This window comes from Podarcis liolepis, assembly GCF_965112155.1.
Source record: "Podarcis liolepis genome assembly, chromosome: 7".
Classification (NCBI taxonomy): domain Eukaryota; kingdom Metazoa; phylum Chordata; class Lepidosauria; order Squamata; family Lacertidae; genus Podarcis; species Podarcis liolepis.
The window spans coordinates 61,114,555-61,175,502 of record NC_139561.1 but is presented as its reverse complement, the minus strand read 5'-3'; the positions used below and the strand labels follow the sequence as shown (position 1 = coordinate 61,175,502).

The 60,948-nt window shown below is 45.7% G+C and overlaps 1 long non-coding RNA gene across 1 annotated transcript; it reads left to right on the top strand.

The window, feature by feature from the left end:
- Positions 1-18,328: 18,328 nt before the first annotated feature.
- LOC310710709 lies at positions 18,329-25,850 on the top strand. The gene is made up of 3 exons (XR_014528204.1): positions 18,329-18,599; positions 20,034-20,073; positions 25,256-25,850. It is a non-coding gene; the product is annotated as an uncharacterized lncRNA (long non-coding RNA).
- The last annotated feature ends 35,098 nt before the right edge of the window (positions 25,851-60,948 follow it).

Sequence of the window (60,948 nt, the reverse complement as noted above, 5' to 3'; positions counted from 1 at the left end):
TAATCCGGAATGCCACGTCACACTTGCTTAGTGTCAATAAAGACCTCTTTAGCAGGGATAGTATAGATCGGCAGTGGGGATTTTGCTTGTTGCAGCAGAAAATGCCAGACAGATGTGTACATTTCACACATTAATGCATCAGACAAAATCAACCATTTAATCTTTCCCCCTATCAACTCCCCCACCTCCATCCAAACCAACATCACATCGACCTGGAATGCATGTAAGAACATATGAAGAGCCAGCTAAATGGCATATACAGTACGTCAAGTCCAAAGTTCAGCAGTCAGGAAACACGGTCTGGGGTCAATCCCATATAAGCAAAGTCCAAAGCCCAGTGGTCAGGAAACCTCTTGGCAAACTGGGAATATCCCCTCACTCCCGCAGTTTAGGACACTCCATACCTTTCCTCTGCAGAGTTTCCTTTTCTTTGAGAAAAATAAGTGGCTCACGTAAGTGTAAGCAAAGCTTCAATGATAAAGAAATCTAACAAAATAACATGATGAGAGAAACTAGATACTGTATTGGCCTGAATATAAGCCTCACTTTCCCCCAATTTCCGACCATGAGAAGTTAAAGTGCAGGCTCTAGCAAAAATGTTTAAAGAATTAGGTAAGAATATTATGGTTGTGAGAAGTCGGTAAAAATAAGATTTAAGTTTTAAGGTTTTCAGGTTTTCTATAAGATAAGATGAAAATAGATTAAGGTAATGTAATGACAGAATACTATAAAATATGGAAAGGATTTGCTGCATAATTATTAACCAGGATACAAAAAAGGGAGGAGGAGGAGGTCAAAGAAAGAAGGTAATGAGAGTTGAGGATTTGAGAATGATGGATTTATTTTTGTCTGTTTGCGGTGTATTTTTGTTTTTTGAATTTGTATTGTTTGATGTGGTTTGTTTTTTCTTTGTTTTTTTCTTTTTCCTTTTTCTGCTTTGTTTTTTCTTTGTAATTTCAAAAATTTTCAATAAATATCATTTTAAAAAAAGAGAGAAGTTAAAGTGCAGCTTATATCCGCGACCTTACACTATGCAGCCAGGAGCGTGGAGCAAACAGTGCCAGGAGCACGGCGAAGCGGTGCCCGACCCACACATAGTCCCCCATCCTCTCCCCCAAGGGGCTCCCCCCCCCATATGCAGCCAGGAGCAGCAAGGAATGGAGCGGCTTATATCCGGGTATTTTTTCTTTCCCCCCCCCTCCAATTTTAAAAGTGCGGCTTATATTCAGGTGCAGCTTATATTTGGGCCAATACGGTACAACAACACGAGGCAAATCTGAGGCAAAAAACAAGATGAGACAGTTGGTCCCTCTTAACTGAAACTTAACGGAACACCCTGAGGGGAGGGGCTGATTCCATAGCAGAACACACAAGCCCCGCCCACCAGATACCAGACATTCTACTGATCAAACGAGGCCCCAATGTTTTTCTTACACTGTACCCCCAGCCTACCTGACAGCAAGTCCCGCTGGCAAAAACAGTATGTCAAGTCCAAAGTTCAATGGTCAGGAAACATGGTCCGGGTGTCAATCCATATAAGCAAAATCCAAAGCCCAATGGTCAGGAAACACAGCCCAGGGACAATCCAAGTAAGCAAAGTCTGAAGTACAGCAGTCAGGAAGCACAAACCCATAGTGGACCTGGGGCAAGCCAGTGTGGTGTAGTGGTTAAGAGCGGTAGTCTCGTAATCTGGGGAACTGGGTTCACGTCCCCACTCTTCCACATGCAGCTGCTGGCTGACCTTGGGCTAGTCACACTTCTCTGAAGTCTCTCAGCCCCACTCACCTCACAGAGTGTTTGTTGTGGGGGAGGAAGGGAAAGGAGAATGTTAGCCGCTTTGAGACTCCTTAGGGTAGTGATAAAGCGGGATATCAAATCCAAACTCTTCTCTTCTTCCAAGCTGAGGGCCAGCAACATGGGCAGTTGAGCAGACACAGCACCTTTACTCAGCTTCTTTTTTTATACCAGTAATAATAATAATAATAACAACAATAAACCTCAGCCATTCTGGGTGACTTCCAACAAATTAAAACACAATATGGCATCAAACATTAAAAACTTCCCTGAACAGGGTTGCCTTCAGATGAATGTTGATTGCAGCATCCAGGTTTGATGAGTCATGTGACCCTCACCTGTTCTGAGCCTACTCCAGCTGAAAAATCTCACACCTCCTCCCCAAGCTAACAAGCCTCACCTGGGCTGTGGGCCCTTCCTGCCTCAGCCTACCAGAGTGCACCTCCCCCTGCTCCCTATGCCTTGTTTGTGGAGACAGGGGCTCTCTGGCTCTGAGGAGGGGTCCTGCTCTTCTGGCCCCCATCCCCTCACCATTCTCTATCATCCCATGTGTACTTTTCACAACCCCAACCTCTCCTTTCCCATCCCCGTCTTCCCCTGGTGGGTCCCAGTTGTGACTGCACCATTCGCTAGGATCCTCTTCCTCCTTTCCGTTGTCCTTCCAGTTCATGATAGTAGATCAGGCCAATGGCCCCTCTAGTCCAGCTTCCTGTTCTCACAGTGGCCAATCAGATGCCCCAATGGGAAGCCTGTAAGCAGGACCTGAGCACAACAGCCACTGTTCCCTCTTGTGATTATCAGCAGCTGGTATTCAGAAGCATTACTGCCTCCAACTGTGGAAGCCAGTGTTTCCCAGACTTGGGTCTCCAGCTGTTTTGGGACTACAATTCCCATCATCCCTGACCACTGGTCCTGTTAGCTAGGGATCATGGGAGTTGTAGTCCAAAAAAGGCTGGAGACCCAAGTTTGGCCAACACTGGTGGAAGCAGAGCAGAGCCATCATGGTTAGTAGCCGCTGATACTGTAGATTTCTCCTCTATGAACTTGTCCAATCTTCTTTCAAAGCCATGCAAGTTGGTGGCCATCACTCTCTCCTGTGGGAGTGAGTTCCATAGTTTAACTATGTGCTGCATGAAGAAGTCCTTTCTTCTACCTAACCTGAATCTTCCAACATTCAGCTTCATTGGAGTTCTAGTGTTATGAGAGAGGGAGAAGAACTTTTCTCTATTCACTTTCTCCAGTTACTTGTACGCTCCCCCACCCATATTCCCACCAAACTTCAACATTTAATCAGTTAATCATTAAGATAATTTCATTAAAACACTTTTAACCAACTAACCCACACCCTCAATTAATCAGGCAGCAGATTCTTTTTAAAATGGTTTTAAGTAAGACTGCAGGTGACACGCCTTGTCATAAAAGACTGTCCTTTTCTCTCTTATGAAAAGTTGTGGCACAGACATGCATCATCTGAAAGCACAAAAGGGGACGCCTCTTGCTTCAGTACTACTGTTTTGCCCATATGCAAATTTATGCAAATTTAAATGGTTGATTAATTGGCAAGTCAGATCTCTTTTAATTAGGTGGCAGAACTACAAAAAAGAGGATTACTGGGTGGGGTGGGGTGGGGTGGGGTGGTGAGTAACAAGCAGTGGGAAATTCACAAGGTAAGCCTTTTATAGATTGTGGAAGAAGTACAGGAGAGGGGGAGCATGAGAAGTGAGCCAAGTCCTGCTCCATGTCAAAATGGAACCAGACACTTTGAGTAGGAGGGCATTGCATTATGATTTCTCCCCATTGCCCAATTAAAGTCCCTAAACGGCAAATGGAGAGAGGCCTTTACGGAGCCAGGTCCTTCTGAGATGAGTCCACACCTTCCAACACTTCAGAGACAGAATCAAATAGGAGTGATTTTGTGTGTGTGCACTTTGAAGATCACAGGAAGCACCACTGTCCACCTGAGCACAAGGACACACCACACTCCATTATTGTGCTTCGTCAGATATGGAAGGGGGAGAATTTTGATTCATTTTGCAACTCCATGTGAGCCTCCCTACTCTGTACTCCCCAAAATAAACAGAAAATGGCATGCAGGTAATCACTGAAAATATTTGCACATCTCCCAGTTTTGAGATGCAGGTGTCCAACTCAAAAAATGTGCCTATCCCTAGGAACAGCTCAAGCTGCAATTCTGACCATGCCTACTCAGAAATAAGTCCCACTGAATTCAGGAAAGTGGGATTAGTATTGCAGCCCTTCCTGAAGAAATACTTGCATTTTCTCCTCTTCCTCATTACCTCCTAATGCTACACTTCACCTTCAAAGCAGAAGTCCAGAGGAAATGAAATCAATAAAAAGGATTTAGCCAGAGCGCAGAGAACATTTCTGAAAAATAGTCAAGAGGACGCAGTACTGGCAGGAAAACAGGAATGAGATTGCAATGAAGGGAGGGGGGGGTTCTTTTTTCACACTCAAACGTTACTGCTTGGGACACAGAATCCATAAATTCAGCCAATCTAAACAGGCACATGGGACGCGGGTGGCGCTGTGGGTAAAACCGCAGTGCCTAGGACTTGCCGATCATATGGTCGGCGGTTCGAATCCCCGTGGCGGGGTGAGCTCCCGTCGTTCGGTCCCAGCTCCTGCCCACCTAGCAGTTCGAAAGCACCCTTAAGTGCAAGTAGATAAATAGGTACCGCTTTATAGCGGGAAGGTAAACGGCGTTTCCGTGTGCTGCGCTGGTGCAGGCTCGCCAGATCAACGTCGTCACACTTGCCACGTGACCCGGAAGTGTCCTCGGACGGCGCTGGCTCCTGGCCTCTAGAGTGAGATGAGCGCACAACCCTAGAGTCGGACACGACTGGCCTTCGGGCAGGGGTACCTTTACCTTTACTAAACAGGCACATCACTGTGCACCTAAGATCATGGGAAGAGCTCATCAGAATCAGGCCCAAAGCTTGCTCACTCAAGCATCCAGATTTCAAGTGCAACCAGCCAGAGGCTTCAAGGAAACCCAAAAAGAAGGTTACTGAGACAACCCACTCCCTTGTTGTGTGACCTTCAGCATATATCCTTCCTTTTAGGAGACAAATCCTCCTTCTGACCCGTTTTAAGTCATCCTCCCCCAATCAATATGGTGGAATAGTACAATTGGGAGGATGAAGAATAGCATAATAATTACATAAGAAAAATAGTATAATAAGTGCATCAAATTGCATAAATAGTTTACAAGTTACTTTGAGAATAAATCCAGAGAGGGAGGGAGTGGTTTGACTTTAACTTGAACAAATCCTTGGAAGGCAGCTTACAAGTCACGTAGAGACACACAAATATAAGAGACATAAGTAAAATCACAATAATGATATTCAGCTTCAACAAATCACAGGGCAGTTAATGTTGTGTGTCTGGAGCCAGCTCTGAACACAAGCTTTGCAACTGGAGGTCATCCTACACACAGTTCATGCTCTGGGCTCTTTGGGCTACAAATGCAAATATTCGATTTCCACTAGCATGATGTTTTAACCAAAGAAGCCTAAAAGCCATCCTTGCCCCCCTCTCCTTCCCCCATATACTAAGCAAACTTTTTCACTTAGTAAATGCTTCTGTTTTTCTGGGGGAAGTTTAGAGTGTAAGACAGGAGTCTGTTGCTAAGGATTCTGGGTCCAGAACATCTACACGGCTCTATTAATGTTGTCTAACCAAGTACGTTACACCTGAGTAGCCCTGTCATTTTCCAATAATACAGACAGAGACAAGCCAATAAATCATCCAGATCCTCCAATCAGGAGCCGCCCCGTTCCAACAAAAGATAAGGACTAAACAACAGCTGACATTTTAAAAGGTTGATATATTAATGCGGAATTGCAAGAGCTCATCTTTCAGAAGAGGACACTGAGGTTCTGCTGGTGGCTGGGGCACCAACTCCCCGCGTGACCTTCCTTAGTCTTTTTTCATTCCACCAAAGCTTGCCTGGGCTCCCATCTGCATTACACATTTAAAGCAGTAACTTAGAATCACAGAGTTGGAAGGGACGCTGAAGAATATGCAGCTGTCCCATATGCAGAGTGAACCTGCAACGCTGGTGTTTTCAACACCATGGTCTAACCAACTGAGCTATCCAGGCTGCCTGTCACTTCCAACCAGCCTGGTTCCACCCCACCACCACCCAAATTCTAAGAACTGTAGCATGTTAAGGGTTCTAACAGCTGTTAGCCTACTCTCCTTCCAGACCTAAAATGATCATTAAACCACTCTGAGAACTCTGGGAAGAGGATAGAGGTGTCCTAACAATACAGGGTGCCACTGAAATTTGAGAGCCCAACATCTGCCACTGTTCCTGGGATTCTTCAGGGGCAGCCATGCCTGCTTAAAGTGGCATGATGCTGCTTTAAATGTGTAGTGCAGATGAGGCCTTAGTTGCTGACTGGTTTACCAACTGGAATTGTGCTGAATGGTCTCCAGTTTGACTTCAGGCTGAAACTAATGATATTGAATGGGATGGAAGTTTCTACTCTCCAAAAATGCCAAGATTCCCCCCGATTCTCTTTTCTACCACCTGGTTAACCCAATGTGCTTATCCTTGCCCCTTTTGTGGCTTGTTCACATGAGAGATTTCTCCATGGTATGGAATTTACTACCACTTCATGCACTTGGGAAGGGCTCTTACATTTTTAAACACTGCCTGCCCTCCCCCTGCCCCTGATAAAACTCTATGTCTTAGAAAACTGGCGCCCCAGACTTCTCACCTTCTCTCTGACATACTAGTTTTCTGTGTGCAGGAGTGCTGTTTGTCCATAGAAAGGGGGCAAATGTACAGAACACCAACTGCTAGTTGAGTTTAAGGTGGGGGGAAGCTTCACTGTTTGATTCTGTTGGTTGCATAAAGTGGATGGATGGATAGATCCTTGGGAACTGAGGCAGAATGCTACCCATCCGTATGTGCTGTATACCAAAATATGAGTACCAGTTGGCCTTCTGAATTTGGACCAATGACCTTCTGGATACAGACACAACATAGCTTTGCAATGAAAGCCACACTTCCTTGTTGTAGATTTATCCCGGGGAGAGTCCAGATGGGTGGCCAATATGAGATGGGTCTCAGGAGTTGGTTTTTTCATGTCCAGTCTCCTGGAAACCCAGGATCCCATACAGAGGACTTTTTTATTTTTTATTTAAAAGGCCTTGCAGTTTTAAAATCAAGATTTCAAATAAGGAGCAAAGCAAACCCACTGAGCCAGGGCAGAGAAGCTCTCACTGTAGCTGCATTGGGATGGAGGAGGCTTGTGTCTCCTTATCAATCAAGCAGGAGAGTCAAAAGACATGTTTGCACATCACCAGCAGAGTCATTATCATTGTTAGAGGTCATAGGAAGGGGAGGTGCAGCGGTGAGTGGCTGAGAGCTTAATAAACTTGGGGAACAAGGAGAGAAGAAGCCCTTGTTTATCAGGATGCAAGAGGGAAGGATGTTTCTGGAGAGGAAGGGAGGGCAGCCGTCAATTGTCTTGAGCAGAACATCTCTCTCTTTCTCTCTCTCTCTCTCTCTCTCTCTCTCTCTCTCTGTCTCTGTGTGTGTGTGTGTGTGTGTGTGGATTCTGCACGTCTGGTTTCTGTTGATTAATCTGACTGGCTCTTTGCTCAGGGAGCCTCAGCCCTACATAAGATTCCCTTCAATTTTGAGAAAGTGGAAAATTTCCACTTAGCTCTAATGAAGAAGGGGCTGAGTACTGCTTTAGAGGGAACTTAAACTTTTATTTATTTATTTTTAAAACTCTTTGCTGATGTGCCATTTCATATGTGCTGCTCATGTGTAGGTGTGCGGTGGACAGAATTCAGCCATATCTGTCAAGTATTTAATCTGACCCCAAGTGGGAGCAGGTTCACATGGTGAAGTAAACTGCCATGGCATTCACACATGTGTGTGTCTACTCTGAGGAGGGCTAGCATTGGATTCAACCCATTGTCTGTAGTTTGGGGGTCCTCCTGGATCCACCCAGCTGCATCTTTACCTGCCCCATCCCTAAAATCATGTATTATAATAGGTGTAGGTAGGGATGGGGGATTTGGTTCAGTTCTCATTTATTGGCAAACTTATCTAAGTCACACTTCCTGAAACAACATGTGACCCAAAATGCAGCCATCCTTTGAAATTCACACTTATAAGAATTTTGCTAGGGAGTTCCCCAACTAACTAATGCGTATGAAAACACACATATATGGGGAAAGTGTGCATAAAAATGCATATTTTAGTGAAAATAAGATACAGAATCGTATTATAATAGGGGGAATTGATTTGTCTAAATGTGTAAGCAAAACTCAATACAAAAATAAGTGCTGGGGAGAAATTCACACTATAATACTGATGAATTTTCATGAGGACTTTAACAAATTATATTGCAGACTGATGTGGAAATGTAGAGATTGGGAAAAGGAGAAAGAGAGAGAGAGCATTTGAGCCCTTCTCTTCAGTCAAAAAGGCTTCTAGAGCAGTTTGCATATAATCAAAAACAAGACATTTCCTATTCACATGCTTACAATCTAAAAAACGCAACACACAAGGTTAAAGGGACCAGGAGGGAAGAGGAAAACCAAAACCAAACCTCAGGCACCAATTTCTACACTGTTGTTCTAATTACCATCTGGCACAGTTCAGGGGCATGAGGTGCCTTTCCCCCATTGCTGGAATGACTGTTCCAGATGACAGTGGAGGAATCTGGCCTGCTGGATTCTTCAGTCCTTGGTTATCGGGTGGGTTGGCACAGTGGAGGTGGCTTGGCCAAAACATGTGAGGAGGCCTGCCTGATCCCTCCCCCCACCCCCACTTACCCCATTCTAAGGTCTACTGCAACCAGTGCCAGATTTACGTCCCAAAAAAATTTAAAGGGGGGGGGACTGGATGTACATTTCCAAAATATAAGAGAAAAGACAAATAAAACCTACATACAGCAACAGTGTTTTGAGTTGTGTAGGTCCACAAATTACCATATAGCATATATTAAACAAAAAAAGACAGCGACAATTTGTTGTTGACAAAGGACAGCTGGACATATAAAGGGCCCCATTACCTTCAGTAGCTTAGGGCCTCATCAAACCTAAATCCGGGCCTGACTGCAATGCAGGCACATGCAGCAAAGGACATGTACTTCTTAGGTCATAACACTTTTTCTTTTACTCCTCTGCAAATTTATGCAAATTTAATCACTTATGTAAGGACTCAAACTCTTCTGATTAATCAGGTAAAGTTCCTTTGACTGAGTGATCTCTCTAGTTGAGAAGCATCTGACAAATGACAAAGGGAGCAGGTGGGTGGGAAGAGACTTGATGCAACCAGGACTTGATGCTCCCCAGGACCCTCCAGGCATTCCTAGTCCTAGACCTTTCTCCTCCTAGAAATCCAGCTCTTGGCATGAGCTCCTGGTCTCTCTCCCCTCCCTTCTCCCCCCCCCCTTTCTTGGAGCTCTTTGATCTGCTTTTAGTTGCTGCCGATTCTGCTGCCACATTTGCTTTAGCCTTCAGAATAAATGTCCAATTTGGGGCTTCCGCAGGGCTCATAAATCTCTGAGCTCTCGTTAATTTCAGCCGACGTCTCAGCCATCCGGGTAGTTTGGCGACAGGCCTGCCAGAGCTCTCCACTCCCACAGTGACTTCCTCCCCAATTCCCAGCTCATTTTAAGGCCATTTTTAAAAGCTGTACTTTCCTCTCTCTATAGCCATGACAGATGTGGGCATGTCTCTTTTGACAACCCTGAAAAGCCCCAACTCATAATTTCTCACTCTCTCAATCGGTTTGAGATCATTTGTCAGATCTGGGCTGAAAGCAAAAAATAACAAGAAAAAAGAGTTGAGATGTTGAGAAACTGGAAACTGGAAATCTTTGGGAGCCATTGTCAGCCAATTAGGCAAGGGATCCCGGCCCTCAGGTGTGGCAAAGCAGGGGTTGGGAGCCCAGGAATTGTTGGACTCCAACTCCCATCAGCCTCAACCTGCTTGGCCAGTGCTCAGGGATGATGGGAGCTGAAGCCATTACCTTGCTAAAGCCAAGCAGGACTCAATCTAATGAGTTCCTGGATGGGTGTCAGCCTGGGTACCACACTTAAGTCACCTTAAGTTCCATGATGGAAGAGAGGCAGAATATATGTTGTTGTTGTTTAGTCGTTTAGTCATGTCCGACTCTTCGTGACCCCATAGACCAGAGCACGCCAGGCACTTCTGTCTTCCACTGCCTCCCGCAGTTTGGTCAAACTCATGCTGGTAGCTTCGAGAACACTATCCAACCATTTCGTCCTCTGTCGTCCCCTTCTCCTTGTGCCCTCCATCTTTCCCAACATCAGGGTCTTTTCCAGGGAGTCTTCTCTTCTCATGAGGTGGCCAAAATACTGGAGCCTCAGCTTCAGGATCTGTCCTTCCAGTGAGCACTCAGGGCTGATTTCCTTCAGAATGGATAGGTTTGATCTTCTTGCAGTCCATGGGACTCTCAAGAGTCTCCTCCAGCACCATAATTCAAAAGCATCAATTCTTCGGCGATCAGCCTTCTTTATGGTCCAGCTTTTACTTCCATACATCATTACTGGGAAAACCATATGTTTGAGGAAATAAACATGGGCATGCACCCCTTCTTTGTTGGCTTTTATTGAGCACTCTTGCTGATACATTTGCACAAAATTTGCACAGAGCTTCTCTGGCATCAGCTGTTTATTGAGCAGTCATCCTGAAATGTTTGCACAGAGATTATAGGACATTGCCAGGTAGTGGTCATTTATCCCCTTCTTTCAGCGCAATTTTCCATCACTTTTTCTTATCAGACTTTCTGCAGCCAGAAAAGGGACAGAATAATTGCACTAGAAAGGGCAACCAAATTTTGTGCAAACAAACAGGCCACCAAGAAGCTTCCTTGGCAGATCCCTGAAAGCCCTTTTTTGTTGTTGTTGCTCCAGTATGTTTTGGGGTGATCTTATGGTGGGGTATTTTAATCATCGTTTTATTTCTTTCTATTGTTTTAGCTTTACTAAACGTTTGCTGTTTTATTGTTTTTGTTAGCTCATAAGTTTATTCTTTTATTTTGTTTTTCCTGACTGCTTTGTAAGCCACCTTAGGAGGGTTAGACAACTTTGTGGAGGAGAGGTCTATCAATGGCTACTAGCCAAAGTGGCTGTGCTCTGTTCTCCCTACTTTCTCTTATCTAGCAACAACTGCCCCATCAGACTTTAATAGAGGAAGAGACAGGACTACAGCATTCTAGGGTTGCCACATGTCCTCTTTTTCCATCCTCTTTTTCATGGGTATGTAAAATGAGAGTTGTCATAGCGATCCATAGTTAAAAGTAGAAGTTGGCAATTGTGTCCTCTTTTCTTTTGTTCTTCAAAATATGGCAACCCTAGCATTGGCTAAGCTGTGAGAGACCAGCCACTTTGGTCTCCCCCCTGCCCAAAACTATTTCCATCCAAGTGGCTTATTCCAATAACTCTGCAACTATGATCTGGTGCCTGAGTTTGCCTTTTCCCTCCTCCCTCCTGATCCCTTTTCCTTTAGTGTTCTATCATTTAGCCTGCAGACAGGCAGTCTTCTGCAGTGGAAAAGCAGAGTAAAAAGAAAGGAACAAGCAAAACAGTACCAAGAGGTGCTTCACAGCAGTGGATGCCCTTTTGTTGTAAGAAATAATTTTTGGTGGCAGTGGGGAAGGTGATGCCAGCCCCGAGGAACAGCACCATGGTTTTCAGGAAGGTCTCCTTTCTTCTCCTCCTACTCCCTCTCTGCAAAATGACTGAAATCTCTCCCCCCCCCCCCCCCCCGCTGTCAGCTTTACTACCTGTAAAGAAGGCAGTGAAAGGTGGGCATTTTGGCACAACCTTACAAAAAAAACACACACACAATAATAATGTATTTTCAAAGGAGACTCTGCCTTCCCAGAGAAATTGAAAAGAAATGTCTATATTTCACTTGAGCTGAAGCACCCTTCTTTCTTGCAACTTGAAAGGAATGTGCTCTACTCAGTGGCGTAGCGTGGGTTGTCAGCACCCGGGGCAAGGCAAGTAATTTGCACCCCCTAACCCGTGGAATTGCGCCCCCTAACCTGTGGATTTGCGCCCCCTAACCCTAACCCCCAGATGTTGCGGCCGGCCCCCCCTGCACCCCCCACGCTACGCCACTGGCTCTACTTCCTCATCAGGCAGGAACTGGTGTCTGAAAAAGGAGGGGAACATCTTTTCCTTTGGGGTGACTATTGGGGGAAAGGTTACAGAACAGGAAGGAAAGCCAAGCGGGGGGAGTTCAGGATCTTTCCTGCTTTTCAGCATCTGTCTGGAAATAATAATCATATATAATTCTTGCTGTTAAAAATGAGAGGTGCAGCCAGTCTAGAGCAGGGATGGGAGAGCCATTTGATGCAGTTCCCATTTAAAAACAAATCTATCGAATACACATTTTCCAAAGTAATATGTGAACCAAAATATATCCATCCATTGAAATTTACATGTCCCTGAAGTTTGCAAGGTAGCTCTCAAGTAATGTGCACAAAAATGCATATACAAAGGTAAATTGCGCAAAAAGCCTATGCTAGCAAAAAAATAAAGGGACACAGGTGGTCTAAACCACTGAGCCTAGGACTTGCCGATCAGAAGGTCAGCAATTCGAATCCCCATGACAGGGTGAGCTCCCATTGCTCGGTCCCAGCTCCTGCCAACCTAGCAGTTTGAACACACGAAGTGCAAATAGATAAATAGGTACCGCTCCAGTGGGAAGGTAAACAGCATTTCTGTGCACTGCTCTGGTTTCGCCAGAAGCGGCTTAGTCATGCTGGCCACATGACCTGGAAAAACTGTCTGCGGACAAACGTCAGCTCCTTTGGCCAGTAATGCGAGATGAGTGCCACAGCCCCAGAGTCGTTCGTGACTGGACTTAACGGTCAGGGGGTCCTTTACCTTTAGCGAAAATAACATACAAAAATGCATTACAGTGGTATCTCGGGTTACATACACTTCAGGTTACATACGCTTCAGGTTACAGACTCCGCTAACCCATAAAAGTACCTTGGGTTAAGAACTTTGCTTCAGGATGAGAACAGAAATCGTGCTCCGGCGGCACGGCGGCAGCAGGAGGCATCGTTAGCTAAAGTGGTGCTTCAGGTTAAGAACAGTTTCAGGTTAAGAACGGACCTCCAGAACGAATTAAGTACGTGACCACTGTATATAGAGGGAAGCTTATTTGCACAAATGTGTATATTAGGGGAAACTGTGTGCAACAATGGGAACATTAGGATAAATTTGCAATAAAATATTGATGAATTTTCATCAGGACATGGAAAAACAAATTGATGTGGAAATATGGAGAACCAAACTTAAGACCGGAAAAATGAGAAACAGAGAGAAACCATAGCTTAGTTGATAAAGCCTGAGACTCTTAATGTCAGGGTTGTGGGTTCAAGCCCCACACTGGGCAAAAGAGATTCCTGCATTGTAGGGGGTTGGACTAGATGACCCTTGTGGTTGCTTCCAACTCTACAATTCTATGGTTCTATGAACCAAAACTGACATATTCACCCATCTGTAGTCCAGAGAGGGTATCCTGAGGCAGCAGCACAGAGAGAAGCAGCAGCATGTGGCATAGCCTGGCCCACAGACTCCAGCTCCCTAAGGGCAGCACCCTCAGGCAGCCTTGTGCAGCCAGTGGGGGAGAGAAAAGAAAAGAAGATACATTGGAAGTGGGAAAGTCAAAAGGTTCAGCTGTGGCAGAGCATTGCATCCTGTTCCTATTATTTGCAGTCTTTCACTGAGGTAGGGGGAAACATTTTTGTCCAATCCTATGGTAGATGAGGCCAGAGGCAAAAGTAGGTGGAGAGTTTGTGTGACTCTTACCTGTGTACACAAACCTACATTCCAGCTGCACAAAATGAGAAGTTTCTACACTTTTATGCAAACAAATATATACTGCAAGAAGCAGAGTCTAGACAGCAGTGGCCCCAGAGTCATGGAACTGCCTCCTTTTGGAACTAAGCAATTGTTCTCCTTTGTTTTTCATGTTGTTTTGTTTTGTTTTGTTTTGTTTTGTTTTGTTTTGTTTTGTTTTGTTTTGTTTTGTTTTGTTTTGTTTTGTTTTGTTGGAAGGGTTGCAAAACTTCCTGTTCCTACCTGCACAATGCCCATAATACACTGTAAAAAAGCATGAAAGGCCCAGTTTAAGATTCTGTTCAGATGGCATATATGATTCATAGAATTATAGAGTTGGAAGGGATCCCAAGAGTCCTCTAATCCAACCCTCTGCCATGCATGAATCTCAGTTAAAGCATCCATGACATTCAAAGGAACACAGAAACCTGCCTTATACCAAGACAGACCACTGGTCTATGTAGCTCAGCTTTGTCAATGCTAACTGGCAGTCGGTCTCCATGGTTCCAGCCAGGGGTTTCTCCCAGTTCTATCAGGAGATGCTGGGGACTCAACCTGAGACCTTCTGCATGCAACACATGTGCCACATTGAGCCACACAGCCCTTCCCCAAGGAAGGGGAGGAAAGAATGAATAGGATTGCTAAGATAATGAACAAAGAATGAAAAGGATTTATTAAATGAATTGTGTTGGGATGCTGGCAATCTGGTATTTTGGATGAAGGCTTATTTCAGGTGTTGTGGAGTTGCCCCAACATCCAAAGCTATTCGACACACTAGATTTCTCATATAATTAACCAGATAACAAGGATTAGACTAGGCTTTCAGTGCTTTGGCTTTACTCTCAAAGTACATACAGAATGTATCAAACAATGGAAGTGAAAATGTGATTGTCAATCTTTTAATTGGGGCAAGGATTGTCCATGCAAGACACTGGGAAAATCCAACTATTGCATCTTTAAAGAATGGCTACTGAAAGCATTAGGAACTGCATGCATGGTTAACCTAGAAGAAGAAATGGACAAATTATATAAACCAAATCCCCCGGCTGCCCTGCCACATGGCACTCTTTTGTCTTACATTGGAACATTCATTTGAGTCTAGGGAGATTAAATATGTCTGTATGTAGGGATTCTTGAACTGGGTGTGTAAATTATTATTATTATTATTATTATTATTATTATTATTATTATTATTATTATTATTTGACTCTGGTGCAGTGGTAGAGCAACTGCATTGCATGCAGAAGGCATCTCCAGGTATTATTATTGCTGTTATCATTATTATTACTGATTTATTAATTGCCTTCGAAACAGGGCCAGCCGATCCATGAGGCAAGGTGAGGCAACTGCCTCAGGCATCAGGATTCACCAGGCCAGCAGATCCCAATGTCGATCTTTCTTCCCCCCTTGTTCCTGATGTAAAACTTTCCTCACCCCTTCTTCCGTGGCAGAGAAAGGGTCCATTTTGGGATCCACCTAAGGGGCCAAAATGTCTTGGGTGGCTCTGCTTGTAAACAACCATCTTAATCCCCACTCAGCCATGAAGCCCCCTGGGTAACCTTGGGTTGGTCACCACCTTTCAGCCTAACCTAACTCACAGGGTTATTGTGGGGAATAAATGAGGAGTGGGGGAGAATCATGTACACCCCCTGGAGCTCCTTGGAGGGAAAAAGGGGGATAAAAATGCAATAAATAGATAAAACAAGTGGTACCTCGGGTTAAGAACTTAATTTGTTCTGGAGGTCCGTTCTTAACCTGAAAATGTTCTTAACTTGAGGTACCACATTAGCTAATGGGGCCTTCCGCTGCCACCGCACTGCCGGAGCACGATTTCTGTTCTCATCCTGAAGCAAAGTTCTTAACCCGAGGTAATATTTCTGGATTAGCAGAGTCTGCAGCCCGAAGTGTTTGTAACCCGAGGTACCACTGTAAACAACAGTAGGAAGATGAGAAACTGAGAGAAGCTGAAACGGATAGTTTTGTCTATTACTAATCATAACTGCTCTCCCCATTGATTCCAGGCACCTACCTTCCCACTCCCTGCCCCTCCCCATTTCATTTCAAGAAGTACTCCCCCCCCCCCTCACTCAATTGCCGCTCCCATTTGGTAGATATAAACATACCAACAACAGCCATCCGCTTGTGAGCCAAGGAAAGCTGCTGTGTCGGAAACCCTTCAATTTTCTCTCTCCCCTCTTATCTCTCTCTGGGCAGAAGAGAGGCATCCGACAATGGAAGAGAGCACTTCTACTCTTCAACAAAACATTTGAGAAAGGGATTGAGGATGGCGTGGCGAGGGGGGGTGGCGAGGATGCGAGGAAAGAGAGAAGCTTTCCTTCACAAAAATAAATGTATTGACCTGGAGATAGACAAGCGAAGCTCGGCTCCTTCCACGCTACTGTCTCCGTTTCCCGGACTTGGCAGAGGATGTCTGATGAATCAGACATTCAAGCATCAAATAAATAGAATTTGCCTCTTTGGGTGATTATGACAACTCTGCAAAGCGATAACACTTTGTCAAAGCACACACACACACACACACACACCGATTCAGAATCACAGAGCACCGGCCCTCGGTTTTCTCGCCCCAGCAGTCTGAGACGGAATCAAGGGATTTAAAACAAAATATGGAATAAATGACCTTTCCTCACCCATCCCCCGCCACCTCACCAGTTTAGCTTTTGCCTTTTTAAATTCCCTGGGCCATATCCTCAGCTGGCGTCACCCAGCATTGATCTGCTGACTACGGAAGAGTGGCATGGAGTAAAGCTTTGGCCAACAGAATCAATATGCAGTAAGGGGGCTTATCTCCTTCCCACATCCCTATCTCTCATTTTCAGCAGGTGCAGAGGGCATTCACGCATTGCAGTCCCAGGGAACACTCTGCGCTGCTCCCTCAAAGCCCTTTTCTGCCTGCTGCTCAAATCTCTGTGGACTATTGTTCCTACCCGCCCCTTCGCTTTTAATTGACTTTGTATTGGCTTTACCATAAAAATAATATAACCTTATTACTGAGTGAGACAGGCCATAGAAAGCATTCTCGGGAACATCCTTTGCTTCTTTTTTACTGCCAAGTGTCACCTCAGAGAGGAGTGGCCTAATGGGAAAGCTGCACAGCCAGAGCCAGCCCTACGGTTAGACAAAGGGAGGCAGTGGCCTCAGGCAGCAGATCCTGGGGAACAGATGGGGAGACACTGGAGGACACAATTGTATGTGCCACATATGGGTTGCCCTGTGTCCCCTAAGGTAGACTGCTGTCCTTGGGTGTGATGGATGGTTCTGCTCAGATTCAACTGCCACTCTGGCTGGCATTTGTATGTGGCACCCTTTACCTCAGGCAAACTGACCCTGTACACAGCCATGACCCAGCAGTCCGGAAATCTTGGTAATGTGAGGGTTGGGTGGGCATGAGAGGCTGTGTGTGTGGTCCACCTGACAGAGTGATGCTGTTGGGTTTGGAACCAGGAGATGGCTCACCTCTTAGTTCATCCTTGGAATCACATTGTTTCAATACCCCAATTATAAACAGGGAATAGTTTGGGTTACAGAAACCCAACCTCTACAGAATGTTGCTAGTCTTGTTTGTGAAAGCTCTTTCAGGTGCCTTCAGATAGTTTGCTTGGCCAGGAACTCCCAAACTTAGATAAAATACAGTGGCTAGATAGGCATTCTGTTGTGCTGTAATTCTTTTAGTTCCTCCCAAAATTCATAGCCCAGGCAGGAATTGGCTATGTTGAAATTATCTGAGCATGCTGATGGGAGTTGTAGTCCAAAACCCATGGATGACACTCTACAAAGTTTTTGCATCTGACTTCCCTGCTGGTCTCAGCAATGAGGCGGCCACTTCTGCTCTTGCTGTTTCTTGGACTCCCTTGGCTGCACCCGATTCAATCTGGGTCCCATTCCCAGCAAATTTGGGAAGAGGGAGGGCAGGCAATTAGTAAACGAATCATTGAGCTTTAGCAGCTCAGAGCTGTCACATGGAGATGGTGATAGGCAGCATTATCATTGCTCTGTGGGGCACCTGGGACCAAGAAGGCTTGCGGTGAGACAGAGGAAGAAAGAGAGGGGATAAATATATAAAAGTGAGGGAGATAGCAGTGAACAAGATAAGTGTTTTTGTTTCTCAATGGGAGGCTGGCACAGAGACAGAATCTAAACCATAAAGACAACAATGAAGTGTACTGTAGAGCAGCTTGGAATGCTCTCTTTTAATTAGCTGCCAGTACAAAGAAAACCACTTTCCTCCTCGAAAGGAATACTGCTTCTGGTTGTATGGATATCATACAGCTGCTCCATCAGTAATAGCTAGCCGCAAGTGTTTATGAATCTACTCTGTGGCCAGGAAACTTCGGGTTTCCCCAGCACGGACTAGAATGCTGTGCCACCAATGTCACAATTGTCCCCAGAGTAAAGGACCCATTAAATTTGCAGACTGCAATCAGCCAGGTCCACATTGCAGAGCCCAAGCGTTGCATCCCAGCAAGTCCTGCAGCACTGCAAAGGATCCTGGGTAGCCTCTCCCTGAATTAGGCTCTGCAGCCAATTCAGCTTGAGAGCTGCATTCCATTCAGGGCTAAAAAAAATTGGATAGATGTAGCTAAGTGGTAAGTAATCCTCTCTCATCTTATCTCCCCAATATGGCCAAATTCTCTTAGGGCTAGAGGTGACTCGCAAGACAGCGCTCATCTCTCCTGGCAAATCAACTGCCGCTCCTGCTCTCAGAAACCTAGGGGCATTGTCAATATTCTCTATCCAGGAAGGGCCCGTCGTCTTGACAGGGCTGCTGGTAACAAATAAAGGCAAACAAGAGCCCATTGTGAAGAGAGGAAGATCAAGAATGTGCGACCCAAATTTATTCTTACTTTCCTCTTCCCAGGAAGCCTCTCCAGCAAGGTCAGGACTGAGGTTAGTGGTGGGATCCTCTAGGCCAGTGTTTCCCAACCTTTTTTGGGCAAAGGCACACTTGTTTCATGAAAAAACTCTCGAGGCACACCACCATTACAGCCCCGTGACGTCAGCGCGCAGCGTCACGCCGGGAGGGACATGAATTGCTAGCAAATTACATAATCACCTCCTTGAGGGCTGGCTCATCTTCTCCGAAGGCAGAACCCCATTAATTAACAGCACAGACTCACACCATAGCCAAGACGAGGGGGGGAAACCTCAGTCATGCACAGTCATGCACATGTGGGGGCTAAATGAGGACGAAGACCGGGCAGAGAGCAGGGTTCAAATCACCCCACCTGGCCAGGACAATCCCTGGGTGCTCCCTTGGGCCACTCGCCTGACCCACCTCGCAGGGCTGTTGTTGCGAGGATAACACGGGGAGAACCACGCGCGCCCCCGGGAGCTCCTTGGAGGAGAAAGCGGGCGATGAATGCAATGCACGAAATATATGAGAGGCGACCAGGTTTTGCAGGTGAGGGGCCCCCGCCAGCCTCCGCTTCCAACACCCGGCGCAACGACGCCGAAGTTTCCCCCCGGGCTCGGCTCGGGGAGCAGCACTGCTCCCCCCCGGCTCCCCTTCGCCCTCCCGGCTCTCTCTGCCGCCCACTGGGGACCCCCCTCACCTGCCAAGTCCAGAGCGCCGGTGGAAGTTGCATGCATGCATGCAGGGTGCCGCGTTGCCATTGCATTGCACTGCACTCCATGCAATGCCTGCACGCATGCATTGCCTTGCACGCCCGCCAAGGGGTCTCCCCGCGGTCCGATGCGTCCCCTCCGGCGCGGATGCAGCATTGCAAAAATAAAAAAACCCTGACGCAGCCCTACCTGGGGGGAGCCTCTGCCTCCGCCGCTCCGCCTCTGCGGGGATCCCCGGGCTCCATCCTGCCGCCTGATCTCCACGGGGGCGCAGGCAGGCTGCGCGGAGTCTGCGCGGAAGAGCCCCTGCCCGCCCGGCCGCCGCCGCCGCGCTCATTCCATGGCCGGGAGAAGAGCGCTTCAAACAAAACGCCCGGCCCGCCAGGCCACGCTGGGAAACGTAGTTCGCGCACCCCGCGTGGGCGCGGAGCCCAAGGCGAGGGGACTACGGATCCCGGCAGCCCCCGCGCCGGGGACGGAGGGGGAGAGGCCGGGTGCAGGGATGGAGGGACGGGTGGGCGAGCGAGTGAGTGAGTGGCAGCCGCCAAGCCTTGGCCGAGAGCCAGGAAGGGCCTCCCCGGAGGAGGAGGAGGAGGGAGGCGCAGAGCGGGAGGGAGGGAGGGAACCCCAGGGGTCATCTAGTGACGGCGCCCCAATCGAAAATTTGACTTAAAAAAAAAATCTTTCGAATTTTTTAATTTTTCCCGCGGCACACCAGGCAACATCTCGCGGCACACTAGTGTGCCGCGGAACAGTGGTTGGGAAACACTGCTCTAGGCCACCAGGACTCCATCGTTGACCTGTGAGGTCATTTCAGGTGAGCCACGCCTACCTGTGTGACACCTGACACCACACATGTTGCCAGGTGCAGGGCAGGTAAAGATGGGGCTTGGCTGTAAGGGGTTTGCATTAACAGGTGATCAAATGCTCAGCATTGCTGCAAAGGCCAGCTCAAAGGGCTCTGCAAGGCTCGACCAACAGCAAGAATTTCTCCTGGGGATTCACCCTGGGACCTTCTGCATGCTGTCCCACTAAGCTATGGCCCTTCCCCAAAGCACATACATTTGTTCATACACATAACCTAAGAGTAATTCTTTTCTATTAATTCAAATGCCCAGGTGACTTACAACTCAATAATCAAGCAGGCCCATGACAGTGAAAACCCCATTTAAACCAGTTCAGTTTATCGAGCAACATCATCTCCAAAGTGTCTGGTTCTAAGTTCTAAGGACGTGATTTTGAGTTAGCTATGTCCATGAATTTCAGTGGGTCTGCTCTGAGTATGACTAACATTGGATACAACCTTTTATTTTTAAAGAGACTTTGGAGTCATCCTAAATATTTTGGCTACTGTGGCATCTGATACTGTTTTTTTACATCATTGTATTTTATTCTGTGGTTGTAGGTTGTTGTTGTTTTACTGTATTTATTGTACATTGTGCTGATCTCCTGAGGAATGAAGATATAAACAATTTTAAATAAATACATTTTCCAAGACTGCTAGTGTCTGGTATTACAACTGGAGCAGGGCAGCTGAGCCTGAGCAGGAGCTTGGGCCTCATATGAAGGCTCTTCTGGGGCTAGGAGCCTAATATTTATTGTAGGCTTGGCCAATCCAGGGGACAGATGCTGCCAGCCAATCACAAATGATGATACTGCTCTTTCTTCTTTAACCCAAAGGCCCATTTCTTCACAATCCCCTTTTCTCAAGATTATTTGAGAGAAGTCGTAATTTCACTCCAAATTTCAAGATTCTAGTATTAAGGCAGGTCTGCTTGGTCTATTTCAGCTGGTACAGCAATTCCCAATGACATCTTTGCATTGGCTAATGAATGCAACTGAAAGAGGGGCTAATGCAAATCACCAGCATTAATGATAATAAGAATAGTTATTATTACTAATATAAAAAATACTTGGTGTTGCTGTCAGTGCCTTTTCAGAAGAGGATCTTAGAGTCTTGTAAACATTAATTAATTAGGCAACAAAAAGAAGCTAATGAGGGAGCTTGTTCAGATCAGTTCTTGACTGTTCAGTGTTGTTCCACTAAGCATCATGGGGAATTTCACTCAGTTTGCTCCATCCTTGATGACTGGCAGCTGAATGTGTGAACCAACTCTACTGAAAAGCACAGGGAATTTCTGTCTGTAGCATTTGACATGTGTTGGCTTTTTCACACATACAAGTGATCACTTAATGCAGCCCTCAAGTGTTACGCATGCGTGAATGATGGGTCAACCAAGTATTTGCTTGTGTGCAGGAAACAAGGTTGTTTTCCAGCATGTATGAAACTTAACCCTAAATATCTCTGTGAACATGGCATAGGAAGCATTGGGTGTCCTGTTGAAGGGCTGTGTGGCTCAGTGATAGAGAAGCTGCTTTGCATGCCCTCCCTGGTTCAGTCCCAACATCTCCAGGGAGAATCTAGGTGAAAACTTGATTAGGTAGGTGAATCATGAATGCTACCCTGGACTACAGAGGATAGAACAGGCTTCCTCAACCTCAGCCCTTCAGATGTTTTTGGCCTACAACTCCCATGATCCCTAGCTAGCAGGACCAGTGGTCAGGGATGATGGGAATGGTAGTCTCAAAAACATCTGAAGCCTATGGCAGCCAATAGGGTGGAGGCAAATTTCCCCTTCTAAAAGTTCCTATTTTTGCACAGCAGAAATACCTGCCAAAATCAGGTAGACACTGCAGATCTTAGCCTGTGTGATACCATTGTTTTTATGGGATGGGAAATATATTTGATTCAGTCCACATTTAAAGGTAAACTTACTTAATTCACCCTTCCTGAAACAATGCAAAATTCATTTGAAATTCTCACTTCTTTGAATTTTGCAATGCTATTCTCAAGTATCCACGTCCCACGTCCCCCGCTATACATACTGGGGCAAACTGTATATGAAAATGGAAACATCTGAGAAAACATGCATAACATACACTGTATTAGGGGAAATATTTAGGCAAAAATATGTGTATTAGCATAAATTCACATCAAAATGCTGATGATTTTTTATGAGACTGCTTCAGCTTTTCCAGGAACATTTGTGTAAAGCAATGGGTCCATTTGATTCAGCTTAGATGGGTTTTTGAATGCTCAGAACCACTCTGTACCACTCTGTCCTGCTCCTAGCACAGTGCTGAAACTAAATACCCATGGTAGCGCTAGTATATCTGTGTGGAGGTCTGTATTGGAACTGACAAGCCAGTTGGAGCAAAGAGCACTGATAAGCCAATGTCAGCATGATCCCATTATCTGAGACTGGTATTGGTGGGAGAGACCAAAGACGTGGCATAAATTGCCAGCCTTTACCAGCTTTGTTAATTGCATGAGAGCGGAGTCTGGCACATAAACACCCCACCAACCATTCATCAGCATTCCCTCCTTGCCACCCCCTAAAGCTCAGAGGCAGATGATAAAGTCTTTCCATTTCGTTGCCGGAGAGCTCTGAGAATCCCCGAAGAAACAGTAAATCCCCCTTTAGCTTGGAACTGATTACACACCTCACTTTTGTAAGAGCGTGATAAAGGCTTTGGCGGAAACCCAGTCGGCAGTATACCTCCCCCTCCCCTACAATCAAAGCATTGCAGTTCCTGCCAACAGATCCAGAGACCTTAATTCACGACAAACACCCCAACACTCATGAGGGCTCCAAGAGTTACCCATCCCTGCTCTTTCTGTTTGCTTTGTCCACACTCTCCAAGCCCCTGACCATTATAGTTCCCACCCCTGGTCCTTCCCAGGCCCATTTCCTCTATTACTGAGAACCAGAGTTGGGTCTGCCCCAAGTGGACACTTGGGAGGGATCTCCAGTGAATGGAAGCTCTTTGACAGGGGCTCTTATATGTTGCGTCTGTTTGCAAACCCACTTTTGTTTTATGTACATAAAACTCTTAATGTACATACATAAGGAATCAGTGTGAAGAAAGAAAGAAAGAAAGAAAGAAAGAAAGAAAGAAAGAAAGAAAGAAAGAAAGAAAGAAAGAAAGAAAGAAAGACCCTTAGACCCATGATGAAAGAAAACCCAAGAAACCAAGGTCCGCTGCAAGTAAACACTTTGAGCTGTTTTACAAACATACTTTAATATACCACACTACTGAAATACAAGTCACACCTTAGCTAGGAGTCATATGGCTATTTGCATTTGGTCAGAGAAAGTTGAAGTTTGAGTTTCTTGGAGCTGATGAGGAAGATGTAGAAATTTGATGGGGCTGCCTGCCCACTTGCCCCTGCTCAGTGTAAATATTTGTAAATAGTGGAAGGGATATTACAAAAAAAACTTCCATTATACCTCCTCACAAGGAAGCTGATTCTGTAAAAGTCCCAGCCACTGGAACTTCCTATCACAAGGAGTTGCTACTATATCTTCATACTTTTCTAGTGATCAGCAGGTACAGGGCTATGTGTGTGCCAGTTTTCACCTTCTTGAAAAACTGGAAGTACTTTAAGAATTTGGGAATATAACTCATGCCCCCTATTCCTAGGGAGAGGTTTACAAATGGCAAATTCTCATTTCATGCTTTGTTAGCAATTAATGTGTCTTTAACTATACACATAATAAATACAAGCTTTCTAGGGTGCCTAGAAATATAGTATTATTATTTACAAATTTCTTAACCACGGTTCATTGTAAGGTCCCAGGGTGGGTTATAGCAATTTAAAACTCAATATAAAAAACAGTTTAAAACAAATTATTGTCACAGACGGATTATGTATGTTCTGTTAAACATTTTTGAGTAGTAAAAATGTCCCATATTCATAGGAAAATAATTGCTAATGTGTCTCTTTCAGATTAGGGTTATGTGTGTACAAAATTCAACACCCCCATCTCTCTCTCTCTCTCTCTCTCTCTCTCTCTCTCTCTCTCTCTCACACACACACACACACACACACACACACACACACGGACTTAAACTATTTGTGATATAATTCGAGTTCCCTCACTTTGAGAGAATTGTGTATAAATGTCCATTTTTCATTGCTGCGAGTAATCCAGTTATCTCTTACATGTGCCATGTAGAACCAGCTGCTCAGGCCTCTAGCACATGGCGCTGTATCTTGGGAATTTCAGTTCCCCACTTCCCCCATGAGTGAGTGGGGCCCAAGTGGCACCATCTATGCACAGGGGACAGATGCAGCTCTCCTGTTCCCATGATCTACAGCAGTTCCTTTCCCTTCTCTCTTGTGACCTTTATTTTAAAGCAAAGAAAACAACCTGGATAGTTGCAATCTGGAGTACATACATTCTAACAAGGCAGGTAACAGTTGGGATCCATTAAATTTAGATTTGAAAAAGAACAAAAATGAAAAGAATTGTAGCTTGGCACACTATACATTTTCCTTCCTTCCTTCCAGGAGAAAAAGAAAGACTATTTCAAAAATTGCTGTCATGCTCCCAGACTGATCCAGAGATGGAAAGAAAGAGGCAGAATTAAGTGCTTTGGAAAGCTGGCAAGGATTCCTCTGGGAGCTTTTTCTAAAATCTCTCTTTTCCACCCCTCCCTCCCATCAAATATTAAAAATGAGATTGTTGTTCTGCTGACAATTCAGTCTTTTTTTTCCCCAGCCAGGTGTTCCTGCCTTCATAACATGAATCACTGGCCCCAGGCTTTTGGGGGACTGTCCTTCCTGTTCAAATGAGGGGCACTTGAGGCTTCATGTCCTGCTCTTAGCCAACTTTGCACCTCTAGTCTGGGTGGGAGCAACAGTAGATCTCCCTGGCAGTGCAATACATGGGGGGGGGGGCTTTTGATCTGATTCTCTTATGGCAAGAAAATGTTGATGAGCTAAAAATAATTGCTAGGCCACATTGTGTCAGCAGGTTGCATTGTCTCGTTGCACACAGAGGCATCTGCTGGCGCGCATGCGTGCAGGCAGGAAGATTTGCAAGTACACTCTGCAAACAATGGCACTAGCTCCCACATCGGCTCCCGTTGCTTAGATACTTAACACACCTTACACATCTGAACTCTTGTGCTTGCTTTGTCTTCCTCTCCAGAGCCAGCTTCGTCAAGAGAGGGGGCTGGGGAAGAGGCCATCGCTACTCCACCCCCTTCATCAGTGGTGGGCAGGGAGCAGCTAAACTGAGTCTGTGTGCCAAAGCTGACATGAGATGACTCATCTAAGCAAGCCAAGCTGCATGTAGGGATGAGATGTTTGATTTGAATTTTAATGAGAATCGACCAAAGTCATGCTTCCCAAAGCAACACATGAACTGAGACGTGGATATATTTCAAGATTCACACTCCTCTGGACTTTGCAATACAGTTGTCCGATCAAAGCCCCCATGCCAAAATGCATATACTACGGAGACACTGTGCTAAAAAAATGCATACGCTAGAGAAAATAGCATAAAGCATCCGCTTAGGAAATATCACTTGTAAAAATGCATACAAGGCCAAATGACATTCAAATATACATACCTCAGACCTTCTGGATACTGACACCAAACAGTTACTGCTGTTGAGCCAGAGCTGTTGCCCAACTCTGCAGCCACTGTCTCCTGTGTTCTGAGGGATAATGAAGTCTTCCGAGTCTGAGGAATCTGGCAAAGCAACGTCTTCTACCTAATAAAGTCTAGTAACAGGAAACAATGCCTGCACCACACCATCAATGCCTTCTTCTGAGCTTGGGGTGAGGGAGCTGGGGGGAATAGGAAACCTTCAGCCTGCTTATCAGACTCTCACCATTCTTCAAGATGAGAGCACCATTAAACAGATTCCTGTCCCTTCCCCCACCTGCTAGCACACAGCCACCATCATCAGGAGGTTGGCTGAGACAAAGGAAACTTTCAGGCTTTTTGATCCAGGGCCAATCTGAGACAAATCCTTATCCCGAGTGGCTGTACCCTACAAAGGTAGGTGTGCCCCAAGTTCCAATACAACGTCACAGAGGGTCCTGGCCTGAACCTCTCAGATCTCTGAGTGTGGGTCCATTTATTCTACTCATCGGGATATAGGACCCTTCCTATCTCAGCAAGTTATGGGAGTTGTAGTTCAACAACATCGGGAGGGCCACAGCCCCTGCCATCTCTGGTATAATCAAAATTCTTTTTGCCCCAAATATTTTGTCTGACCAGAGGTGGGGTGCTCTAGAGGTCTAGGTATGTCCTGTGGGCCATGAATTAGCTACCATGCACTCAAGAAATTTCACAAATCCTACTGAAGCCAGCTTTGCTGTCCTAGAAAAGGCCCAAAGTGTTTCTCTCAAGTAAGAGCCCCAGGGTCCACTTTGAATTTTGATTTAGGAGACTGTGTGGCCACATGTTAGTCTATTCCCAGCTTAGGCATTCCACAGGACCTGAAATCCTCCCTTCTCCCCGCTCTCTGCCCTTTATCAGCTTCCCTCCATTTGCTTCCCTTCAGCTTGGCAAGCTGCCACCCCAGTGAGCAAAAGAAATCTGCACTTAAGCACGGATATTTAAAGCAAATGTTGGGGTGAGAATTCAATCTGTAAGTGGGAGGGCAATATGCTGGTTTATATATTAGCAGCAGCCAGGATGATATCAGCAGGCTCGGCAAAATGCAGAGGATCTCAAGAGTTGCAGTCGGGGGCGAAAGGGGACCGGCAGCAATAATGACAAATAATGATGCCTTTCCTCCTTCATGTCTAAGCAAGGGCTCCAGATGCATTTCTGGAAAACAACCTGCCTCTCTCTTCTACTCAGCCCCCAAATAGTCCCTCCCGGAGCTCCAGGAAGCTCTGAGCCGCCGGTTGCAAGAAGGCGTCTCTCCAACAGAGAAGTTGATGCTATAAATTCCTTTCCTCCCTCCTGCTTATAATAATAATTATTACTTGAGGAGTAAAATGAGCAAGTTGCAGCTTTTGGGTGATTATATACTATATATATAATATCAAAGGGGGGCCGCAATATATCTCAGATTCCATTACATAATGGAATTCTCCCTAAAATACATATATTTTAAAGAACTCTTGGCATAATAGGCAGCCCTGCTTAACCTTGGGTGCAACTGCATTTGCTCGCAAGCCTCTCTTGTGCACCAAGTCTTGAAAGAGCTATGCTGGACAGATTGGCCTGTGCCCATCTGTAGCCACAAAGCCCAACTCATTTCGTGAATACATGAAACAAAAAAAAAAGGAAAACAAAATCCCATTGATTTCGACAATGGAAAATCTGGACTCTTTGTTGGGAACTGATGGGAGCCAGCCACAAGCCAAGATTACAACCTCTTCTGGGAACTAGCAAATCATGGATGTCCCAACCAGCCAGCTGAGCCTGGTAGCTAATAAATCACCAAGCCACAGTGTTGCCCTGTCCTTTGCTCTCTACTTTGTTGGCAGAGATCTACACCAGTTGCCTTTCTGAAGCCAATATATCCTTCACAGGACAAAACTATAAGGAAAGGGAACCCTCCTGGAGGCTGTATGGTCAGCTCAGGCTTACGTTAAGGCATCCAGCTTGTTGGCTGTATTTTCAAGCTCCCCTCTGGCTCCATTTTTACAATAGCAACATCTGTATGGTGGACGTTTTGCTGGAAAATGTGAAGGCACAGCTAAGGTTTTGCAACAAAGGCTGACATTCACACTGTGAGGCAGCAGGATATTGATCTATTTCACTATTTGTTCTTACAGCCTACTCTTCACCAAACGGCCCCTTGGAGAGTTACAAAAAGATCATATTTAAAATATGTGCAAATTATCGTTAAGTTATAAAATAAAGCCACAAAACTAACCAGTGACAAAGTCAACCAAACAGCAGAGAAGGAGGGAAGACCTCCACTCGACTAAATGCAGGGGTAAAGAGATGCATCCTGACAAATGCACATATTGTGCCATTGTATGCCTCAGAAGGGAAGACATTCCACGACCTGGGGGCCACCACAGAGAAGACCCTCTCTCACACCACTGCCCTTTGAACCACAGAGGACTATAGCTATTGTGATGCAGGTCCTCACCTCTTCCAAGATGAAGCCTTGTGCAGGGTTCAGGAGGAGTAATATTTGGGAGCAGAGCTCAGATGTTGTTCCAGCACCAGTCAGCCTGTAAATAAGCCATTTAAAGGAGAAGCAGTTGCAAGCTCTGATGTCACTGAAATGTGCCTCTTAAGTGGAAGGGGCCTAGCCCACCCTAGAGCATCAGGGCACTGAAACCATGAGGCTCATCTGACGAACTTACTTCTGGAGCCTCAATCTCATCTCTTGAAGAAGGGGAATCAGATTCCATTTCATGGCCCTTGCATTGCCAAGAGGGCCTCCTCAGCTTTCCTTAACACCTGGGCAGGTCAATGTGGGAGGGTCTGCTCCTTCAGCTAGTGAGAGAGGACTCCACATGCCACCTGTTTGGCTTCAGCTTGGAAGAAAGAGGAGGGTTCAGATTCAATGCCTTAGCATAGAGATTTAATGTGTCTCTATATTCTTATCGGTGCTAAGAGACTCTGGGGGATTTCTCAAGGTTCTGCTTCATTCCATAAGGAAGTCAGACATGCCTACTTCTTCCCCTCCCAAGCTCCTATCATCCAAGCTGCCATATTGGCCCTGGAGCAGGTGAGCATCTCTGCTCTCTCTCTCTCCATCCCCCCACCCCCACCAACACCTTACCTGCTTCCCATGAGCCAGGTCTTTTGCCATGCTTTGTCACACATCAGGCAGCACCACCAAATAGCCAGATATGCGCCAGTGACAAATGCTACAGCAACCAAGCACCTGTGGTGTATGGGAAGAGTGTCAGACTAGGACCTGGAAGACCAGGATTCAAATCCCCACTCAAAATTGAAGCTCACTGGGGGAGCATGGGGCAGTCTAACCTACCTCACAAGGTTGTTGTGGGAATTAAATGAGGAGGGGAGAACCTTGATCTCCTTGGGGAAAATACTGTGTGTGTGTGTGTGTGTGTGTGTGTGTGTGTGTGTGTGTCCATGTCCCTAATCTGTTGGAGGGTGGGGGTGATTCCCAGCTGCTGGCCAGCTTCCTAAAAGGTGGTTGTCATTAGCTTGCACCAGAGAGCAAAGGAATTGGTTGGTAGCCTGTGTGTTTAGGGCTGTGAATTTAATTTTCCACTCTTGGCATGGTATTAATTCATTCAGAGGGCGAGAGTATATTGTTTTGACCACTCTGTTTTATCTTCTTCATAATCTGATTTAGAAGAAGGAATGGAGGAACTCAATGAAAAGAGACACAGTTAATAAGCTTGAGGGTCACAGGCTTGTTACTCATGTAGGTGGATGAAGCCGTGGTAGAAAATCACAGATTAGCTGCTGGGGCAAGATGTATTTATAGCCGGCCAATTACATTTTGCCTGCTTGCTCAGCCTGTTCCCTGCTTGTTTCTGTCACTTCTTGAAACCACCCTTGACAATATAGGGCCACTCCAGCCATTGTGGGTGGGAAATAAGGTGGCCACCTCAGGCAGCTGTTCTGGGTGTCATGAAAAGACAGAAAATTGTATGTTATTTATTATGTTTACTATTAAGTGTGGGACTTTCTGCCTCAGGTGCCAAAGAATGTGGCCAGCTTTGGGTATTATGCACCTTGATTGTTGTTGATAATGGGGGTGGCATTTTTTGCTCTCTCTCAGGCAGCAAAAATGCCTGGTTCCAGTCTTGCCTTGATGGTGTGGTGTTGTGGATAGTGAACCTGGACATGGCATCAGTCAACCATCAGATGAGCAGCAGTCTTCTTCTTTTTCTTTTTAAACATATTTTTATTAAAGATTTCTTGGTTTACAAAAGAATGTGCAATGTCTCTTTTTTCAAGTTACATTTTCTACATATCCGTTTCATTTGTTGAGACATTACTGTTACATTAGGAAGAAAAGGGGGACAGAGGTGGAGGGGGCCATGGTGAGTGGGGGTGGAGTCGGGTGGCAATGCTTCTATTTTACTTAGTGTATGTGTGGGGTTTTGTGTCAATGTTGCTTGTGCAGGTTCTCTTTACTATTCACTTGTGTTCCTTTGGTGGTGAGAGAGGTTGGAGTTGGCCTAGGGTGTGGTTGTTTGTGATTGGCTGTGGTGAACTTTGTTTTCATGTGTGAGTGGGGTGGGTGGGTGTTTTTGAATCAGGTTAGCCATATCGATTTGTATGCTGTTGGTGGATTCTTGTCATCTTGTTGGGCTGTGTATGTGATAAAGGGGAGCCATACTGGGGTGAAGGCGTCTTCTTCAGTTTGTCCCCATGTCAGTTTCAATTTAATGGTTAGTTTTTCTAATAAGGCTGTTTCTCATATTAATTGGTACCATTGGTCCATGCTTACTCCTGACAGCTCTCTCCAGTGTCTGGCTATGATGTTTCTGGCTGCTGAGAGTAGGTGGGTTATGAACTCTTTATGATGTAAGTGGGCATTATTATCTTGGAAGATGTTTCAGCAGTCTTCTACCAGTTGCAAGCTCCACCATTACTGAAAATGTGCCTCTGCAGTTGAAGGGACCCAGCAAATTCCCAGGAGTGTTTTACTCTTATGGCATAGGAAATACCCTGTAGTGAGTCCTCTGAGTCAGAGGGCAGCAATGCAACATCCTCAGGCACTGGTACCAAGGGCTCATCTTGAAGATGTGCTTCTGGGACTGGCCCTGCATGACTCAGAGTCCTTGAAGAAGGGAAGAAGGGAAATCTGATCCTGGGCTTATGACACCCCACTTCTTCTATCCCCCATAATGGTGTGATGTGCCATCTCTAGTCTCCTCACCCTACTTTATTTCATTGCCTGCTGTAAGGCTGTGGCAGCTTGAAAGCAGAGGCAACACGGTCGTCCAAACTTGGCTGCATAACAGTGCCACCGCTACAGCTGGCCAGAAAGTGTACTGATGTTTTCATCCCAGCAGAGAAGTCAGCAAGCCTCGCTCAGTTCAGGCTGAGATGCTTACAGGCTACTTGGAATGCTACTGAACCACAAGGTTACCTCAAGCTGGCAGCCTCACAGTATGAGGTCATCACATCACACATTTTAGATTAGTAGACATTACCAGGGAAGAGAGGAGTGAAGATGCAGAGCTGATATTTGGGTCATTGGTTCCATGATCTCCACAACATTTGTGTTTAGCCTTATCTAGAACTCAGTCCTCTTGATCCCAGGGAGACTGAGTAAACATGCATTGGATTGGACTGCTCAACCATCAGTTTCTGAGTTTTGGAGGTTGCCCAGTTGATATTATATGAAGATCAAGAAAAAGAATCAGGGTAAGAAACCAAGGAGATACAAGGAAGGGGAGAAAGATAGGAAGAAAGCATCGTAAAACATCCAAAGCCCCATGTTTATGCCAGAAAACATCCCAGGAATCCAAAGAACAGATGTCACAGGAAGATGTACAGATCTTGTAAGAAAGATGAGACACTGGCGTGCTGCACCAAGCAGATGCAGAAAGATGGAAGGATGCACAGGAGGCTTCCTCACCCCTTGCCCTGTATGTGCTCAAAGTCTTAAGGAGCCACACTGAGAGCTGAGGATGCTGGTCCCACTGAAATCCTGCACACCCGCCATCCTGAAGACCTTGCATTTCTGCAGCATAGTGGGAGATGATTTTTCTTTTAAGGAAGCGATAGTGTGTGCAATCTAAGTCAGCCAGTGTGTAGACTACAAATTTTCATGCCTCGGCAGTGGCTGCTTGGGTCAGAGGCCTGGGTTATTGCTCTCGCTGGCTGGACTGATACTGTAGCTGCCAGGCACTGGCTGCCTTCGCTTGAGAAGAGAAAAAGAGAATCTGGGCATCAGACCTCAGCTCCCAGTGAGCTTGGGGAAGGGCTGTAACTCAGCAACTGAGCATCTGCTTTGCACACAGAAGGCCTCAGGTAGGGATGTCGGAGAATTCCAATGGAAACAGAAATGGGAGCAGAAATCGCTGATGTTTGCTTATTCGTCCCATGTCCGGAGCGGAAATCAATCCAGCAAATGCAACCAGTATTTGCTGTTACTGTTTTCAGTCCAAAAACAATGCATAATTGATGGCATTTCCCCCATCCCCATTTGCATTGTGTTTCCTTTGCAGTGAAATTAATTGATTAATTATGTAAAACTCCACCCCAGCAGACAGCAAGACAAATAAAGTGGCTTTTGTAAGAAGCCAAAGTGTAGAGGAATGGGTTGAAACAGAAATGGACACCTTGCTCCCCCAGTTTCCAGGTTCAATCTCCAAAGGGCGGGGCTGGAAAAAGACCCTGGAGGAGCGGGACAGACAGACAAATCCACCCATTTTGGTTTCTCCTTGCTTCCCTTTTTTCTCATCTTTAATTCAGTTTACACAATTTCCACATCATCAGTCTCTGTGTGTTTTTAAGAAGAAGAAGAAGAAGAAGAAGAAGAAGAAGAAGAAGAAGAAGAAGAAGAAGATACTTCCGTGCACATTTCTTTCAATATGAATATTTTTACACAATTTTGCTGAAGACGCATATTTATTGCAGGCTATCTTCCCTATTATAGTGCCTCTTTGTACATTATTTTATGTGTGTGTGTGCATCTATCTATAATTTCTGCCCTTTCCCTCTACATTTGTTGCTGTTGGAGCCCTGCATCACAAAATTTGGAGAGCCCCAAGAGAGCCCCTGCCAGTCTGTGAGCAGACATATGTGAGCCACATTGGTCAATGGAAAGGCAGAGCTGCTGGCATCTCAACCTCCTCACTTTTCTCTCCTCCTGCCATGGGACCACAGCATTGGGAAGGAATTTGTAGGCCACCTGGGACACAAACATGGGCAGCATTTAAGTAAGAAAATGGTGTGGGATCATGAGCGGGGGGCCAACTGCCCCCCTAGATCAAGTAAATAAATAAAAATACTTAACTAACTGACTAATCTCATCACAGATAGCTAGGTTCTGCCCCATGCTATAAAAGTCCTGGCCCCCAACAAAAATCCTGGCTACATCCATGTGTGGAATGAGTATGTTTTGCAAGAAGTTCCTATGTCAGTACTGCTGCCAGTTCCTGGGGTGGCTGCAGTGCTGAAATGGGATCTGTCTGGACTTGCAATGGAAGTCCCCCACTGTGCATACCTCTGTCCTTTGTGGGGCACTAGCAGAAGCTGAACATGGAGGTAAAGTGGTCTGTTTTCTAGCACAGGCCCTCCTCCCATCACCGGGTTGGTTCCTTCTGTATTGGCTTAGCTATAAAATGCTTCCAGTTCAGGCCTTGGTCTGGGCAACACTCAGACTTTGATCATGTCTGGGTGGCTCCCCCAGTCTTGCTCAATGTTGTCTCTTTTTGTGTGATAGAGAACTTGGGTAAGCCTCTCTCCAGAGGGTCCCCTCTGCTGTCAGGGGCTGTACTATACCAAGATGCTCTACCATACCAAGCCTGGGCACCATCCCTGCTTTTGCCCCAGATGTTGCAGCCTATTCCTTTTCGTCTGTCTCTCCCCCTGCCCATATTCCCACTTTCCCATTCTGCTCCCTTGCCTTCATCCTTTCCTCTTCATCCTTTCCCTAAAATGCTGGTGTGCAATTGGTCCTACCTCTGGATTTGATCATCCTGTAGATCTGCTAGAGACATTTCTGGTACCAATCCTGCCAGAACTCACAAAGTGCCTGCCTGCCTGTCTGCCTGCCTCCTCAGCTGCCAATGGCCTGCCAGCAACAGCAACTTTCCAGATACAGTGGTACCTCTGGTTACGTGCTTACCAGTAATTCGTTCCGGAGGTCCGTTCTTAACCTGAAACTGTTCTTAAACCTGAAGCACCACTTTAGCTAATGGGGCCTCCTGCTGCCGCTGAGCTACTGCCGCACGATTTCTGTTCTCATCCTGAAGCAAAGTTCTTAACCCAAGGTAATATTTCTGGGTTAGCGGAGTCTGTAACCTGAAGCGTATGTAACCTGAAGCGTATGTAACCCAAGGTACCACTGTAAATGGCTTGCCCATCTTGCCCATGGTTCTGTTCTTGAGATGTAACCTGAGATGGTGAACTTTAATCCCCCCAAAGCATGCCAAATGTAGAATTGGTTGCAGCCCAATGACAGAATCTGAGGACTGTTCACCCAGCCCTCTTATGACGACATAATTATTTGGGTGTTGTTTTTAAGAGCTGCTGGGCCACTGCTCTGTGCTAGGCATGGGAAGTTGCCCCGACAGAGAAAGGAAGGGAAGAAGAGGCTTTACTGGCTGAGCTGTGTTTTTGGCTGGCTGATTTAAAGCCTCTCTAAGCTATTGTTGTTTGAACCGTTGCTAATGAGATTAAACTGGGTGTGAAAGGCATCTCACACAATAGATTTATCTGAGTGCTTTTTAACAGGCAGGGAAAGTTGCCCGCTGCCACTGCCTCCCCCCTCCCCCCACAACAGACATCTGCTCTTCCTTTTGTTTCAAGTTGCCTTCTTTGATGTCATTGTCAATGACTGTGCAAGAGTCTCAGGGTAGTCTGGCTTGAGGTCACTGCGGTGGGGGCCACTGAAGGCATGCAGAGCATTAAAGAAAAACAGGAGGGGGTCATTTCTGCAAATCCATGCAAGCTGGAGACGTCAATGTGGTATTTACAATGAAAAGCAATCGATTCTGGGCACGCTCAGAATGGACGGAAACAATCCACAGTGGCTATTATTAATTACTAACTTAATTTAGCATTATTAATAATAATTGCTTTGGGCAAGCTACAAAGACATGCACTGCCAGCCCCTGTGGAACTGGGTGAATGGAAGGCTTGGCTGGGGTTCAAGAGTAGCATGGCAGGGGCATCACAGTAACACTGCAGCCACCCTGAGGAACTGGGGACTGAAATTTGCTCTACTGTCAGGAATTTGAGGAGATGACCTTCTTTTCCTGTAAACCTTCAGTAAGGAAACAAGGAGGGATTGTTAAGTTATTCTCTACCAGGGCCTCCTCTCTGCTGCCAGTTGCCTGTCTACTATGTGCCTGGGTGAAAGGAGAGTTGTAGCAGTTACTTGAACGTGTCTTGGGAGGGCCAAAAGTCATGGCTTCCCATGAACACCGTTGTGCCAACTCCTCTTCTCTTTGAGCCACAATAGGAGAAAACAAACCAGAGTGCTAACTTAGCACTGCACATGAAGCAGCCCCATCTCTTCCTCTCCTGAAGCTGGATGGAATATGGGCTGCAGAGAGATGGCTTGAGGGTGGTCCTGTTGGAGCTGGACTTTCAGCAGAGCCAAAGGAAAGGCCTTGCAGCTCCATTTCTTCCTCTCCTGCAGCCTGATGGAATATAGGCTGTGGAGAGATGGCATGAGGGAAGGGCCTGTTAGAGCTGGGCTTTTAGCATGTGAATTCTGCTTGAAAACAAAAGCAGCAAATGAAAGCTCTGTACCATGAGATCCCTGATTGAACCCAACGCCATAGTGACCTGCCCAAACCATGTGAATGTGTGGCACACAATGTTTTCACAGGACGTGGCAAGGAGATGGGTCTGCTGAGCACTGAAGTTCCACCATCCCCAACACCAGGCACCTTCAGATGGCCACTGTTCTGATCTATGAGATGCCGATTCTGGACCACAACTGCTAATCTAAATTTTATAATCAAGATATCTCAAATTTCATTCTAAGATGCTGTGATCAGAAAGCCCACACTCTTGTGACAGGAAAATGTTAAGCACATTTCCATATTTTCTTGTTCACATTTGCAAGCAGGCAACATTTAGCTAACGAATTCCCCAGACAGGCCAAAACACACAAGGAGGGTGCAAAGCAGAGCTGCTGGGCGGGGGAGGCCTGGGGAAAAATCCAAGGCCCAGAGAAAGGGGGTTGGAGGAAACAAAGTTCCCTTGACCTGTTTTAAAATAAACACATACAGACAGATAAAGGTGTGCTGATGCTTCTTCTTGGCTCCATTTTGAATTGGTGATCCAGATGGAATTGGTGATCCAACTGGAGAGATTTGGGGCATAGCAGTCTAAGACCAATTATGAATCTGCAGGGACCACCACCAAAGGATCTACCCCACTATTTCCTTGAATGTCAGCTTTATTTTGATATTGGAGGGAACACAGTGTAGAATTAAAAGGCAACGAGGTAATAGAAAGTGAAAGGAAAATTAAGGCCTGTATTACGAGGAACCAATCGATATAGGACTTTATAGGACTTGTTCCATAAAGTCTTCTAGTCTCAGAAAAAGATGTTTTGAGTTAACAGATGTTGCTTTTCCAAGTTTTGAAGATATAAATTCATTCTGAGGTTTATATCTCCTATTAGTTTCCAGTTTTGTTTTTTTAAAAAAAAAATATCAAATTTTCTCTTAGGAAAATTTTTTATATGGAATTTAACATGTTTTTTATTTTGTCTAAAGGGGCTTTACTTTTGACCTCATTCTCAGAACAATTGATCAGTTCTTTCTAACTTTGGGTGGTTGATCTTAATTTATCATTGTGAGATGCCCAAGTATGGGGTGTGTGCCTGTTTTAATTCCCAATAAACATTTCTCCGGTACTTTGCAGCCTCCCTGGCTACCCACACTTCCTGATCTGAAAAAGCCCCATGGAAGAAATTACCTCATGATGTCTTCCTCTAGGTTCTTTGAAGTGTGGCCCTCTGGGAAGGCTGCAGAGTTCAGATCACTAGTGAGATGGTTTGTAGAATGAAGGAAAAGACACCCACAAGCAAGCCTTGGCCACCTCAAAAGTAAAACAAGCAGAACAAAAATCCCGTACCCACCACAAGAATTTCAATGACCAGTGGCGTAGTGTGGGGGGTGCAGGGGGGGCCGGACGCACCGGGCGCAACATCTGGGGGTTAGGGTTAGGGGGCACAAATCCACGGCTTAGGGGGCGCAAATCCATGGCTTAGGGGGCGCAAATTACTTGCCTTGCCCCGGGTACTGACAACCCACGCTACGCCACTGTCAATGACATTTCCTCTCCCCTTTCATACCAACATAAAATCACCAGAGGAGCTTGCTGGATCAGGCCTGTGGCCCATCTAGTCCAGCCTCCCGTTCTCACAGTGGCCAAGCAGCAAACAGCAAGCAGGACCTGGGCACAAGAGCCCTCTCCCCTCCTGTGACTTCCAGAGATGGGAATTTCTTTTTGACTTGTTTTCTAGATAATTGATGGAGAATGGTGGGGCGAGGAGGGGGAACCACAGGAGAAAATTCAAGCACAAGTCAATCTATTCTATTCCGGTCCTGATAAAGGTCAATTGGAGGTGTGTGTGTGTGTGTTCACACATCTTAGCCACAGTAACAAGCAGAGGATTTTGTCGATCATGCGAGGCCTATATGCTCTGTCTGCCGCTGCAACTGTGTTTGCTAATTAATGGCACTTCCCCCAACCGCTGGGGTGCTTTGCTACTGATGCCTGCTTGTGTACAGACAAGGCCCAGGAGGTTGAACAGACAAGACACACCAAGGCTCGGAGGACAAATGTTTCCCCGCTAATAGGCAAGGTGGCCGACTCCCAGCATTCACCCAACATCCTTTCCCCTCTGGGCAGCTTAAATTCTCTTGCTGCTGCGGAGATCTAAAGGGAGAGAGGTTTGCAGAGCAGGGAAGTGAGTGAGCAGAGCCATCTTGCCAGGGAGGCTGTTGTGGGGCTGCCACGTGGAGTTGCCAGACCTCCAGGTTTGCCCGACCCTCTGCAGGTGGGTGAGACTGCATAAATATACACATACACTATGCATCTACCTTGCAAGTTTCAGACTGGCAAGAGCTGGCTGCAAATTAATGCATATACTCTCAGGGTGGGGGATACTCGGAGTCGAGAGTGGATTTCATGCTCTTTATTCAGCTCATAGTGGTGAGGAGGAATGGAAGTCCCCCCACAATATGTGCTTTATATACATTATTTACACAATAGGCTGCATGTGATTGGCTAATTCTGGGATTCTCCTGTAGGCCAATCAGCTTGTGGATTCACTTCCACCTGGAGCTGGATTGGGTGGCTCTTGTGGATCAATCAGACTGCTGCATTGTTCTAGGACCAATCAGACTGCTGCATTTTGGATCCTATTTAACTCAGTATATAACAGACCTCCTTTGCTCCCTCCTGATGCTAGGGCTCAGCGGTGAGAGGAAGTATCCCTGGGGAAGCTCTTAGGTCTCAGGTTTGGGGCTTGGCATTTCAGGGTTTGGGATGCTCCTGACCAGGCAACTTTATTGCCCCTTTCTGTGTACCACCTTGCTGCTCCTCTGGTGATTAGGTGAGGAAATAGAATAAATTACAGCTGGGAGAAAGCTGCAGATTGATCTACTAGTCAAGTCAGAGGACATTATGCACAGATCTCCTTGCTACAGAACCCAACTTTATCCTCTTTATTTATTTGTGGCACTTGTAGCTGAGATCAGGATTCTAAATGGACTCCAGCCTCCCCATTTCACCCTCACAATAACCATAACTTTGTGAAGTATGTTGGGTGAGAGACTGACTGCCTGAGAGTTGTCCTGTGAGCCTTGTGCCTGAGTGGGGAATTTGAGCTTGTTTAGGGGCCAAACTGCACAAATCCCTCCCCATCTCTAGACGGGACCTCAACTCGAGTCTCCCAGCTGCAAGAAGAGCTTGCTGTTGGCTTCACCACAGACAGGCAACTTAAGAGTCTAGGTGTCCTTGGCAAGTGAACCCAGGGTAGATTGCTTCATTAAAGGGGGGGGGGCTTGAGGCACCAGACAGGGAGGACCCCCTCCCCCAAGAAAATATACCTTTAAGAACAGGCTGATCCACAAAACAGACGGCAGGCACTCTGTCTTAATAGAAGCCCCTTGATTTTGCTTCTGCTTCTTTTTTTAAATGTTAATACCGCAGGCCCTGCATTTCCACATAATAGAAATAATCATTATTCATTACCTAGCTCACTTTAAGCATGGGAACTGCCTATTGCTAATAGCCAGGCAGGTGGCCTGTTAGTGACTAATTAATTTCTCTAGTACACTTTGCTGCACACATAGAAAACAGCTTTTGAAGTCATAAAATTTCATGCTGTGGCCTGGGAGGTTCTGGAAAGAGGGGCCTGACGATGGAGGGGGTGTGGAGAGGGCTTTGAAGGAGGAGAGGAAGGAAGATGTGTTGTGGACAGGGAGGGCTGTCCCAGGGTCAGGGAGGAGCAGGACTAAAGGGGCTGACAGTAAGGGTAGACCAAGCACGGGGGTGTTGTAGAAAGGGTACAAAAGGGAGGCAAGGCAGAATGATAGATAGCTTTAAATGGCAGGGCTGGGAAAATCTGATGTTTGGCGCTTAGCATTAGGGATTAAAGAAAATCTATCTAATTAAATTTGCATTTAAAGGCAAATCTACCTAATTTGCACTTCCCTAAAACAATATGTGAACCAAAACACAGCCATCCATCAAATTTCACACTATTTTGCAATGCAGCTCTCCAGCCAGGCAATGAGAACAAAAATGCATACACCAGGGCAAGGTTTCCCAAACATGGGTCTCCAGCTGTTTCTGAACTACAGTTCCTACCATCCCTGGCCACTGATTCTGCTAGCTAGGAATGATGGGAGTTGTAGTCCAAAAACAGCTGGAGCTACTCATGTGCAGGTCCTTGATGTGCTGATGGAGGAGTGGGACTCTGCTTTTAGCTATGTGGCCACATTTCCACTCCTGCAGAGTAATACCCCCCCCCACACACACAAGTATCAGCTCATGAGTAGGAGCTCCACACAGTCAGGGCACCCAGTTGCTCAGCTGCCCTAATCATGGCATGGGAGTGGAGCTACATCCTTGGCTTGGGCTGGCAGCAGTTCAGGCTATCTCCTTTTTTGCTCATCATCTGCCTCTGTCCAGTATATCTGAAGGAGCGCCTCCACCCCCATCGTTCTACCCGGACACTGAGGTCCAGCACCGAGGGCCTACTGGCAATTCCCTCACTGCAAGAAGCTAAGTTACAGGGAACCAGACAGAGGGCCTTCTCGGTAGTGGCGCCCTCCCTGTGGAATGCCCTCCCACCAGATGTCAAAGAGAACAACAACTACCAGACTTTTAGAAGACATCTGAAGGCAGGGGGTTTAGGGAAGCTTTTAATGTTTGATGTATTACGGTATTTTAATATTTTTTTGGAAGCCGCCCAGAGTGGCTGGGGAAGCCCAGCCAGATGGGCAGGGTATAAATAATAAATTATTAGTAGTATTATTAGTAGTATTATTAGTATGGTTGTTGCAGAATGGAGTTGTGGCATCTATCCAAAGCAAGGCTAAAAGGGTAGTTTCCCCCCTCCAGCAAGACAGCTAGGCCCTACAGCATATGAACAGCATTTCAGAGACATGCAAATTTGATCCCAGAGTGACAGCAGAATCTGACATCAGAGACCTGCCTAGCTAAGGGAAGCTTCTAGCCTTGTTGGGCTGGTGTAGTACTGGGTTACTCTGAAGCTTTCAAGTTCTTAGTTCTTAGATAGACTGGGGTTCTTAGCTAGGAATCAGATGCAGGGGCCTCCATCTGTATAGTAACAGTTGTCCACCATGCCGATGGGCTTACTGCCATCAAGTCACTGCCATGATACACAGCTCCACTCCCTGCCTTTGGTGCCATGGCAACCACAGGCAACCTGTTTAATTACAAAGATGGAGCTTATCCACTATAAGCATTTCTTCATCTCCCAGGAATTTTCCAGCTGGGAGGAAGTGCAGGAGGGAGGCCTCATGATCTCTGCAGCAAAAAATTGTATCAGCAGGGAGCCAGGAACCAGGAATCCCCACCCACCACCCACCCCTCCTACAACAGGACTGAGAACTTGTCCTCGTAAGCATAAAGTTTAATAGCAAGTAGAAGGAGAAAAGGTGTTTGAGGAAGCAAAGAAAGGATCCTAAATTGGATCCTAAAAACCAAAATGTGACCATTTCAAAATCTGAGAACTAAATTTTAAAATTTAGCAGAAAGCTTTGGATTTGTGCAACATTTCAGATTGGCTAATGGTGTTCTTGTTTGATTTTTTATTATGTATTTTGTGTTTTTATATTGTGATTTTATCTGGCAGTGGCAGCAGTAACAGGCAGTGCCATAGGCGCTGACTCCCCGGGGCCCTGGGTGCCCAAGGACCCATAACATTTTCCCTAAAGGGACCAGGCACTCACAAATTGTGCAACATCAGCACGCCCTGTAGCAGCCACGTGTGACACCAGCAGCATGTTATCTAATCAAATAAATAACAACGAAAACACAAACACTGTCGCATGTCAAAATATTGGTGCTGAACATAAAATGATTGCCACATGCTGCAATATTGAGAGGATATTTAGCATCAAAATAGAGTAGAATTTTGCTATGCAAATGCAAAGAAAAATGACATGTACAGTTCTTATCGCCTGCATTATAATTTTCATTAGTTGGGAAATTACCAGCCTCTTAGAAAAAGGCAACCAACAGGTTTCACCTGACTAGTCCCCCGAGGACAATGAGCATTATGAGTTAATGGGGAACCCATCGTCTATGCACAGCCAGGGTCTCTTGCCAAAATCAATGGTTACTTCCAGATTTACAACTTGGGCAGAGGCTGTCAGGGCACGATGGAGAAATTTTAATGTGTTTTAACATTGCCAGCTGTTAATCCTGTCAATTGCTGTATTTCTGCTCAATTATTATAGGGCATATTTAAAGAACAAGAAATTGTTGCAAGGGTCGCATGCCCAGGACATGCTCCTTAATCCAGTTGTGCTGTGTGGATGGGGAATATATTCCATCACAGACAGTTGTTTCCGAAGAAACCCAGAGGGGACCCTCAAGTTCTCCCTTTCCCCAAACGCCAGTTTTTGCTCATACCTGCACCCTTGCTACCTTCCAATGGATGGCAGGTAAGAGGAGGAGAGAGACCTCAGATAGAGACTGTGAGTCTACAGCATCCAAGAATTCCTGCAATAAGCACTTCTATTTGGTACCTAAAGAGAAGATCTCACTCACCTGCCTTGCCTTTCTCCCTGTTTCCCTCTTGTCTCCACCCATCTGCTTTTCCCAGATGTTTCATGACTGATACCATTCCAGAAACAGGAGGCAGACATTGTCCACTAGAGGCTCCCGTGCCTCATCATTTAAGCACCTGCTCTTTCTTGCAGGACCCCTACAGTTGTAGCACGCTTCCAAACATGCTTGAGAACTCATGGCCCAGTGGCAGTAAAGCTGCTTCCAATGTTGCAGCTGCTGGCTGACAGCTCCTTACCACACATCCCATGGGAAGTTGCCTTATAGCAAATGAGACCAATGGTCCATCTAACTCAGTATTATCAACACTGACTGGCTCCACAGGGTTTCAAGTAGGGGTTTCTACCTCGATATACATGGAGACACCAGGGATTGGACTTGGGACCTTTGGCATGCAAAGCATGTACTCTACTCTTAAGCTAACTGCCCTTCCCCAACTGCTGTAGCAATTCAATACAGCATCAGTGGTCATGATCAGACCTCTAGGTCTGGGAACAATGGTTCCCTGGAAACCCCAGATTATTCCAGGTCTGAAATGCCTGCATTGTCCTGATATAACATCCTCTCTAGTGTCATGTGCATTCTAGATTGCACCCACCCAACCTAGATTCTACTATGCACAGGTAGTTCCTGATCCAGTTGAAGGAAGCTGCATGTGACATTTTGTTTCACATGCATCCGACAAGCATGCATTCAACAAGAGGGATGGTGCATGCATGCAAGAAACTTCAACATACAGCTTCCCTTGGCTTAATCAGGAACTCTGAACCCATGGCCCTCCCAGCGGCGTAGCGTGAGTTGTCAGCACCCGGGGCAACGCAAGTAATTTGCGCCCCCTAACCCGGGGCAAGGCAAGTAATTTGCGCCCCCCCCAACCCCTAACCTGCGAGTTGCCGCGCAAACAACGCTGCTTGCCCGGAGGAGGATGGAGGCAGAAGCAGCCGCCGCCTGTGGCTGGGCCGAGGGGATGGCGGCGGCGGCAGGGTGCAGAGGCTGCCCGTGCCCAGCCAGGCGTCGGTGGCGGCGTCGGCGCTGCTGCAGCGGCTGCTCCTCCTGCGAGCAGTGAGCAGAGCGCAGCCACAGCGACGGCGGGGGGCGCGCGCGCTAGGGCGCAAGGCTGGCGGTGGCGGCGGGGAGCCCGGCGGAGGAAGGAACTTGTCCCTTCCCTCTGGACTCGCGCCCCCCCCAGATGTTGCGCCCGGTGCGGTCGGCACCCCTGGCACCCCCCACGCTACACCACTGGGCCCTCCTCTAGATGTTGCTGGACTACAGCTCCCATCACCCCTGTAATGAAACTAGTTTTCACAATAAGAGCTTCTAGAGTTCAGCACAAGCACAGTTGGAAGTCTGCCTGGAGATTTATCCCAGTCCTGTGGCATCTGGCATGATTTTCCAGCACTGAGAGAAAGGCCAGCCATATGTTTGAGGGCTGACCTGTGGCAATGAGCATGCATGTTCCAAGTCACATCTGTGTGCTTGCAGAAGGCCGATTCCTTGCAGATGAGAGGCTTCATTAAGGATTGGGCCCATTAGGTGTACTGAAAGAAGGAAGAGGAAACAGGAGTTGTCAGGAGCTACCATGAGACCAGCTGATGGATGTCAGTATTAAAGCTGCAAAGCAGAAGGTTTTATAAAACTATGTGGGACTGAAAAGGGAAATTAAAATATCTACATATAAATTATCTGAAGTTGAAATTATCCCAGTAGTACTTTCCATAAATGGATTAGTGTCAAGGAATTGTAAAAGATATCTCGAAGAAACTGGTACACAAACCACAAATCACAGTGCCCTATCAAATACTGAAAGCTATTATCTTTGAAACAATGAAAATTGTCTGACTCACACGCAGTCTTTGATGTTCACCGTCTTGGCAATTTTCTCTCTCTTTTAGTTTTAACTCACATTGGTGATTCAACTGAGAAACTGGGGTGGCTGCAGTTATTCATTATTATCACTCATTAATATTATCATTAACGTTAGTAGGCAAAGATGAAAATTACAATAGGCAATTAAGCACTTAAGGCAGCAATTGTACTCACCCTGGAATAAGCCTTAATGAACTCAATAGGGTTTACTTCTGAGTAGACATGCATAGATTTAAGCCCTTCCATTTAAGCACATACAGTGGTATCTCAGGTTAAGTACTTAATTCGTTCCGGAGGTCCGTTCTTAACCTGAAACTGTTCTTAACCTGAAGCACCACTTTAGCTAATGGGGCCTCCTGCTGCTGCCGCGCTGCCGGAGCACAATTTCTGTTCTTATCCTGAAGCAAAGTTCTTAACCCGGGGTAATATTTCTGGGTTAGCGGAATCTGTAGCCTGAAGCGTATGTAACCTGAAGCGTATGTAACCCAAGGTACCACTGTACTTAAATATTGGGGTTTTGCTGAAACAAAGCACTGCTTTATGCCTCCCATTTCCAATGATTTTCCAGCAGTCTTTGCAAAAATATGGCTTGTTTCATTCGCTCTCAATTGCCCTCATTTGTCCTCAGTATCTCCCTCAAGCAGTGAAATCAGATTACTATATAACACCATGATGTCATCCAATTTACTGTGTGATCCCTAATAGTGACATCCAATTTACTACATGATCTCTGATTGGGTGGGATGACCCATATGACTGATGCAGGAAGGAGAAAGAAGGAACAGCTTGGGAGAAAATGACTGTGTAGCAGCAACTAATGAAAGGATGGCACCAAATAGGATTTGGGGAGGAAATGATGATGAATACTCTAAGTGGTTTGAGGATAAACATTTCTTGTCCACCATAACTGCTATTTTGAACCCCCAAATTGAAACCAGATATTACTACCCAGGCTATTGCTCTACACATCCAGATGTTATTATCTTGATAGCAACCCCTGCCCAATGACACTCTGCCAAAGGAAACAGCTGCTGGTTTATGAGCGGGCCATAAACAGATTCCCTTTATGTCCGCCTTCATAGCTCCTACCTGAGTTATGCATTTGATATACGCTGTTATGGCTTCATGCCTATCTTTGACGGCTTTGTGCTGGAATTATTTCAACAGAGCGGGTCACTATGATGTGTTGTCGCAATGATGACCAATTGAATCTGCATCTCAGCTGTGCAAGAGAGGTGAGAGGTTTATAGATTTACCAGGGGCAGCATCAGGAGGTGGCATCACTGGGCACTTGCTGACCACCTGAGCCCTCCAGCCTGCAGCTGCTCCTCTTGCCCTTGCCACTTGCTCACTTATTCTGGCCCAAAGGCAAAGCACCAGCAAGAAGTGGGTATGAGCAGAAGCTCACATGCCTGCCTACCCACTCCCCCCGTGGCAGATGTTGAGATTGGGCTTGAGGCAAAGAGGGTGCAAGTGAGCAAGTTCAGGGAGGAGGAGAATGGCCCACTGAGGACCACCTGCCTTAAAGCCCTCAAACAAGTATGGAGCTGGCCCTGTGATTTACAGTATCTATCAGTCTCCTATCCAGGGGAAAATGCCTAAGGAATTAATTATAGTATAAAACCAAGCATCAAAATAATCAAAACAGCATCCATAGGAAATAGTAAACAGCAACTGCCAACTATAATCAACGAGTGAGTAAAAATAGATTTAATGAAGCCATGGAAGGCAGACAATGAAATTGCTTGGCAATCTTCTCAGGGGAGGCCGTTCCTGAAAACAGGCACCACCTCTGGACAGGCTGCTTTCAGCACCAGAACAGCTCCCGTTTTTTGAATGGGTGACGATGGGCCTGAGGATCTTCTCCCATGGTAGCGACAATCCATTGGAAGTTCACTTGTGGGATTCAAAAGGCTGGTTGAAGAGCCAAGGATGGCCCTCTGACTTGGAGACTCTGGCCATGTACCGGAAATATGTAAGTGCTAAGAGTGGGCATTCTACAGGCTCTTAGGGGGAGCTTCTTCAGCTATAGGTCTTGCCCCACAGTGGAAATTCTGATTCCGGGGCCCAACTCTAGCATTTCAAACACACACACACACACACACCTGCAAATAAGCCTTTGCCAACTGGTGCCCTCTAGATGTTTTGGACTACAACTCCCATCATATCTAGGCAGAATGGTTGTGCTAGCTGGGGCTGATGGGAGTTATAGTCCCAAACATATGGAGGGGAACCAGGTTGGTGGATGCTGTTGGAATGAATGTAATCATTGCTGCTGAACAATTTCTGTTGCAAAGACTAAAAAGAGTAGGGCTTTTTAGTTTTGCAAAGAAATGGCTAAGGGGGCGGGAATGAGAGGTTTATAAAATCGCTGATTGTTTTGGGGGAAATGTTAAGTGGGAACAGCTGTTTAATCTATTTCATAATATAAGAGCGACAGTTTCCCTGCGGAAATAAACACACAAAATGTGGTTTAGGGTTTGGGTGGAAAGCTGAATGTGCTCCAGAAAAAACTAGGATTGAACTCCGAGCCTCCCACCCACCATCCCCTGATACAGCTGTCACCCTATTTATTGGGCAAATGCTCCCAGCTGCCACAGAGCAAGCTGACGATGTGCCTTGCATTTGAACCCAGGTGAGCTGGAAGGGTGGGATCTGTAGAATCATAGAGTCAGGAGGGACCTTGGAAGTAATCTAGTCCAGCCTTCATTGCTCAATGCAGGGATCTTGCAACTGCAGCTTCTCTGATTGACTGCAAAGGAGAGTCCATGACCTCACAAGTCTGCCCCACTCTTTCTCTTAGAATGTCTCCCCTACTGTTCAGCTTAAAACAGCTTCCCTGCAATTTCTATTGGCAGAGATTCCATAGGACTGGGCCAATGATGTTAAAGATTCATTTTGTTGTTGTTGCCAAATGAGCCTCACCAACTCAGAGAGTGACCAGTGGTGCTCCTGCAGATGATCTCACTGATGAAGCTGGGCTATAAGGGTTCAGGTGAGCCAAGTTGTTCAGGTCTTTGTAAATTAATACAAGAGCCTTCAGCCTGACTTGGTAGTAAGGGGGCAGCCAGTGCAGCTGTTTTAACAAAGATGCCACATGTTCTTGACCAGAAGCTCCTGCTAGCAGTCTGGCCACTCATTCTGCACCAGCTGGAGCTTCTGAACCAGGCCCAAGGGCAGCCACATATGCAGTGCATTACAGTAATCCAGCCTTGAGAATGATCTCCCTCATGTCATCACCAACCATGCCTCTGATGTGAACGGGACTGACAGAAGGTGCTCATCCGAGGATCTTAATGCCTGGGCAGGTTCATATATGGAGATACAATCTTCCAGGTAGCCTAGACTGAAGCCATATGGGGTTTTCATAGGTCATGGCCAGCACTTTGAACTTTTGTATGGCTTGGGCATTGCAGACTGTACAAAGGTATGATTCACATCTATTGGTCCACTCACTTTTGCCTTTGATTCCACTCATCACAGGCATGTGCCACTGAAAGGTTCCTCATGAGGGAGTTTGGCTCTACGGCTGCAAAAGTTCCTACACAGCTGCCTTGCAAACATATTTACCTGCAAATTACTGGACACCACTTCCTGAGAACTTCCTCCTGAGACCATCTTCCTTCTTTGTTACACATGTTCTTTTGAGCAATACTCGGCTCCATACATAGCTCTGGGGTATTATTATTATTATTATGCTGCTGAGTGCCCAGTTGACTTCTAAGCAGTTGCAAAACATAAAAACTAATTGAAGAACATTGTTAAAATACAGAATAATTAAAAATGCACCATGATTAAAACACACTATAAAACAATCCCATTAAAACATTAAAATATAAACTTCCACAATTTAATATATGCAATAAAGCAATTCCATTAAAACAGTGCAGTAATTAAAACGGGAGACTCGGGTCAAGAGATCAAGGGAATGCCTCTGTAAACAGGTGCATCTTCAAAACTTAGAAGAATGCCAGTACAGATGGTATTTTGGCAGGAAGTGAATTCCACAACACCGGTGACACCAGTGAAAAGGCCCACCTCCACATCTCCATAAACAGATGATCATCAAGCCGTAGTAAGACTTAACAAGTTTCATCTGTTGATCGTAATGCCCTTAGCGATGACTCCATCACATCTTGAGTACATTCTGTAAATGACCCATGATAACTCTCCATATAAAGGTGTGCAGTTCCAATGGCACAGTATGCCTCCTGATTTTCCTGCTCTGATGTGTCATGTTCTTCCTTGCGCCTGCCCCCTGCTCTTTGCTGCCTTCCTTCTCCTAGGAAATCTTCCCTGGAACCATCTCAGGAGTGCTTCTTGACTTTCATCTAAAAACTGCCCCCAAAGCTGGCGTGGAGAGAGAGAGGGAGGCCTGCCGAACCCCCTTCACTTTTCCTTCCAGCTGGGACATCAGCTTGCAGTTGCTGCCCATATAGTATAAAGATAGGGAAGAAATCTTGTTTTGTCCACATCTTTAATGCTAATGTACACTTCCTGAAACAGTATGTGAATCATATGTGAAATTAGAAATTCACACTTGTCAGAGTGACCTGATGCAGTTCTCCAACCTCAACATGTATTTCAGGAAAATGTTCACAACAATGCTCATATTCTTGAAAGTGACATACAAAAATGAAATAGGTAAAAAATGTGCATATTAGGAGAAACATGCACTAAAAAGCTGATGAAGATGTTTTAAAAACTGGTATGGAAAGATGGCAGACTAAATAGAGGGTGGGAAACTGAGAAAATGAAACCAACAGTTTTGTTCATCCCTGGTATTGTTCATCATTCTGTTGTGCACAACCCAATCTTTAAGTGGCGCAAGACTGCAGGGGTTACTGTGCTTTTCTCAAGGTTTGGTTTTCTTGGAATGAAGGTCAGTGGAGACTGTGGTGTCTTTAAGATATATGGTTTTATTTGCATACATACAACCTGAGCATAAAACGGAGGGGCTCACTGCATTAACACCCCAACAGACCTTGCTTCCCCATTCGGGTTCTAGGGAAGCCCCAAGCTTATAGCTCTTGGATCCAGCAAAGAGGAAACATGGCTGTGTTTCTTCAGCATCCAGAATCAGCTAACATGCACACACACATATATACATACATACCCTCTCGGCTAATTCCTCTCCATCCTAGGATGGCAGGGCATTCAGCCAGGTGAGGTAGGGAAAGGCCCACCCATTTCTCTCTATGCACTTACATCAGGTTGTGCAGGAGTTCTGTTATGAGAGAGGGTGGAAAACCTCCTCCCCTTCTGGACTCTCCCCTGGACTCTCCCCAGCCTGAATTTAGGCCAAAGCTTTTAGGTCGCAGCTGGTTGTCCTTCCCAGTTTTACAGAAACAAATAAAATGCTTTTGAACCTAGTTTAAAGATTGGCTAATTTGCCCCACACATACTGCCAAAGGAAAAGAGGCAAGCTGAGAAATTTCATTTCATGAATTTGTTGAAAATTATGTTAGGCAATTCTAGCCACTCCTTCATATTAATGTTTCCGATTGGGTGCCATGATAAGCTAAGCAGGTTTAACACCAATTTAGCATTTGTTTGTTTGTTTGCCTGCTTGTTTGCTTTAGTGTAGACATGCCCTTAATATTTAATCATTTCCCATATTCTAGCCCTTTGCAAATCAAACAAGACTTCCTCAGGAAGGTATTGGAAAAAGGCACCACCAGGAAATGTCTTGTTCGGTTTTGATGGATTGTCGATTACCAGCAAGCCCTGCTTGAGGATTAAGAAAGGCGGAGGGTCGGTTCCTTTTAAGTCATCGGCACTTTAGCAAACAATAAATAAATGCCTCCACTTTGTTGTAGGGAATGGGTGCTCAGCTTTTGAAAAATGGCTTCTTAAAGGATTGGTTAAAAATTAAAGCATAAGGTTAAACCCTCTGGGAACACAATTAACTTTTCAAATTAAATCTGATTTCGGAGCCGGTAGCTCTTCTCTCACCAGCCACTGTAAGGATGGCTTGCAAACAGAAAGAAACCATGGAGAAGCCCCTGATGGATTTGGAATGCTGCAAAGACCTCATGAAATGAGCAGACGAGCTAACCGCTAATGATTTCATGCAATTAACTTTCCAGAGATGCTAAGCTCTTTCCCCCTGTTCCTTCACACACACACACACACACACACACACACACACACACTGGCATAGAGGTAGACGGTGAGAACCAGACATAGCTGGGCCATGTATTCTTGGTGGGTAATTTAATATCCGTATTGATCCAGTAAGGCAATCCCAAGCAATGTAGTGTATCTTGCTAAACCCAACAGGTAATTAAGTGTTTACCGTCTGAGCTTGTTGCCTCTCTCTCCTCTAACCCAAGCAACGGGTGAAAGAAATTTGTTTTCTCATTCAACACCACGTAAGGTTCACTCTCACATCGATTATTCTCTAGCACCTCTGAAGCAATTCCAGATGTTCAATCACTCTCTTCTCGCTTAAAATCCCAGAACACCATCTACCTATGTGGGGACAGTATTCCTGCTGAATCCTGGGTCACCAACTACCTTCCTCCTCCCTTGGTGACGATTGTCAGAAATACAAGCCTTTACTTCGAACAAAATCTAAGCATTTTTTAAAAAATTAAAAAATAAGCAATGATGTAATAGAATTTGCTTACATCCACTCCTTGTTTTTCTACTGCCCCCTCCCTCTAGGGAGGTTTACACAATGCCACCCCCCTACATTGAAAGAGCATGTGAAAGTTGTGAAAAATCATCTCACACTCTGCACCAGCTATGGGCTTCCCCAGTGGCCAACATGGGGAAACTCCACGGGCATGACATCAGGATCAGCAGTGGGGAACCGCTGGCTGGCAGCTCCCCATTTGGACCACAGGGTCATTTTGGCTAAGCAATACCCATAAATCTGATGCCAGGTGTATGGCAGTTAAAGACAGGGAGGGCCTGGGCAATAGCGGGTTGCTGGCACCACCAATCAGCTGATGGGTGGTACCTGCAAAGCTCTCCGTACCATCAGTTGATTTTGGGGGCAAGCAAAGTTCTAGGCACAAAGTTCAGCAAATGCTGACCATCAGTTGTGATGCCAGTTGATTGACAGGTGGGTCACCTGGCCTGTAGTGGGTAGGAGAGAAAAGTATCCAGTTATGCACCCCTGATCAACCTGCCCATGGAACTCCTCCATATGAGGACCCTGACTGGACCAGAGTCCTTCCTGGGATGTTGGAAATCTTATTGTTGAGTTTATCCACACATGTACCATATTTTTCCGTGTATAAGACTAGGTTTTTTCATTAAAAATGGAGCCAGTGTGGTGTAGTGGTTAAGAGCGGTAGTCTCGTAATCTGGGGAACCAGGTTTGCGTCTCCGCTCCTCCACATGCAGCTGCTGGGTGACCTTGGGCTAGTCACACTTTTCTGAAGTCTCTCAGCCCCACTCACCTCACAGAGTGTTTGTTGTGGGGGGGGGGGAGGAAGGGAAAGGAGAATGTTAGCTGCTTTGAGACTCCTTCGGGTAGTGATAAAGTGGGATATCAAATCCAAACTCCTCCTCCTCCTCCTCCTCCTCCTCCTCCTCCTCCTCTTCTTCTTCTTTAAAGTTTGTCCTTGTCTTATACATGGGTAGTGCAGAGAGGGGTTGGGCGACTGGTTGCAGCCACTAGCAGGAGATTTTCTGTGGCAACAGGGCTGGTGATTGGTGGCTATGTGAAGGGCTATTTGCAATTGGCTGCTTCTGTGGCAATGCACGGTCAATTGGTGGCTGCGGGTCTTTGGCGACACACACAATTGTCAGTGGTGGATGAGTGATTTTTGGCAATTCCACCCCCCAAAAAAGCTCAAAAACTCTGGGCAATCCCCCCAAAGCTAAAAAACTGTGGGCAATCCTCTGCAAAAAAGTTCAACAACTCTGTGGCAGCCCCCCCCCCATTTTCTTAAATCAGAGTTCCCAAAAATAAGGGGCGTCTTATACATGGGGGTGTCCTATAGACAGAAAACTATGGTATGTTTTTTTAGTTCCTGTTCTGCACCTTAATCTCAATAAAAAGAAAGGTTTTTTCCCACCCTCATTCTACTAAAAATATGAACAGTTTTCTTGTATTATATGTTATACATCTCTTATTATATGCATATACATTCTAGGTTTCCTATAGTCATCAGCAGATAAACAGATATGCAAAACAATGCATATAACCATACAAAAATACATTTAATGTGCTGCAGAAATATAGCACAGCTTGGGGCTTGAATATTGTGTGTGTGTATATATATATATATTACTCCGAATATACACACACATGCAATTAGATAGGATTTTCCTTTTTTAAAAACCCACCATATGTGAGTGACTCAGATGTAAGTGGGTGCTCAATGCAGGACGCGGTCATAACCGATAATTCCCAACAAATTCCTTGTATAAGTCAGTTTTAAACTGATCCCTCCTCCATCCCTAGCAGAGAGAAGGTTTTTGTTCCCCTCTGTCATCTACCAGCAGTCTCAAAGGGCCTCCTGTTGTGGCCTGTAGTCCTTCAGGCACTGACAGTAATCCTTTTATTGACAAATACTCTCTAGAAACCTCCCCCTGAGAGTCTTTTCACAAGATGTTCAGTTTGTTTCAAGGAATTTTTTTTTAAAAAAAAACAAACCCTCATGTGTGCACTCTCTTCCCTTTGCACTCCATTAGTTCCTCCATTTGTTCGTTTGCACTTCATTAATCTGTAATTCGTTAATGCGCCTGCTGTCTGTCCATTACCAGCCATTTAGGTGTTACTAACAGAGGTTAAACAAAGTTCAGCAAAATGAGACAGAGTTGCTGATGGCTCAGCACCTCAGGGCAGCAGATGGAATGAAAGGCAGCCCTCAGGTCTGACTCTGAAACACCTGCTTATGTGAAGGCTTACTTGCCGATTGCACTCTGGGGTTCCAGCACCAGATCATCACCAAAACGTCTCTGAATAGTAAAGGCTGAAATGTTGAGGCACCACCAAGTGATTATTCAGCATCAGTTAGAGTGAGGTTTGAAGCTCAGTCATCTGAAAGCACACTAGTGCGAGTAGATAAATAGGTACCACTGCAATGGGAAGGTAAATTGTGTTTCCGTGAGCCCTGGCACTCATCACGGTGTCCCGTTGCACCAGAAGCAGTTTAGGCATGCTGGCCACATGACCCAGAAAGCTGTTTGTGGACAAACGCCGGCTCCCTCAGCCTGAAGCGAGACGAGCACCACACCCCATAGTCGCCTTTGTCTGGACTTAACCATCCAGGGGTCCTTTACCTTTCACCTTTACCTTAGATTCAAAGCCCTGCAAGTTCAGGTAGCTCTAGGATTGACTCCTGCTTGAAATCCTGGACAGCTGTTGCAATCAACAATATTGAGCTTTATGGATCAATGGTCTGACTTTGTACAAAGCAGCTTCCATCATTCCTATGTTCTTGTCCTTTGCAGAAGCACCAAAGCTCAGTGGTGGCACATCTGCTTTGCATGCAGAAGGTCCTAAATTCAATCCCTGCCATCTCCAGGTAAGGCTTGGGAAGATTGCTGCCTGAAACCCTGGTGAGCCAGTGCCAGTAATTATAGACAATAATGAGCTAAATGGACCAATGAGCTAACTTGTTATAAGGCAGCTTGCTATGTTCCATACCCATACAACAAGATGTGAGTTGCTGACATCAGTAAGATTCACTGGCCAATCAACAACAGTGAATTTGTATGGTGTGAACTGAGGAGCACTCTTCCTCCACTCCCATTGATTTCGGGTAGATTTTTTCAGTTACTGACTCAGAGTGACCTGCTAATCAGCCACAGCAAAAGGGAGTAATGCAACATTTATATGGAAAATACAGGGAGTGTCTCATTGCTTCATTTATTTCCTAATGAGCTGTTAACAAAATGTTTTCAGTCTATTGTGATTAAAGTTTGATAGGGCTTCTAGAGAGCCAGATGCCTCCCTCTTTGGTCTGTGAACTACCAGTTGGTCATCAAACTAGAGCTGAAATGGTTAGCAATCAAATTACAAGTGACCATGTCTGAAAATTGCATCCACTTCTTGTGGAATTATTTTTATTTTTTTAACGCAAAGACTTCTTTCTTTCTGCTTACCTACTTTAAAAGTTGCCTGCATAAGAACCCCTAGGTGGAGGTGCCTGAATTTTGGCAGGCTTAAGCCACTCTGGCTGGGCTCCTTTGCCTGCAAATTCCACCCACTGATGTGAACAAGACCAAAAAGTTATACCAATTTGTTTGATAGACCTCTCTCATGCCCCATCTTCATAATCTGATTTCAAAATCTAAAAGCTACAAATTAAGATCGAATGAGTTTCACTGACGCCATTGCAGAATGGGCCTTACTTCAAGAGCTCAACCAGGACTTGCTTCAGATAAGACTTGAATTAACTAACTCCAATCATGCCTTGTTGTCTCACCCACTTCCGGCAGCCTCTGCTCTGGATCGAGCTATTGGCAGCAAGATCTTCTGCACATTCTGAGCCCCCTTCTGCTTTACAGGGATGATTGATGTGCTGAACTAAGTGCTTTTCAAATTTCCCTGAACTTCCAAGAGGCCACTCTTCAGTTGCCCCAGGCAAAAAGAAAAGAAAACTCCAAGATTCATCACTGTATCATTCCCATACAGATACTGTGCTGTTCCTCATAGGGTTTCAAGGAGGTACAATTACAGGTGCAACTGTAGGAGAGGAAGGAATGGAGTTTGAAGCTGAACAGGGAAAGAAGGAGTTGCAGAGTCCCAGCTGGGAATCCAATAGATACCGAATCAGATGCACAAGGTGTTTTGGTCTCCCCCAGGCCAAAACTAGATGCCTCTGGAGCATGATCATTTCTTCAAATCACAATTGGAGATGCTTGCCTAAATAAGTTTCCCCCTTAGAAAAGCTGTTTGGAAGAAGGAATCGTAAAGACATAAACACGCCTGATGCACACAAGCAAGAGCTTCAAAGGTCATCTCTGGCTGTGAATTTTAATTTGTGCTCACAGGCGTTAGGTTCATTTGTTAATTACTGTTGCATAAAAAAGGAGATATTTCAGGAGCAAATGGGGAGGGGGAAAGATTTGAATTTCAAAGGCAAGCTGTTTTCTGAATCAACAGAAGGGGAAACTGGTGTCAAGGGAAGAGCAAGAGTCTACGCTCAACCCTTGGCTAGCCTTTCCCATCTCCTTCATGGGGTGGTGAAGCAGCAGGATCCATTGAGCAGGTGGAATCTACAACACATCCTTTTCCCCAGAGGAAAGCAGTTCATTTGCATTAAAGTAAATGGCATCATTATATCAGGAGTTGTAACTCATTGATTGGTTGCTCCATGGGGAAAATAAAACATCTAGAGAGATGGAAAACTCTCTTGATGGATTTACTAGTCTTACTGAAATGGTTTTGAAGTCCTGTAGATGTTTTGCCTCAGCAGGGACCTCCAAATTTAATTTGAATGTTGCTATATGTGAAATCTCATGGCACCAGTAGCCATCAAACTGTCTAAAGTATGAAGGACTGAGCAACTAAGGCTTAGCTTAGACATCTAGGGAACACAGAAGCCCATGAGAAATGTTCTTATAGGAAACTCTATAGGCTTAATTCCTTAGATGTTTGGCTTGCTGAAAAGGGACCCACCAATTCAATTTGAGCTTTGTTTTTGGTGAAATTTCCATATCTACATATGTTTTGGAAAGTCCTCAAACAGAACCATCTTTAAATCAAACTACAGTGGTACCTTGGGTTACATACGCTTCAGGTTACATACGCTTCAGGTTACAGACTCCGCTAACCCAGAAATAGTACCTTGGGTTAAGAACTTTGCTTCAAGATGAGAACAGAAATCGTGCTCCAGCGGCGCAGTGGCAGCAGGAGGCCCCATTAGCTAAAGCGGTGCTTCAGGTTAAGAACAGTTTCAGGTTAATAACAGACCTCCAGAATGAATTAAGTACTTAACCCGAGGTACCAATGTATATGTTGAAATACCATCCAGTGTTGCCCTTCCTACAAGGCAGGTTCCTAAAAACATCCCAGTTTATGGAAAGCTAGCTTATCAGGGAGAAGAATCCCAGTGTAGACTTTTTGTTGCTGCTGTGCTTAAACAGTTGGGAGTCAGAAACCCTTACTGCTCTACTGTAAATCATCCAGTGATCTAATAGTAGATTCTGAACTAATTTCTACCCATCCCTGTGTTAAGTGATTTTCAGCAATGCCCAGTTTGCCCCAGGAGTCCATTGTCCAATCAGTCCCTGCAAAATGACACAATCTAAGTCCATACCAAAACCTCCAGTTCCAAAGGATTCTTATAACATCCACAGCCAATGCGAGTAGTACGTTTGGAATGCCTTCATGCCCTCTCCCCAGCTTAATTTTTCCAATCTGCATTTCTTTCGCTGCTAAATCCTATTTATCTTCTCTCTGATAATCAATACATAGCATCTAAAACATTCTTGCTTATTCTCCTTCATCTATTGGTATTGATTTTTGTCACAGTTTCATTTGGGGGAGAGGAACTCAGAAATCTGCTCTGAATTTCATAATTTCAGTTTGGGTCACAGCTGGAAAACCTGCCTCTCTGTACCCGGGAACAGACATTTGCCCACCTTCACTTTGATCCTTGCCTCTGCTCGTCCCTCCCCTCCCTTCTGCATCTCCTACCTGTGGCTCCAGCTCTCCATTTGCCCATCTAAGCATCCCTGTCTCTTCAGGATTACCCAGCTTGTCTCTGCAGGCCTTACTTATTCATTCCAATCCACTCTCTCCTCCTTGATGGACCGAAGGGCTTGGTGCTGTTTGCTTCTCTGTGCACTGCTTCAAACACTTCCCCCATGACACCTTCCCCACCCCAACTGCCAATGGGTCTTAAGTTACTCCCACTCATCAAGGCTTCAAGGGTCAGCAAACCGCCCCCTCCCTGCATTGCTCTAATTAAGCGTTCAAGTCATGCCAGCCAGCAGCTCGAAGTTGAAGAACTGAAGCCTGTTAAAAAGACAGTGTCTCCATTCTGAGTCATCATTAATAGAATAATAGAGCTGTACAGTTGGAAGGGACCCCAAGGGTCACCTAATCCAACCCCCTGCAATGCGGGAAACACAGCTAAAGAATGTCTGGCAGATGTCCATCCAACCTCTGTTTAAAAACCTCCCATGAAGGAGAGTCCATCACCGCCTGAGGGAGTCTGTTTCACCATCAAATAGCTCTTACCACCAGAATGTTCTTCCTAATGTTTAGTTTGAATCTCCTTTCTTTTTAATTGAAATCCATTGGCATGGGACCTACCTGTAGAGCAGCAGCAAACAAGCTTGCCCCCATCTTCCATGTGACAGCCCTTCAGATATTTAAAGATTGTGCTCATACCGCCTCTCAGTCTTCTCTTCTCTAGGCTATATACCCAACTCCCTCAACTATTCCCATAGCTGTCAACCTTCCCTTTTTTGGTGGGAAATTCCCTTATTCCAGCGCCATTTCCTGCTGCTATCCCAGATTGTTGGATATCCCATAGACTGTCCCCGGGACAGGTGAGGCTGCTGATCCCTTATTTTCAAGGCTTCTGATCCCTTATTTTCAAATCTGAAAGTTGACAGCCATGACTATTCCTCATAAGGCTTGGCTTGCTCTGGAAAAGGGGAGCTTTGCATAATGGGAACATATCAGTAAACTCCATCAAGGAACATAGGAAGCTACCTTTTATTGAGTCAGACCATTGGTCCATCTAGTTCAGCATTGTTTACACTGTCTGGTAGATAAGTGAAGTTTCAGACTGAGGACATTCCCAGCCCTACCTGTAGATGTCAGAGAATGAACTCTGGGTGCAAGGCAGCTACTCTACCACTGAGCTGTGGCCCTTCTTCAAAGAGGGATAACATAGGAAGCTGCCCATCACTGAATCAAAGCACTGGTCCATCTGGCTTGGTATTGTCTATACATACTGGCAGTGGCTCTCTGGGACTCAGACTGCAGACATTCCTGGCCCTACCTGAAGATGCTGAGGATTGAACCTGGGATTTTCTGCATGCAAAGCTGATACTCAACCCCTGAGTGAGGGTTCATGTTTCCATATGGGAAGCATTCCCACAGCTATTCCTGAGTCATTGTCTCCAGCTGGGCCCTCAGCTCAAGTAGCAATGGAGCTGCTAAATGCCAGCCCACAATCTAGCAAATTGTTCCCCTCTAGACAGTCTTGCTCAGATTACAAAGCAGCTGGAAATCATATGCCATTCAGAAACCCAGGCTAGCAAGCTCATGTGGAAGGCAAGTGGTATCTGTTTCAAGCCATGTATTCTCTCCAGACTAGGCAATCCATTGTAGCCCTATGCAAATGTTTACTCGTACATTGTCCAAATGCTTCTTCCTATACAATCTTCTTTTTGTTTAATCATTTGCAGCTATTTTTGTGAATGCAATTTGTTTTATCACACTGGAAAAATCTGTGGACCCCAGATTAAGAGCCCCTGCTCTGGCACAACCGCACATCAAGGAAAACTGTTGAAGAGCTCTTCGTTCAGTAAAATTGCCCACTTAATCAACCTGAAGGGCTCCCTTCCTTCGCAAGCTACCTTTATACATTGCTCTCCTGCTACCTCACAGTAGGAGCCCCCCTCACCCACCAGGTTAAAGAATACTCTCCTCTTTGTTTGATGAATGCTGCATAATGAGGAGGAAAAGGGGCTCTGGTGATATATCTCATGCAGCTGCAGACAACTGACCATGAAGCTGGTTTGGAAGTGGTCTGTTTTTAGAGAAGTGGTGGGGAGGGATGGGGTGCTTCACCCTTTCCCTGCATGCTTGTTTCTTTGCTCCAAATCACCTCCCTTTAGCAGTTTCCCCTTCACCTCCTGAAGATTGCCCTTGCAAATCTCCTATGTAGCACAGCAGGAAGTCTCAGTGAATTAAGTGCAGTTTACTCCCAAGTATTGTGTGTAGAACTACAGCCATAGCTGATAATCTACACCTCTCCCAGCCACATTCTCTGCCTTGCTTTGTGGGGCCATCTAGTTGTGCTAGCCTAACAGTTAGCAAACAACAAGCTCTCTTTCTCTTGTGAGACCCAGATGTGGAGGAAGGAGCTCGGGATTCAATTTCAGTTCTGTTGCTCTGGGGATCCATGCCCATCTTAAGCATCAGGAGCATAAAGGCAATGTGCAAATCACTCTGCACATCCCAGGCCTTAATCATTCATAGTGCTAAGAGCCAAGAGCTGCAGAGGGTGGGAGCTATTGGAAGGGCAGGGAGGGAAGACAGAGCACTTTGGAGGCCAGTGTAGAGTTGCCATACATCTGGAATTTCCTGGATATATCCTAAATACTGCAGTCGGCAGCAGTGTCCAGGCAGAAATCGGTAAAAACCTCCAGGGAAATCCAGACGTATTGCAGCCCATGTCGGCAGTGCTTTTTTTGCCAATTTTCCATAAAAATAACTCCAAAATGGCAATTTTGTTCACTATTTTGCAAAAAAAAAAAGCCCCAAAATTTTCCCTGTTTGAAATATGTCAGCCCTAGACCAGTGTGCCCTCCTTGCCACAAGGACAGGGGCAGGTGTAAATGAAACAGAGGTGCATGTGCTGCCAATGAGCCAGTGTTTTGGTCTGGCCCATGCATCTAGGCAAGTCTAGGCAAGTATCATAGCTCTGAGTCTTATCCAAGCAGGTCTTCCCCACCTCTGCTGTTTGACCTTTCCAGCTGCACAAATGCAACTCAGACTCTTTTGTGCTGCTATCCTAAACTCGTAGCACACCAGGGTGCATATTACTGGGGGAAAGAGAGGAGTGCCTTAGTGAAGCCCATAACCCCCTCAGCTTCCCCCACACTTATGGCTGTCATGTTAACTTCTAAAAAGAAAGGAATTGGATAAAGCAAATGATAATTAAGGGGGAACATTACATCAGGTAAAAGGCCAGGCTTCCTGTGCCCAACCCACATTGAAGCATTGCAGCCATTCTTTTCCACTGTACTTTATGGTCTAGTAATAATAGTAATCATATAGTGCCTTGGGGTGTTCAACACTTGATGGACACTTGCTAGGATGCCCAGTTGCCCCTCTGTTCACACAAGAGAAGTGAAATTTCTGCCAGTTCCTTCTTGAGAAGCACACTCACATATGCCATCTTCCAACCCATTCCCAGGATATCTGGATGGTGCTGAGGGCTGCAGAAGTGTTGTGGGAGGCAGAAAAGCCTTGTTCCCATTCCACAAGCTCTGTTTTGTAGATGAGCTTTTGGCCTGATCCACCAGGGCTCTTCGTATCTTCACGTAATGTCTCCAGCGATTCATGTGAAAATCAAGGTGCATGTGATGAACCAACATGGCACCACTGAGAAACATTTGTGCCCCCTCCAGATGAGAAGAATCACTGCAGCAACAGGACCAAATTTCTCGATCCTTAGCTCTTATTTGATCTAGTCATGCTTCAGAATGATGAGACAGAGTCCTGAAGCGGATGAAATACTGTACCACTTCCAAGTGCAGGTGGAAGACCACATGATCAACAATAATGACAAGCTCCTTGAAAGCAGAAAGATAGTATAGCAGGGAGCAAGCTAGGTTAGGACCTTTCTCCCGGATGCACTAGGTCAGCTAAGGTGTGGTGGTGGTATGTGTGTTTACTTGTAGGGAGTTGTGCATGTGTCAAAAATATGGGAGAGCATTCAAATATGGTTCCTCTTAACTGCTGTCCACTCTGCCACCTCATTACTCTGCCACTTCCTCCTGCTTGCATAAATTGAGGCCAAGTGCTGTGTCCAATAGCATTAAAGATTGTTTCTTGGAGAACAAGGCATCCTTTCAGTCAACCAACGATACCCATGGTGGTGTTAAAATACATTTCTCACTGGTCTTTTTCAATTACATTCGTGATGCATCTGAACATCCTGTTTGTTTTTCCAACCAAGCTGCACATAGAGCAAAGGTCTGGCAAGAGATTTTCACAGCCATGCCCAATCATTTTGCCAGCAACCATTCTGTACTCCATTTGGTTTTTGCTCCAAGTGACACCTGTCAATGTGTACATTCTGTGGCAGCTTTTGTCAATTTGGTGTCCTCCGGATGTTTTGGACCACAACTCTCTTCATCTGGGAGTTGCAATGCAAAATGCCTTGAGGGCACCTGGCTGGGGAATGTTGTTCTGTAGACATGAGAAATATTATACCTGAGAT